The following is a 61,465-nucleotide window of genomic DNA, read 5'->3' as shown; positions in this document are numbered from 1 at the left end:
ACACGTGTCGACCACTTCTTGTGTGATAACTCACACTTCTATATACTTAGATACCGAAGGCCCGTGCAAACACGGACCCAATATATATTACTATTTTTTAGTCTCAATTCATATGATAAAAATACAATTTTACTAATTAATTATATTTTAATTTTTTTTAAATATTTTAAGTTGTTAGCTATTGTAATTTATAATAATTTTTTGATATTGTAATTTACTATTTTGAGCTGTTAGCCATTATAATTTATAATACTCTCCTTGTCCAAAGTGTTGTAGCATTGATAGTCTATTTTATTTTTAGAATAATTTAAGTTTGTAATTACTGAAATTTATAATGCTTTTTCTTCTATTTCAATTTAAGTGACACTGATATAATTTCGAGAGTCAATCAAATATCACGATTGAAGTCGTGAAGTAGTAGACTTGTCTTAAACAACTCATAGTAACTTACTAGAAGTGATACAATAAAATTACTACAAAAGATAATTGTGAAAAAAATTTAAACGGGCCTCATATAAGATGTCAAGTTAATTTAAAACATCAATAGTTAATTTATCTTTTTTTATTTTATTTTTTTATTAAATATTTTTTTTTTATATTTAGATGACTCGTAATAATTAATTAGGGATAAAATAATAAAATTATGGTTGAAACAACTAAAGCAAACATGTCATAAATGTCTATTTTTTATCAAATATTATTAATTTTTTAATATGTAAATGACATATAATAATCAATTAGGAAATAACTTATTAGAAGTGGTATGACAAAATTAATATAAAAAACAGTTGTGAAAAAAATTTAGACAGGCTTTATATAAGACGTAAGTTAATTTTAGACTTCAATAGTTTGTTTATCAATTTTTTTTGTTTATTTTATCTTTTTTATTAAATATTATTAATTTTTTTAATATTTAAATGACTTATAGTAATTAATTAGGGATGAAATAATAAAATTACCGTTGAAGCAATTGAACCAGATATGTCATAAATGTCTATTTTATTTTTTGTTCAATATTATTAATTTTTAATATTTAAATGACATATAATAATTAATTAGGGGCGATATAGTAAAATCACGGATTAATATTTAAATGACCTATAATAATTAATTAGGAATAAAATAGTAAAATTACGATTAAAGCAGTTGAAGTAAATATGTCATAAATATCTATTTTATATTTTATTAAATATTATTAATTTTTTAATTTATAAATAATATATAATATTTAATTAGTAGTGATATGATAAAATTATTGAGGAAACAGGATGACCGCCTCATGCTTCCCTTCACCCCTCTATATATTAAAGTATAAGTAAAGAAAATAAAAATAAGATATATATTATTTTTGTTTATGATATGAAGTAAGATAAAGTCTGTGTCTTTAATCATAAACCTACCTTTTTTGGTATTATTATTATCTTGTCAACTTTCAATGGGATGTCATTTCTTTTGCTTTATTTGGTGAAAATCTTGTCTAATCTTTTTCTGTAATTGCATGTGTGGTGTGTGCTTTGGTTCTATCTTGTCAACTTTCAATGGGATATCATTTCTTTTGCTTTATTTGGTGAAAATCTTGTCTAAGCTTTTTCTGTAATTACATGTGTGTGGTGTGCTTTGGTTCTATCTTGTCCACTTTCAATGGGATGTCATTTCTTTTGCTTTATTTGGTGTTCATTTCTATGTCCTGACATTTGGGCAATTTACTTATTTAAGACAAAAGTTCCTAATAATAGCAATTACTTTAAATTTGATTGATCCATCGGGTGGATATAGTTTACTCTCCAAGATAGAAAAGAATCTAAAATTTAAAATTTATTAAATAGAGCCATCAATATGGATCAGGTTAGTTGGATCGATCCGATCCGACCTATAATTTGATGGAGTTAGACTTCTATTTTTACCGCCCATTTAAAAACAAGACTTTTTAGCCAGGCCCGAATAAGCCCATGGCCCATGGGACTTGAGCAATGTGAGTTGGGCTAGCCCATGGGCCTGCCCGTAAATCGAATACATGCAACTATTTAGAGTGTTTATTAGTATTTTTATTTGGTTTGAAGGATATCATGTCAAAAATTATTTAATTTCGTTATTAGGATTAATTTTTAGGGTGTTGGAGACTCAATTAACAAGTATTAACACTATGTAATAAAACCTGGTAATGTTTATATTTATTAACATTCTAAAATTAAATTACAAAATATTATTTTTAAAAAAGTGAGCTGACCCGTAAAACCCGCAGCCCACAGAGTAATGGTGTGGGCTTGATGTGTTTTGGCCCATCATTTTGATGAGTCCACCCGACCTGGTCAGTCAAACTCAAAACCCAAGTGGACTTTGAGTTTAGTAGTATTTTTATTTAGACCTTTGTAATTTAATTATAATGGTAGTAATTTTTTATAAATATCTTCTTATTCCTTATTAAATTACTTATTTTTTATACTCTAAGAGTATTTCGGTAATTTTATGGTGCAATAAAATGGTTACACATGCATATTATTTTTTCCTTATATTTATTAGTTTTGTCCTTATTTTCATGGTGCAATAAAATGGCTACACATATATACATATTGTTTTTTCTTATATTTATTAGTTTTGTCCCTATGTATTATTTTAATAATATTTTATTCAGACCTTTGTAATTGAATTATATGTGGTAGTATTTTTTTATAAATATCGTTTTGCTCCTTATTAAGTGACTATCAAGGGTATTTCGATAATTTTATTGTGCAATAAATATTTCGAAATCGATGTATGTCTCCTCAATTTATATATTTAAAACTTTCAAATGAGACGTATATTATTTAATTTTTCAGGAATGTCCAAACGAAAGCCGTGTCACCAACTATAGTTGCAACAATCTACCTAGATTTTAATCCACTTATATAGAGGGTGTTTAACTAGGATTAAAATCTGCTCAAACTAGATTTTAATCATTTTTTTTAGCTTTTTAAGTGTTTGGTAAAATTAAAAAAAAAACTTTAAAAAAGGTAAAAGTGGATTTAAAAAAGCCAAAATTGAGAAGATGAATACCCCCAACTTTTTACTTTTTAGATTAAATTTTTTTTAGGTTTGACCAATACATTTACTTTTTTATTTCTTATATTTTCTTCTAATTCCAATAATACCCTAAACTTTGTAGCCCTTATTGGTTTTTCTTTCTTTTTCTTTCTGTCGCTTTTTTCATCTTTTCCCTCTAGTTTTTTCTTCATCTTTCTCCGTTACTTTCAGAGAATCCATCATTACATAAGAAAACAATCAAAAATTTTATCGTCAAATCGAGTTTGTGGTAAGTTCTTCTCTATCCGTTCATATAGGATCTCTGCATGTTATTTAAATTTTAAAAATTTATTCTTTTTAATAGTTTGTTTCATTCCTAAAAATTTTATGTTGTTTACAAGCTTGCAATATTACAATATAATACTATATTTATATAAAAAATATCTTAAAATTTTTATTTTTTAATATTTAAAAATAAAAAATGTAGCTTATATTTATAAATTGACCTGACATAATCACTTTATGTTGAAAGTGTATTTAAATGGAAATTATTTTTGAAGTATTGGAATTAAAAATCATAAATAATTCACGTTATTACGTGTTAACAACTTTAAGGATATTTAAATCATTTTGACAATAAAAAAGTGATTGACAACACTTGTTTACCAAATACATCAACAATTTTTTTTCAGTTTCAGCACTTCTGTCCTAACACTTATCTGCTTAATTTAAAAACACTTATTTTAAGCTTCTAATCACTTAAGCTAAAAAGCAATTTTTTTAATCCTATCTAAACGGGCTAATAATCACTTTTATATTGGTTGGATCAGTCTAGCAAGCTCAATTTTGTTCCACACTGAATGTATTTATTATGTTAACATCGGTTCATTGTACTACATTTATCTTCTTTTACTCCTATACTAAACAATTAAAACAAGTAGGAAATAATCTTCCCAAAGTTGAATCTCTTTTGCACATTATTGTTGTCAAAATGCCCGTGCCTTGCACGGGCTTCTTCCGTCTCATAGTAATTGATCATTTTATTAAAAATAATTGTTCATATTACTTTCTACTTCTCTCTTTACTTATTAATTTTGGGATATCCAACAATACTTGCTCATTTTATAAAATTAATGGATAATTTATTTATTTCTACTCGTTTTCTTCTTAGCATTAAATACGATTCATTATATAATGCATGTTTCAAAACATAAAATTTATTATATTCAAAAGGTAATATGATAAAATTATCCCCATCATTTACTGTTTCTTAATTTTTGTGGCAATAAAAAAATAGACAAGTAAATATGAACGAAGAGAGTAATTGATTACCTTACTAAATCAAGAAAATATTAATTAAATTTTTTCTCTATTACTATTGCAATTATTTTTTTAAAAAAGTATTCATGCTTGTTTGTAAAGTTCTCAAAAAGTTTTTTAAGAGTAAATTAATAAAATTACCTTATTATTTATGATTTCTTAATATATGTGGAAAAAAAATGGCCAATTAATATGAAACAAAAAAGTACATAAAATACTTTTTATATGATTTCTTCATTAATATATTTTCTCTCTATTTAATTTGATATGGTTGGTTTCTTCATTAATATATTTCCTTCTCTAATCAGTTTGATATGTTTTACTTTAAGTCGAGGATATATATTATTTTTAAAAAATAAAACTTAGGGTAGAGACAAGGGGATGACAAGGTGCTGCTGATATATCAAATCTTTGTCAATAAGATAAAAGTTTAAGTAGTAAATTAATTTTAACTGCTAAGATTCTCCATTGTTGTTGTTATTATTATTTTTAAAAAATTGTGGACACGAGCTATAAGATGAGAAACTAAATCTTCATCAATATAGTGAAAGTTTAACTGAGCTATTAAGATTGCTCTCATCATTATATATTTTATTTTAAGAAGAAAAAGAGATAAATACTAAATTTATAGTGCACATATTTATAAGCTATAAAAGGGCAGAGAAACTCATGTAATGCTACTAAAATACAGCTTTGTAACATATCATTTGAGAGATAGAGAGGAAAAATGAGCCTTGAAGGGAAGTTGGTTTCTGAGATAAACATCAAGTCAGATGGAGATGTGTTTCATGAGATTTTTAGGTATAGACCACATCATATCTCAAGTATGTCTCCTGGTAAGATACAAAATGTGGACATTCATGAAGGTGAATGGGGTACTGTTGGCTCTGTCATATTTTGGAATTTCATCCATGGTAAGTTACCACTCTTCTATAACATACACTTTTATAGGAGACAAATATAATTTAGATTTTTTGAAGTTGATGATATTTCATAATGATCTCGAGGTAACGTAACATAAATAATTTATTCATAAATATTTTGTGATTTTTTAATACTGAAGAAGAATGAATACCCATTAGAGTTAATTTTTGAAGTTTTGGTGAGGACCAAGATTCATTTAACGTACAAATACAGGATATAAACTAACATATTGAGTCCGGATGAACCCACATATACCTTGAGGTTGGTGATATTGCCAATCTCCCGTTTTTGATACTCTCTACGGTCTAAAATAAGTGTTGTTTAAGGTTTTTGACATAGTTATTAATAAATCCATTTATTATTGGTGATCATAAGTAGAGATGAATTCAAAATTTAAATTTTTATAGTTTTAAACACTAAACTTCTTAGGCTTGAACCTATTATATTATTTTTTAAGTTATGTGTTCAGATCTATTTTCTCCGTTTAATTTTACTTGACCTCTTTTGACTTGATACATCCATTAAAAAACACAAATTAAAAGTGGATTTACAATTTAATCCTATTAATGATATCTTAAAACTCTAAATCTAATCATCACTGTTTTCTTTAGTTAGTTAATATTGAGGATAATATAAGAAAAAAGTAATAAAACACTCTTGATTTACAAAAATAAATAGCTACTTTGAAATAAATATATTTAGAAAGAAGATCGAGTAAAATAAAATGAAGGGAGTATTATGGTTATTGCAACTTACTAAAATATATATATACATAAATTTATGATCATAAATTGATAAGAATCTGATACCACAACACTACATCCACCTATGATCACAAGGATTATTTGAATAAATTACCCTATTGGAGAAAGGGTTGACTTGAAGATGACTTGAAGAAAAGAATTAATTGTTTTCTTAATTTTAAAGTGACATTTATTTAATTTGAATCAAATTGATTTGGGTAAAACGATACGCACTTGGACCGCAGGGTAATTTTTACACGGTTGAAGATTTGAGGTAATGATAACATATAGAAACTTATTCAAAATTAGATTTAGAATTCGTTTAAATTGACTTGTCTTAAATGTTTTCTAAGCTAGTTTATAATATTTGAGCAACGTAATAAATATTTTAAACACTTAATTCCAAGTAAAAATAACAACAAAAAAAGTCAAAAATCAAAAACTAAAATTTCCTAACTTAATGACTTATGCTTAAAAGCCATTCAAAATAAGTTCATTCAAACAGATTCCTACTAATATAATAGCTTTACGATGAGTAATGATGTTGTCATACACTATATTTTGTTGTTATCTGTGTGTTCAATCGAACACATAAAATCTGCCCTAGCTACATCCACCTCTCAGCCCTTAAATGATAAACCAATAGGAAAATAAAATGCAAACTTCCCTTGGTATTTCAGTAAAAAATATTATGACGTACTAAATAGAATTAATTTAGCAATAGATTTTCCAATTTAATAAGTAACACAATTTATCAATCGCTAATAAATTCCCGTTATATGTAACAGATGGGAAGGAGAAGGTAGCAAAGGAGGTCATTGAGGAAATAGATGAAGAAAAGAAGTTAGTCAAATTCAAAGTGATTGGAGGAGATGTATTGGAAGCTTACAAATCATTTTACCTTACTGTCCATGTTGAAACAAAGGGTGAAGACAATTTGGTTACTTGGATTTTGGAATATGAGAAGTTGAATCCTGATATACCAGATCCACACACATTAATGGATTTCTGTCTCAATGTTACAAAGGATATTGAGAAACATCACCTAACAGGAAAGTTAGTTTCTGAGATAAATATTAAGTCTGATGGGGATGTGTTTCATGAGATTTTTAGGTACAGACCACACCATATCTCAAGTATGTCTCCTGATAAGATACAAAATGTGGACATTCATGAAGGTGAATGGGGTACTGTTGGCTCTGTTATCTTTTGGAACTTCACCCATGGTAAGCCTACATATATCGTCCTACTTTTCTTTTTATTGACTCAATTAATTAGTCTAGAATTGTAATGCATATGACCCATCAAAAGAAAAGCGTTAAGCCTTTTCTTTATTACTTCTTTCAAGCTTAGACGTGACGTTTAAGAAGAAAAGAAGTTTGTATTAGAAATTTGTGATTTACAACAAGTTTTAAATATTTCTGTGACTATATTAATGATTCCAATAGTTGAAGCAAATGTTTTTGTCTAAATTAAACAATGTGTCATAATCCAATTTTGGTGAAAGCTTTTAGTCTACCTTATTAAACTAAAATTACTGTAGTAACTAAATGCAAAACTCAACATAAATAATAAACAAATAAAAAGTAACTTTGAGTTAGTTAGATTAGGAGTTCGGACCTAGGTCAACGAATTTTAATCCATTTAAATTCAACACAAGCTCTCCATTTAAGAAAAGGAACTTGTAATATTAAGCTAATTAAGTTGCTCGGACTTTTCAAAAATGTTGTTTGTAATACTTTTGAAGAATTCGACACATGCACACACATCTGATGACAGTTCTGGAGAGTCCAAGCGTTATTTACTTTGTTTGTTGTTGCAGATGGGAAAGAGAAAGTTTCAAAGGAGATAATTGAAGAAATAGATGAAGAAAAGAAGCTGGTTAAATTCAAGGTGATTGGCGGAGATATGTTGGAAGCGTACAACTCATTTTACCTCACTGTTCATGTTGAAACAAAGGGTGAAGACGACCACTTAGTTACTTGGATTTTGGAATATGAAAAAAAGCATGCAAATGTGCCAGATCCACACACTTTAATGGATTTCTGCCTCAATGTCACCAAAGACATTGAGACTCACCATCTCAAGTGATACATAACATAACATATGTGCCTTAGCTTGGACCCTTCGAAACATATGTTGATGAGTGTGTCTGTGTTGAATCCTCTAAAAATAGTGAACCAAATATTTGCTTGGAATTATATATGTTGTTGTCTCAAGTCTTGTAATAACGTGTGTGTTCTTATTAATGGGTGTGCTTTGAAATGTCTACTCTATGTAGCAAGAATAAAAAAAAAATGGAAAATGGAAAATGGAAAAGGAATGAATATGTAATTTCTAATTTCGCTGTGGATTGAAAAACAGTTTGTATATATTTCTGTTGAAAATATTAAGGCTTGTGCTTAAAGCAGCTTTCTCTGTTCTGTTTCTTTTTTGAAGAAAGATACAGTATATTATTAATCTCCAAGCACAACTTCTTATTTCAAAATCGCTCTTTAAAAAATAGGAGTAGTAAAAAATAAAAATCTCTCATATCAATTTTTTCCATTATATATGTAACGGATCCAATAGAAGAAAAGAAAGGTAGTATGAAATCAAATATATATCTATCGAGCGACATCACTAGACTATAAGAGTGGAGAAATTTTGTTTAGCTACCCTAACCTTTAGGGGTCATTTGGTAGAGTGTATTGAAAAATTTAATACATACATTAGTTTAATGTACAAGTAGTACCTTGTTTGGTTTACTTTTTTACCATATATATAACTAGTGCAATCATTAATTATACTCTCTATTGTATATTGAGGTGTACATTATTAATGCCACCATTTTCCTATGTGTTAGTAATACAAAAGAGTTCAACACATACATTAATTTGGGTAATGACATAAGTACCCCTCATTTTCCTTCAAAATATTTTCCAATTCCGTTGGTCACACTATTGCCTTGTTCCGATTTTTAAATTTAAACAAAAATTTTATTTTTTGATTTAAACTTAAACTTAATATCTGAGAGTATAATTTGATAGTGTTGATAACTAGAGAATTTTTTATTTTTTTCAAACATGTTATAAAAAGGAAAAAATGATTTCCGTCAACAATGGTTCAATTAAAAACTGAAATTTCTCTTCAATTTCCCTTTCTTCCTTCACCAGCCAAACGAAAAATTAATTCATATTTCTTTTCTTCGACCACCACCAAACTACAAGGTGCTTCTTCATCTCTCTCTTTTCTTATCAACTTTCGTATAAAATAATTAATTATTTAAATATGTTGTAACTCAAAAGCTGATTCTAGTTCGAGAAAAATATGAAGATGGACGAAACACTTTTATCAATTTTCCTCGAGAAATTTGAAGCAATGCTAATAGGAAACAACTATTTACACCAACTAGGGGGAAACGGAAAGTAAGTTTTCAGTTAAAAAAACTACTTCGTTGCAAAATAATATGCAAGGTTAAGAAATGTGGAGGGTATTTTTGTAAATAAATATTATTTTACAAAAAATTATATGAGATATATTTTTTTTAATACATCAAACTAAACAGTGTATAAAAATAATATTAGCATAACTAATGCAAGCATAATTAAAGTCAGCATTACTAATGCAAACATTACTAATACATCATATTCAGCAGTATTCTTAGACACTCTACCAAACCACCTTAAGGTAATAGTAAATGTAATTACTTTCAAAAAACTAAAGATTAAATGAAAAGGTATATTTACTTATAAATCGCTCCCAAAATTCTCCACATTTCCCCACAATACTGCTATCCTCTTGTTATTCTCAACTACATGAGAAGAGGTAAAAAAAAACATTCCTACTTATAATACTGCAAAATCTACTCTATTTATAAACAGAAAAATCTATTTCTATACAATTCCGGTTATAAATTCAAGAGTAAATTTTATTCATGATCACTTAACTTTATGTCTATTACACAAAAGTCATTTTTCTTTCATTCATTACATAAAAGTCATTTTACTTTGCTTCGACCATCACAAAAGTTACTATGACCAAATTTTATAATAATCTCATCAAAAAAATGATGTAGCAACCTTAATTAGTTCTTAATTTTAATTTAAAAGAATATAATATATTATTCATATCTTGATTCTTTTTATATGTGCCCAGCCCAATTTTTCTTATGGATTATATAAAGGAAAAATATTAATTTCTTAATAGATTAGGCTATCTAGTGAAGACTATTTTCATAAAAAATTTGGTTGATATTTTAATGAAACTAAAATTATACTTATATATAAGGGAGGATTTGGTAGTGCTCACAATGACACTATGGTAATTGTCATTGTGAAAATAGTCTCAATTTTAGAGGATTTAAAAAAAAGTTAAAATTACCATAGTGTCATTGTGAGCACTACCAAATTTTGATATCCTCCCTTACATATAAGTATAATTTTAGTTTCATAAACATATCAACCAATTTTTTTTTTCCATGAAAATAGTCTTTATTAGGTAACCTAATTTATTAAGAAATTAGTATTCTTTCATTATATAATCCATAAGAAAAATAGGATTGGGCACATATAAAAAGGGTAAAAATATGAATAATATATAATATTCTCTTAGGGGTAGTGATATGGACTGCGTACACTCTACCCTCCCCAGACCCCACTAAGTGGGAATATAATGGATTTGTTATTGTTGTTGTATATAATATTCTCTTAAATTAAAATTAAGAACTAATTAATTAATGTTGCTACATCATTTTTTGGTGGAATTATTGTAAAATTCGGCCAACTTTTGTGATGGTCGGAGCAAAGTAAAACGACTTTTTTTTGTAATGAATAAAAGAAAAGTGATTTTTGCATAATAGACACAAAATTAAATAATCATGAATGAAATTTACTCATAAATCCAATTCAAAAATAAATTGAAGCACCAAATCTTCACCACTTTTAATTTCCTATCACTTTAAATTATTTTTTCGACACTGATTTGTGGGAATTGTATTTTTCTATCTAGAACTAGAATATGGTAAAATATGTGGAGTATTTTATGTCTGAATTATTGCTCTATCCATAATTTATATCATGATCTCACTCCTGAGATTTGAACTACCTAACAATTTTTGGTGTCTAGCTCAAAGGCCTAGATTTCTCTCTCTCTTTTATTTTTTATTTTTTTGAGAGGCGTAGATCAAATATGACCATTAAAGATTATACAACAACAACAAAGAAAAAATATTCACTATAATTCCACAAAGTGTAGTTCAAGATGGTAAAGTTTATGCAATTCATATCATTAACTAAAAGATGAGATAGAGAGGTTGTTTTTGAAAGATCGACAGAAAAAACAGTCTAAAAAAGACATAATATATAAACACACACAAAAAAAAATAACTAGTAAAAACTGACAGATAATAACATAAACAAAGTTACCACACAATACTTCTACAATCGACTACTAGCACAGATAACTCAGCAAAGCACTCCTTCCTACCGGTAACGACGCACTCCTTTCTACTAACCTTCTTATCGAATTTGCGTCCTCCACACCTTCCTATCTAAGGACATGTCTCTGTAAATTGTAACTATTTTATATCATGTCTAATCACCTCCCTCCAATACTTCTTCGTTATACCTCCACCTCACCTTAATCCATCCATAACCAGCTTTCTCCACCTCCGCACTGAAGCATCTGTGCACTTTCTCATCACATGTCCGAACCATATCAACCTTACTTCCCACATCTTATCTTTCATCAAAGTCACTTTCACCTTATCTTAGATTGCCTTAGTTTTTTATCCTCTCTCTCCTAATAAATGTACGCATCCATCGCAACATTTTCATCTCCGTCACCTTCTTCTTTTGAATATGAAAGTTCTTAACTGGCAAACACTCCGCTCCATACAACATAACTAGTCTAACTTTCACTCTACAAAACTTGTTTTTACGTTTAGGAGATACCTTTTTATGTACAAGACCTTGCATGCGAGCTTCCATTTCATCCACTCTACACCAATATGGTAAGTGAATAGGCTTGTCAGGGGACCGCCAGACTGATATAATTGGAACCAGATCCGAAACGGAATTCCCTTTGTAACGAAACCGGTACTATCAATGTTGGGTATACCAAAATATTTCCTTTTTCCGACCCGGATCTGACCGGATAGAAATCCGGGTCTAACATTTTTTTTTTGTATTTAAATTATATTTACTTCAAAAATTAGTTTTTATAAACTATTAAAAGAGTTTTTAAAGCTTAAAATTACATTTACCTTGCTAATATCTTCTTAAAATTTTAAAATTATAAAAAGGTTTTTTCTAAAACTTGAAAAAATATTTTCGTAATATAAAACCAAAATTTTTATTTCAAATCTTATAAAAATTTATAAGTTTTGACTTATAATTTTTTTTCAAAAACTTGTAAAAAAAAAAAAAAAGTTACAAATATAAAATTTATAGTTTTTTATTGAAAACTTATAGATATTTTATAACATTAACTTATAAGAGTTTAAAACTTTTTCTAACTTTATAAAGTTAAACTATTAAAGATTATTGTTTTTCAAAACTTTAAAGTAACAAATATAAGAGTAATTTCCATCATAGTCATCCATGTTTTCATAATTCCCTACAAATATCACTTTTATTTTTTTTAGCTCAAGAATATCACCCAACTATCCCTATTTTTCTCAAAAAATACTTGACACTTCAAAAATATTTCTTCTCTCTTAGTTTGCATGACATGTCATTAAAATTTCTTTTTTTATATTTAAGATATAAGAAATAGATCTATTTAACTTATCAAACTTATTTAACTAAAATTTGATCTTATTTCTTTTTAAAAAATAAATACACATGATACATTTATTATTGAAGAACAATTTAATTATATTCTTTAAATTTTATATTTAGTTTATATTTTTTATAAAAATAAAAAGTAAATTATATTTATTCTTTATTCAATATAAGAAAAATTACATCACATGATAAAAATATTAGATAATCACATAACTTAAAGGAAAATAATTTCTCTGGTAATGCAATGCACATTACTCATCAATGAAGTAGTTGATGTGACCAAGTGTATACATAAAACTAAAGGATTGAATTATTTTAATTGGTAATTTTCAAAGTTTTTAAAATTTATTTATTTAATCACTTAATAATAATATTTTTAAAATTCAAGGTATTTATACGAATTGGTAACAATTTAAATTTTTTTTTGTTATTTATTTCATATACTAAAGATTCTTAAAATGTAAAAGAAATGAAAATGATGACTTTCAGATTTTCATATATGTATTAAATGTACTATTTTGAAGGAATGCAAAACTATTTAGTCATGAAATAAATTATTTTAAAAAAATATTAAAAAAATAATCTAATATTACAAATGAATCTTTGAAATAGTACCCAACCAAAGATCGCTTGCTTTTTGTGAGTTCAGTATGAGGAAAGGATATAAATTGGTGTTTATTTATATAATAAGATAAAATATAGTATAATAAAAATAAAAAATAAAATGAAAAAACGAAATTAAAAATAATAAATTTTTGTTTTATAAAGTTTTTGCCTTCGTTAACTTTGCAGATTTACTTGATTTGTTTATGAAATTTACTTGGGAAAAATCCGCAAGAAGAATTTATTTTTTAATCATCCATTTATCAAAAAAGTCTTGCTTAAAATTTTGCAGGTGATCTACATAAGAATTAAAATTTTCAGGTGATAATTACCTTTAAGATTTTTTTATTGAATTTTGCTTGACAAAAAAAATTCTAAGATTTTCTCCTTCAAATTTTGTTTTATAGAAAAATTTGTAGGTTTTTCATCAAATTAGTTTGGTTGAAAACTTGTAGAGAATTAGATTACCGGTAAATTCTTTTGCAAATTCTTTTGAAAAAAATGAAATATTACGTAATTTAGATTTTTCTTGTAGTTTATAAGAAGTGGGTTTGAATAAATGAACTTGAAGAATTAAATTTGAATAAATGAACTTGAAGAATTAAATAGATTTATAATTAAGAAAATAAAAGATTTTAACAACATGACATGTCAAGTAGGAGAGAATAAGGTTTTTAAAGTGTTAAGTATTTTTTGAGGAAAATAAAAATAGTTGGGTGATATTCTTGTCCTAAAAGAAACAAAAGTGATATTTGTAGGCAAATGTCAGAAAATGAGTAACTATTCGTGGAAATTACTCCAAATATAAACTTCATAACTTTAGCTAAGTTATTTATAACATTAATTGCATTAAATAAAAGATAGATATTAAAATAAAATTAAGGAGGATAACCTCTATATTTATTCAAACTTCGTATGTTGTACATGTATTACAAATATTAAAAGAGAATCTAATCTACACAGTTATCTTGTAGGAGGGATTTTGTTTGAATTAAATCTCTAGTATATATATATATATAATATTAAAAGTGTGAAGAGTCTTAGAAAAGTGATTTGAACTTTTTGCCCTTCATTAAAACAATCTACAGTAGACAAAATCATCTTTTTATATTTTTTTAAATTATTAATTAATTATTTATTTGATTTAAAATAAGATTAGCATAAGGTTACTACAAGGAAAAATCTATGGTAACTCAAATTTATTTTCCTAAAATAGTAAAAAGAAAAGGAAAAATATGATAGTCTTCTTTTTTTAAAAAAAAATATAAATAAATCAACTCAGAATTCGTTGGATAATAGTAACATATATAACATATAGGATCAAATATAATAATATTTTTATATGTCAATATTAATAATAGACAAAAATCAAATTACGAACCCAACCCAATTCCTTCTATAACTAAACTACTATAATAATAATTTAGGATCAAATAATAGATTCAATTCCTATATATGCTAAAACTATTTTGAATATATACAGTTTGTACATATTATTTAGAAGAAACAAAACTCTATGCTTTTTCTTAGTGCTTTTTCCTCATTTTCATATTTTTGTTATTTTTTTTTAGCTTCTATATTTTTCTGAAAGAGAATTACGAAGTATTATTATCTATTTTTTTATTTGTTACATATTTAATAATTTCATGATATTAGAGGTAGGATTTGTGATTCTTTTTTATACATGCAGGTGAATTAGATGGGGTATAGAAGTAGCAAATTGAGATAAAATATTAAATTCTTTTTAATTTATGAATTAAGTTTTTCATAATGTCGTAACTTTTATGCGTAGTTTAATTCTAATATGAATTAATTCTAACTTTTAAAAGGTTCAAATTTAACTTTTTTGACCAATTACAAGCTGCCACGTGTAAAATAATTTAATATATAATTTATATTCTTTTTTTTAAAATAAATTAATATTTATTTGTTTTTAAAAATTATTTCATACCCCCTACCCCACAACCCCCCATCCACCATTGTCTTCTTCCCCAACTTCTTCTTCATCACCATCACTCAACAACATCAATTATGACAACAACATCAATTACGCCCACAACAACATCATCATCATCATCACCATAACCCCACCATTTCTTCTTCAACACAATGCCACCATTAAAGCTCCTCTATTGAAGCTTTTTTAAAAAAAAAAATTCATATCATTAAAGCTCCATTTTGCAATTAAATCATATCATTTAACTATCCACCATTTCTTCTTCAACACCATTAAAGCTCTTCAACACAATGTCACCATTAAAGCTCATTCATTGAACTTTTTTTTTAAAGCTCCTCCATCAAAGCTTCATTAAAGCTCATTTAACTATCTTTAAAACTCAATTCAATCATTTAACTATCCTTAAAACTCAATTCAATCATAAAACTAATTTTTGAATTGATTTGAGCAAAAAAAAAAAAAATGGACGGGGAGAGTGCTGGATGTGAGGCGGCGAGGGGGAGGGGTAGGTGCTGGACGCGAGGGGTGGGGAGGAAAGGTGCTGGATGGAGGGGAGGTGGAGGTGCTGGATTAAGGGTGGGGGAAAGAAGGGGTGGAGTGGGGTGTTAAATTAAATAAAAAGAAAAATTGTATTAAAAAATAAAAATATATGAAATTAAACGTATTTGACACGTGGCAACACCTGATTGGCGCTTGTATTTCACTCTCCTTGTTGTGACTGAGATTTAGCAAAAAATAGAGTGTTTGCAACGAAATAAAAAAGAATCGTGGGGTAATAGGTCGAAGTGAAAGTTTAGGTGTCTTTTTGCTAAACTCGGACAAGATCAGAAGGTAATTATGTATTTACTCTTTTTTTTTAATAATTACATAAAATTTTGAATTTTAATATACATCACTTAGGCTCGAATACTATCCACACGTTTAAACTTATTAAAAATTACATATATACATAAGGTAACTTTACCTTATTACATAAAATCTCATATTGGAAAACAAATTACAAAAATCTCAAATTAATTATTTAAACCCCTACCTTTTTTGCTTTTACTCTCTTCCTTCTTATACATCCCAAATAGCTCTATATTTTCCTCCTAAAATCTTGCTACCTTATCTCTCCAATATTTGGATTAAACCTCATTATTATCTCTCCACGCCTACAAATTTCGATCTATAATAATCTTTCTCCAAAAAAATCTTCTCCATTTTCTCCGTCTAAAATTATCTTTTCTCCGTCCAAAATCGACAAATCTTCTCTATTTTCATCAAAAACCTAGAGAAAAAAAACTGCAATTTCATCCAATATATGCTTATCTGAATTCGGGAATATATGTTTCTATGAATTTCATCAAAAATGAATTAAGTTGAATCTTCTCCATTTAATGATCGCGTATTGTTATTCCTGTTGTTGGTTTCGTTCTTGGTTCTTTTGATTATGAAAAACTTAATTTCGCAGAGAACCGTTTGAAGCACTGAAACGATCCAGTAACAATGAAGAAATTGAGGGAAGTTGCCGGTTCAAGTTCAAACAAGAAAGCTCCAAAATTGTCAAGTAACAAAAAAGTTGATGATTCTGGACTATCACGTCTGGCGAAGGTTTAGTTATCATTAAAATATGTATTAGCAATACTATTATTATATGTATAAGATTTCATTATACAGTTGTAAGATTATATAGTGAATTGTATAAGGTGTTCGTATACATGTGAAACAGTATTCAATTATATTTATTACTTGTATAAGGTTTACACATACATGTGAAACTGTTATATGAGGTTGTCTTTTATTTGTTTTGGCAGTATGATTCTATGTATAAGATTTCATTATACATGTATTAATACTTTATTATTAATTGTATAAGGTGTACACATGCATGTTTACTAATGTTCTAAAATTTTGTAACCTTATACATGAAACGATATTGTAACATTGAATTGGTTGATCCATACAAACGCTTCACTACATGTATATTATTATAGCATAAAACGTTACAATGATATCTGCAAAAGAAAAATTTCTCACGAAAATATTGTACGATGATATAGATATCATGTCAAAATATTTCATCATACATAAGTCTATATGTATGATGAGTCATTATACATTAGTATACCTGATTTTTACACATTTTATAATGTATAGGAATAATCAATACAATAGTAATTACATTAACCGGAATAACACATTAAAAAAATGAACTTTTAAAAATCTATAACAATCAAATTTCCCATATTTATTCAACATATAATATAATACAATACATATCAGAAAAAATAATAAAATTTAACAATTATAATACGACAACTACAATTTCTATTAAAATATGTATTAGCAACACTATTCTATGTTCATATTAATTTTTTTGAGGGCTGGAGAAAGCAGTAGAAGATGTTTTCTTTTCATTGAACGCAATTCAACAAAGAAGAAAATTTAATGTGATGTTTAACATATTTTTTGAATTTAAATTTCAGTTACTATATTTAATAATACACCACTAAATGGTGAGTAATTAATGACGTGAATTAAGAAACAAATTGATATTATCAGATTTATCTTTCCTTAAATATAGTCTAATCAGCTTTATCATACATTCCTGCAATGTATGAGGATTGACCAGATATATGAGTATCTTTCTCAAAATCGGGAGCGAGAAAGACTGAAGGGATTTTATGTTTAAGTTTGAGTTTGTTATTCACCCGCTCATTTATAAGCTCAACCAATTTTAGCAGAGTTAAATATTAAATTCTTTTATGAAAGTTTTTCAAGTATATAATATACATCCGCAAAAAGCCTCATGACCTAGTGGTGAGCGTAATAATAGTGACATTTGTCAATATGTTATCGACCTGTTTACTAAGATCATCCTAAATTATAAGGGATTAACTTGTGTCCACTGCTAGTGGACACAACTTTTTACACTGGCAGTGGACCCCATCGAAATAGTGTAGCAACTGCTGAAAAATATGCAACAATTATTGAATAATTTATCTAGCAAATGCTTCATCAACTGCAACATTTCACAGTAATTGTTGCATTATGCTATAACAACTACGTTAGTTGTTGAACGTTTCATAGCAATTGATGCATTAAAACAACTAAAATTGAGTTAAATAATCGCTGATTGATTGGATCAATCATATTTAATGATAAATAGTGTGATGAAGCATTTGCAGAATAAATATTCAGCAACTGTTGTATATACTTTTAGTAGTTGCTGCAGTTTGAAGCATTTGCTAGATAAATTATTCAACAATTGTTGCATATTTTTCAGTAGTTGGTACACTGTTTCGGTGGGGTCCACTACTAGTGTAAAAAAGAGTGTCCACTGGCAGTGGATTTAAGTTTTTTCTGAAATTATTAAGAGATTAAGTACCATCAACTTTGCTTTTCCCTGTAGCAGCAGATGTATTCTCTTTTCCTGTGGATATGCTGATACTCCGAGGCGAGGAACACACATATTCAAGGCCTTAGCACTTGTTAGACTTACCAGAGAAGTTGTACCTAGAATGATCGTTACTGGAATGGACGTGATTGTTAGACTTACCAGAGAACTGCAGAAACAAACATCCAATCCACCCAGAGCTTATTTTGGCTACAGTTGATGAAGCTGCAAGTGCTGATGCTTGAATGTAATTTTTGTAGTTTTCTATGAACAGATGAAAAATGAGGTGGCATAAGTATAATCAGTGCTCTCAATATATCGTTGATAAAATTCTAGATATCGTTGATAAGCATAATCAGTGCTCACCAATTTGATTCATTTCACAATCTTTCTCACCAACTTGATCATTCGATACACAATCTTCCTCAGATTCATAAGGAAGTTCATCAAGTTCTCTACACAATTGCAACAATCTTTTATGTGCGAACAGATAATATTTTTCAGACCTCGTAGCTTGTGCAGCTAGCCCCATAGAATGCATCATGATGTTATTAAACCACAAAGTAGAAGGCATCACATTAGTTATTTCACTAGGATGATCAATAGATTTTTCTTTGGTTGCATTTCTAGTCCATCGATCTAACAAATAATGTGTTGGAAGTGAGTGAATTTGTTTCTTTATGAATACTATCAGTACATGTCTACATAGAATTCCCATGAACTCAAATTTGTGGCACAAACAAACAGTTTTTTTCAATGCAAGATTCAAACTGACCTTATATGTCGGTTTTTGTCTTTGAAGCTGATGCACTTTATAAACGTTTATTCCATCCTTAACCTCAAACTTTTCAGAGACAAATTTTTGAGACTGAATTAGTTCTTCTTGAAAAATCTGAATTATTTTTCTACTGTATTTTTTCGCCGCTTCATCCTCCATACAATACAAAGTTTTCAAGACAGACCTTGGATATTTAGTCTTGTAATCCTTCTCCCTTACTTTATCATATCGAGCGTCTATAGCTTTATCATATTGCACTACAAATACACTCACTGGAATACTAGAATTCAAATAATCCTTCAAAAATTTATTTATACTCTCACTTCTTTGACTAGTTGACATGCCTGCACAAAAAATAGTATGCACATATGCAGATATTCATTTTTCACGAGTTGCATATATTCTTTGCAACCAACTATTTTCTGCTAAATCATATATTTTCATTATTTCACTCCATATTATCTCAAATTCCTCGGGGGTGGTCGTCCCATGAATACACCAACTAAACTTGTTACTGAAATCGTCATACTGATGATAAACATGACTTAGATGTTCTGGAATCTTCTTTGTTATGTGCCACATACAAAAGTGGTGTGCACTGTCAGGAAATACCCTTGCAATTGCATTTGTTATGGCAACATCCTGATCAGTTATAATCGTACGAGGTGCCACTTCAAACATTGCCTCTTGCCAAGTGCGAAGTAACCACTCAAAAGTGTCTTGCGTTTCATCCCAAAGAAGAGTACAACCAAACAAAATAGATTGATGATGATTATTAACCCCGGTAATTAGAATAAAAGGCATCTTGTATTTTTTCATTAAATAGGTCGGATAAAAAACAACCACTTCTTCAAAATTCTTATAAGCAATCCTAGATCTAGCATCAACCCAAAATCAATTAGCTAAACAACCATGAACAGCCATTTGTATAGCGTAAAAGAAACTTGGATTCTCTGATTGACGCTTTTGAAAATATTGAAGCATCAGTTTTGCATCTCCTTTTTCGAGATCTTTTTGTCTCCTAGTTCGTAAATAATTTTGAATATCTTGACCTGTTAAATTAAGTTGATCTACACCCCCAGCTTGAGTTATCAAAATTGATGCTATTTTACTTGGTCGGACTCCTGAATTATCAAGCAAATTAATAAGATTTTTTTGGGCCTCAGACTTTTTTCTTTTTGATCACAAGAATTTTTAACTATTTGGAAATGCAACGTCATGATTGTGCTTAGTGACAAGTCTACAGACCACTCATTTACCTTCTTCTTTCTTTGATATATATACAACAACACTTTGCATCCTTCTCTAGTTTCATCTCGTAGTTTATTACATTCTACATTTTTCCTTGATCTTGTCATACGACCTCGGCGGAGACTAAAACCACTACGATGAGCTTAATCAAGATAAAACTTAAATGAATCAAACTCCTTACCGATGATGTTGGGTGCTGCAAATTTTCAACATCTATATAGGGAACAATCTGTCCAGTTTCATCCATGTTAGTTTCCTCTGATGGAACTTCAACTCTTATATTTCCCTCTTCTAAGTTTGAGTTTTCCATTAATCCTGCGAAACACAATCATAAATATTAGGTAACAACCCATCTTTAAGCCTTTCATAATAAGAAACTACAGCATTATCTGCTACATTACTACAAGCGCAAGCTTTTATAACTAGTTAAAAGTCACAAAAAATAAACTAAAAGAGGAGAAAAAGTTTGATGTGCTGCTACAGGAAAAGAGAATACATGTGCTGCTACAGTGAAAAGCAAAGCTGATGGTGTAAAAATTTGGTGCATTTCGTTATGGGTCCTATATTGTGAAGAAATATTGCACACAAGATGATCGATGAAATGCCGCATTGAACTTAGAATAAGTAAATAAAGCTTTGCTGGTTGTTTCAATTATTACTATGACGGGAGTGCGTAGTGTTGTGAAAACGAACCTTATACCTCGAGCTGCTAAGATTTTGACTACAGTCAATACACGTGGAGTGACGTTCACGTTTTATCACCGCTCAGAACAAGTGTACGATGAGCCTTTGCCATGCGAATGGTACGACAAAGCTTTGTCGAAGTTAACAAAATGGAGCCACTCGCTAAAGAATGTGGACGTAATTGATGGAAAGCTAGTAAATGTTGATAATGACTCTAGAGTTTACGATGACAACTTGGAGGAAAAGCTGTATGCTTTTAAATCACTTGCTAGGACGTTTATTGGTGGTCCATCAATGCAGGAATCGATAAAAAATAATGTGGTGCGTGCATTAGGTGATGTACGATGTGATGATCAACGCGTTTTCTGTTTCAGTAAAGCTAGCGAGAGAGAAGCAATAACAGTTGATTCACTCAAGAAAGTGTCGGAGTTCTTGAATGTTTCTGCACAACAAAGGAAGCTTGTCAGGCAAGCAATATGTGAGCAGGTGACAAAGTACCCGATATGGATAGGGGCGATCGAGGAGATACTGAATGGCTTGAGATGTGAAATCGATGAAATGAGTTGTAGATGTTCGAGTAAAGAAATTAGAATGGCGCAACAAATAGTTACGACTTGTCAAAAGTTTTAGAAAATGCAACTTGTTTTGACCCGGAATCCACTTCATGGATGCGCCTCGCACCTGCAAAAGGCGTGGGAAGGTGTTCTTGAGATGTTCGACGACCTTATTGATTGCTTGAGTGAAGAGAGAAAGTTAACTTCGGAGGTAAAGAAGCTTGAGGTCATGAAAGAGGGGCTTTATTAGATTAGGGATGTTTTCATCGACAAAAACATTGGATATAAGGAAGCTCGCCACCAAGAGAGTTTAGTGCATAAAAAGTTGACGAAGACATTGGGCCACTCATCGCGGTGTGTGTTCACACTTCTTCTTTATTATCTTTACGAAAACATCTGGGATATTGATGTTGAAGTATGTGGAGGACTTTATGCAATTGGTAACGGGGATAAGTTTCATCTGTGCATGGGAAAGATCCTAACTTCCGATGAGCATAATATGCTGCAGAGCGGGGTAAAGCAGCTAAGCAGAGCTCTGGGGCTTTTCAAGTTTGTATGGGAGACGGCAAGAATGAAAGGCGACCTAGAAGTACAAGGCCATCTGTGGTGCATTGGTGCCAAGAATAAGTCATTTACCTATAGAAATAATATGTTCTTGCTGCATTCTATTAGTTGATGATGTGAGAGACCGTGAAAGCTAAAAAGGTGGAAGATGCATTCATCGATGAATGTGTATAGTAGGTTAGTATGTAACAACTATTTGCTGCCATCAAAATGCATCTCTACTGTCATATCAATTTCAATGTGTTACTTATGATGGGGAAACTGTATGCCTGCGTAACAACACAATCATCACGTCATTTGTTTGTTACAGATGGTCTATTCATATACTTTATCTCATATACTAGTTTTGCTATTCAAATTGTAATCTATTGTCATTAATATTCTTCCGTTTTATACTTGTCATGTTCCACCTAGTTTTGATAATTTTGTGATGTTGCTCAATTCTGAACTTCTTCAGCTTAGCTGGTAAAGTTGCTGTCATGTGACCAGGAGGTCAAGGGTTCAAGCTTTGGAAACAGCCTCTAACAGAAATGCAAGGTAAGGCTGCGTACAATACACCATTGTGGTGGGGCCCTTCCCTTGACCCTGCGCATAGTGGGAGCTTTAGTGCACCGGGCTGCCCTTTTTTTTTCAGTTTAACTGGTGGTCTTTCCCTTGCTGCTTGTGACGAGGACTCAGTTATCTTCCCATTTATTTATTTGAAGTTTGGAAAATGTTATGAATCTCAGGTTCCGTGAGCTTAAAAGATGACGTGATAGGGTACATCAATGATGTTTACAGTAAATAAAGGTCAAATTCTATAGTATAACTTGAGCCCTAGTTAATTTTCCATAGAGGTAGAAAAGAGTCCTGGACACCAATAACTACAATGGTAGGACATGATGATGAATGTCATAGCATCCTTTAATTTGCTGTTTGTTGTTGCACTTTCACTCGGAAATTACATTTGAACAGTATATATTAAGTCACTGAAATCTTAGATAGTTAAAAACAAAGGAAATGCTTAGGAATGCAACAACGATAAAACAACAACCACATACTCAGTGAAATCCCACAAGTAGGATCCGGGGAGGGTGGGATATATGCAGACTTCACCTTACATTTGTGGAGTAGAGGCAGTTGCCGACATACCTTAAGCTATTTACATTGCTTCTTAAATTTCTAGGATAGCTATAGTGTCCACTAGGGGTTTTTCTTTACATCAAAATATGAAATAACAACAGAGAGTTCGTCTTGATCTTCTGAATTTGGTTACTCATGCGTTGAAGGCATCTCAAGTTTCTTTCCCTCCAAACGGTCCACCAAATACACAGTGGGATCATCTTCAACTTTCTTATGTTTGGGTAAACATCCTGCCCCGTTCCAGCATTTCAACTGCTCCAAAGAGCTTTTAGGCATTGCCCATTTGATACCTCTCATGCTTAAAAAGATATTCCAGATTGAGTAAGTCAGCTCACATTGTTAAAAAAAAAAAAAGTGACAGCTAGTTTCAGCCTAAGTTGCTCGGACTCTCTGGAAATCTCCCGCTTGAAAGAGATGCAACATGGAAACATTGTGAGGTATACTGTGGCAATATGGTCTTTATATACTACTACTGAAAATATTATTATATGGACGTGATTGCAATGAGAGTGATTGAGGCTGTTATTCTCTAATTCTTATGGTTATTCAATAAATATAATGTAGATTATGCGGTTTATGCATAATTCGAGGTCCCCTCCATATCAGGTCACTCAGGGCCTTCACTATTACAGTTTCTTGAGCAGTAAAATATTGATTTTTTCCTGGCATAGGTCCTCTTCATTTTACCCCTTGTTTCAGCGCGTAAGATTAATTTCGAAATTGCCATAATTATTATCTTAATTATATTCCCGTCAATCAATCAAGCAATACCAAATTCATATTAATCAAGATCCTGAGCAAGTACTGAACATCAATAAATAAGTTTTGTGGAGAATATAATGTGATATAATAAACTTTAGTTCCATTTTTTAAGGGTGTAATTTGAAGTCAAGATTAATCTAATTAATTGGTATTACACTCCAGGTAGTTGAGCCAGCAAAGACACTCACTCATGTGTTGTCTTTTGTCGTGATTAGAAATTAAGATGTCTTACCTCCAGATTAAAATTTGTACAACTAATTTCTCAAATTTGATGTTATGTATCCCATATGGGATGTAAATTAATTTCAAAACTATAATATCGAGATAACAGGTTTCAGGTTCGAGTCTCTATAGATATGAAGTTGCCTTTGTTACGGAACATCTAGTCCTCTATGTGGGACTTCTGGGCGCAAATTCAAATTTAATCGGACTTTAGTGTGGATACCAGAAAAAAGAAAACCAGGCTTTGCTAGTTGTATTAATCAACAAGCATATAGTAGTAGATAACTTTCTTTGACCAAATATTGGAAAACTTGTACAACTAGCAAGACAATCCATACCTAAATATTTTATGTTCATCCATATTTTCCAAGCACAACAAAGCGAATAATACAGCAAATTTTTTCCTACTTTTTTCTTTCAAACGTTTTAATAAAAATAAATGTTATTATTATTATTATGAGATATTGATCATGAAAAGCACAAGCGAAGAAGAGAAACCTAACGATAACTCGAATAAATTTATATCAATAAGGATTATATGACCAGGTGAATAGGATCCCTCTATTCTTAACTAAATCACTCTGGTTCGAGCTCAAAGAACAAAAATAAAAACATACTTAATGGCTTTATGTGGTGTGAATTCGATTCAATTGGCCCCTCAAAACGAACACGAAATAAGAAAATATTTTTTTTGGTTATATTTATTTCAATTTTTAAAACTAGATTATCAATTTAGACTTTTATATTTCGGTCATTTTCCTTCGTTCCCTTTGGGTAGGTAATGAGATCGTGAGAAGACAACTACGACAGGAGGACGGAGAAGAAGGTGAGATGGATATGATCTCTCCTTTCTTTAATTAGCGATCTCAAATTGAGTTTTGAAAATGAAAAAAAAAAAACAAAAAAACAAATCTAGATAGAAAATGATTCATATTTCTTGAACTAGGTTATTGGTAAGTCATTTATACTTATGCTCAATACATAATAGACCTTCTGAAATGATTACAAAATTGAATAATATTTTCACTCGAGTTCACTTTATATCCAATTAAACTAAGTTTGGATCGAGTTATTATACTATTTTGTGGAGTAGACATAACGTTCAATACTAACTCGTTTTTTTATATTATAAATTTTAAAAAAAGTATAGTTAGTATATATATCTTAAAATTATAAAAGTTGCATTCGTTGAATGTGATAAAGAAGACTTGGTAAACTCTAATTGGATGAATGAAATTGCCATAATTATTATCTTAATTACATTGATTCCCGTCAATCAAGCAATACCAAATCTAGATAAGTCTTTGATTAAAAAAAGAAATAAAAAGTTCTCCATAAAAAAGTTTGAACTTATCAATGGGTCATGCATATGACTTTCAATCTATTTTTTTTTTAACAAGTTGAATCTATCACTTCGTATTTTAGATTTTCAAGGGATGTACTGAACCACACGATGTGTGATGATCTTTCAGCCGTTGATCAGTTTTCGAGTAGGTAATGTGACATGCACATGACTTTTTATCTAATTTTTTTTGTAACAAGTTTGACTTCAACTTGTCTCTCCGTCTTCCAAAATTTTCAAGGAGTGTACTGAACACCATACAATGTGTGATGTTCTTTCAGTCGTTGAGCCCTATCTTTATTATCATTTTTCGAGTAGGTAATGTGATATGCACATGACTTTTGATCTCGTTTTTTTAAAACAAGTTCAACCTATCTCTCCGTCTTTCAAATTTTCAAGGGATGTACTGAACCACATGCTGTGTGATGCTTTTTCAACTGTTGAACCCTACCTTCAATAGAGTCGTACGAGTAGATAATAAGTGGTTAAACAAAAAAGATAACTGTTCACGAGACTTTCAAATTCTTTAGCTCACTTTCCTTTCAATGTACATGAGAAATGAGTTGTGCACGTACATAAAAAGTTAAAGAAGACAAAAAGAGAAGGCAGAATGAACTTTCCTATCAACATTCACAATTTATTTATCATAATCAAAATTATATTCACAAATATGAATATGTTCCTTTCATGGTATAAGTACCACACTATGCAAACAAAATGACATTAAAAAAAATACATCAAATCAAATGATTCTTCTTTATCTCTTTTGTACTATTACACGTGCAAATATACCAACCCTAAAATTACAAATAATTCACTAAATTACAAAGTATTCACCTACCACCCTTAATCAGAGCTCTCGAGTTCGAAATCTGAGTACGAAGAAAATTTTGTTGGGAGCTATACCTCCTTAATGAGATCTGCAATGCGTGATCTAAATTAGTCGAGGCTCCAATATGAACACTGAACATCGAGTGGGAAACAAAAAAAACTCATTGCCTAATAATTTTCTTGATTAACTTTCCACCTAATAAAATTATTAAAATTCAACTCATCAATGAGCAATAACCCTATTGGTTCTTTTCCCTGTTGACTTAATCAACTTTGACCAAAACCCTTCTTTCTTTTTCTTTCCATTAATTCCAACTCTACCCCCTCTAGCAACAAATGCTATTGACCTACTCTTCTTCAACCCCCCTCCTACACCACCTCCTCCTCCAGAGCCGGCGGCCGCTAGCGTAACGAATGAGTAGTGGCCGCCAGCTACGTCGGACGTGATCCGACGATGTCCAAGCCCGCCAGGTGGCGAGGTATTATTGGAGGAGGAAGCAGAGGAGGATAATGAAGAAGGTATTATTGAAGATATTGTAGTAGTAGTTGTTGTACCATTAATCTTTGAGAGCTTTTCTCTTAGGCAACATGAACATACTCCTGGTTGTTGTTTGTGTTGTGGATGCTTCTTGCATATAATTACTGGCTCTGAAAATGCCATTGATGATGATGATGATCAAGATTCTTCGAAAATCGATTTTACGATATAGACGCTTATAACCTTGAAACTTAAGTTTCTCTATATACTTTTGTACCTTTATCGTTTTTGGTCACGTAGATTGAGTTTTGAACTATGCAAGAAAATATGATGAGAATAGGTTTATATATAGTGAGAGATGTGTGGGGTGGGGGTGGGGGTGGGGGTGGGGGTGGGGGTGGAGGGTTAGGTAGGGTGGTATAGAGGGGTGGGTGGGTGTTATCATAGAAGGAAAGTGTGTGGAGGATGCATGGGTGAATTTTAGCCCGTGTGAAATTAAATTGGAAATTGTGTACTATTATTTTATTTGTGGTTATACAGACAGAATTTATTAATTAAGAAACGTATATGGTCCGTGTGGGACACGAACCGACTTTGCTTTTCGTTACGTTTCTCCGTTTTATTTTATTTGGCTCGTATAATTCAAAAAAATAACATAAATATACATTTTAATTTATCATATTTATACAAATTCAAATCCTTATAAAGTTATTATAAATTTTTTAACTAATTATGTATTTTCATTGAATATATTGGGAGCTAATTATGTATCTGAATCAATTCAAAATTGAAAAAAATATATCACAAGCTAATTATGTATCTTTATAAAGGAAAAAATATGTTTTCGTTGGATGTATTATGTATCTCGACAGAGCTAAAATAAAAAAAAATATATCGAAAGCTAGTTATATATTTTTATAAATTATAAAGGAAAAAATGTATTTTCGTTGGATGTATTGGAAGCTAATTGTATTGTATTGGAAGCTAATTGTATATCTCGACAGACTCAAAATATGAATTTTCATTAATTATTCAAATGCCAAAATTTTCTGTAATTAAGTTCTAAACTATCGAAATTTATGTTATTTGCGGAATAATTTTTCTCCCCATATTATCTTTAGTATTGAAATAATTATTTCCTCCGCTTTAATTTATGTGACATAATTTAATGAGCATAAAGTTTGATAAATAAGAGAAGGCTTGTTATGTTTACTAAATTATCCCTGACGTCCCTTTAATACTTACTTTTTAATTAATTTTCTTGTTAAATGAGACTCAATAAAAATAAAATGGGACAGTGTCGTTAGATAATTGTCAAATAAAAAACTATGATATTTTTTAGAACAAATTAAAAAAGAAAGTGCATCACATAAAATTGAAGCGAAGAAAGCATATAAAATAATAAAAATAGTTAAATTTAGAGTTACAAAACATTATTGATAAAGTTAATTTAGTAACTACATTTTTAATTAACGCTTTCTTATGGAATGTGCGAGGTCATAAAGTAATATAAAACGGAGGAAATAATGATAGTAATTAACTTATTGGTTGATGAAAGTTCAATGTTTAGCACGCATAATAATCGTTAGTATATAGCATTTTCCTTTTCCTGGTTAATACTATCAGTTACTAATCACACTTCGGAACTTTTATTTACTGTTTAACCTATAAACATTAAGCAATTTATATATTCAATTATAACTAATTGTGAAATGACGTCCAAATCAATAATACTAAAATGGACTACCTTCAAGTTGTTAGATTAGTTGAATTGTATAACCGCATTATAAAAGTTTATTTGTATATTTTTATTTATTTAATTATATTTTTAGCATATCATTCATGTGGGAGTTTTTTTTTTTCTTCTTCACGAATTGTGTATATGAAATTCATTTCCAAAATGGAGGGCAGTGTAAATTAAAATTCAAGACTTTTGTTCGCTTCGACATCAAGGTGAATTATATAATCACTTCATCTAAATTTTAATTTATTAGAAAGAATAAATGTTTAGTTACTCAATTTTGTCTTTAACAATAATGGCTTTAGTATTATTTGGGACCTCATGTAGTGTTAATCCAAAATTAGGTGGCAACTTTTAAAAAATAGTAATTAGTAGTACTAATTGTTCCATATGAAATACGTGTGATTTTTACTTGTTAAGTGTTTTTTTTCTTTCTCACAAAATTATTATAATGTAAAACAAAAAGATACTGATACTCTATATATTTGAAATTACTATATCTAATAATAATTTTGTCGACAAATTGCTGAGATGAATTATATATTTTGGTAATGACGTATATAATTTGTCTCTAAGTAGTCAAGTATATATGATTAATTAATTAAACACCTACCTAGAACAGGACTCTCTTTTTTTTTTTTTTTTTACAAAAAATATTATTATTAAGTTTTGGTCAAGAAAAGACTGCCATATATTAATGCGTGTGATGCAATATACTCATATACACGTAAGAAGATTAATTTTTTTAAAAAAAATGGAAAAAGAGGGATTACGTGTTAATTAAGTGGGCCATTTTTGATATATTTGGTCAAATTAAAGTCTTTAACGTTACTTTTGCGGCTTAAATTGAGAATATTAAGTCAAAAATTTCACATTAAGAAAATAACAACCTGATATGCATGCACACGAGGGCTTCAACTCTTGTTTTATGTAAGAAAATAATTATTAGGGGTTCATTTAATAAATTAAACTTATTAATTATTGTCTTTGCTTCAAAAAGAATGATCGATTTTTTTTTTATTTCGTTTAAAAAATAATGATCTCTTTCCCTTTTTAAGAATTTTTTTTTTAACTTTTTCTATGGTACGTTGAAGACCACAAGATTGAAGACATCTTGATACATTTGACATATCTTTAATTTAAGAACACAAGATTCAAAAGTCTTCTTTATTCTCTTAAACTTCGTGCCAAGTCAAACTAAGTCATCTTTTTGAAACGGAGGGAGTATGTACTAATCCCTCAACCCCATTTTACTCGTTTTAATTTGATATTGCATATTGATTAAGAAAAATAATTAATAACATGACTATTTTATCATAGTATCCCTATTGAATGATGTTTATATTTTAATTTGGAGAAAAAATAATTAATACTGAGGGTAAAAAAGAAAAAAAAATTCTCTTGTCTTGATTAATGAAAAATAACAAGTATATGAGAAATCAAATTAGAAAAATTTGGGAACAAGAAAATGAGACACAAGGAATACTTTATATAGTCATTTAATGATAAGCGTTAAAGAGAATATGACAAATTCTTAATTTCATAAATTTAACAACTAAAGTAAATTAAGTATTTTTAGTAATAAGTCCAACTAAAATCAAACGGGGGAAGATAGCATAGGAAATACTGTTTTTGATGTAAACATGTTGATTTCTTTTTTTTCATATAACATAAGTATAACAATTACGTACTTATTATATAGATGTAAAAATTAAAGAAGAAGAAAAAAACAGTTATACTCCCTCCATTCAGTTTTGGTTGTCATTTGCTTTGACACACCTATTCAGAAAAATAATTAATAACATAATTATATTATCATATTAATCCTATTAAATGATATTTATACTGTATCTTGAAATTAATTTGGAGTAAAATTTTTTTTTTGCTAAGGATAAAATATGAAAAAGAAGTTTTTTCTTGATTTGTCAAAAATGACAAGTAAAAATAAAAATATAATTCAAAAACTAGTGACAAGTAAAAGCGAACAGAGGTGGCAGCTACTAAAATGTCAAAATTAAAAAATTTGAGAAAATGTCAAAGTGAAAATCAAACTTAGGTGAGCCTACTGAATGTCCATTCTCAAAAATCAATCAATGAAATTACGTTATCTTTATTGTTAAGGGTGTAAATGTTAATGAGTAGTTTATTATAGGCCAAATTCATTGATAGCCCCTCAAACTTGTCTCTAAAAATCACTTAGGCTCCTAAACTAAGATTTGTACCTATCAAACCCCTAAATTCCCTAATTTTGTCCCTATTAGGTATTTATTGCCCACATGGCACTGCGCGTGCTGTGCAACCGCCTGAGGCGCGTGAAAATTAAAAAAATTGTTCATGTGGCAAAAGTTAACGTTAAATAACGTTACTTTTGTCATTCCCTTCAATTTTCCTCTTTTTAACATAAATTTACTCTTCTTCTTTCTTCATTCTCTCCTCCATAGATGAGTTCTCATCAACTTCTCTCATCTCACTATCAAAGATATCTCCTAATTTCTCTTAAATTATTTTTTTCTCTCATTTTCGATGAGAATGTCGGAAAATTCCGTCAATATTAATGTTCCCGATTTTTGTTACTGTTCCGAATTTTGTCCTTTAAGAACTTCAAGGACTCCTTCAAATTCGGGTCGTAGATTTTTTGGATGTAAAGTTCCAAAGGTTTGTATAATTTTCATAGATTTTAATTATTATTATTTTTGATATTTTTTTTTATTATTCTATTGTTTTTTCATTTTAGGAAAATGATGGATGTGGGTACTTTAGATGGATTGATCCAAAACCTTCAATATCTGTGCATCAATATCTTGAGGTAGAATCGAGCTTAATGATTAGGTGCAAAGATGGTGAAAATTCGTGTGATCGATTGAAGCAAAAGCTCAAAGACGTTGAATAAGAGAGGGACACTTTGTGTGAGAAATTGAAAGATAGTGAAGGGAAGTTGATTGCATTGAGGCAAAAACTCAAAAAAGTTAAATTTGAAAGGGAACGTTCTAAGCTCAAATTGAATAGACTTATTCTACTTCTTCTCATTATTCTAACTGTAAAGTGGTTCTTTAATATGGTGTAAGGTGTAGTAGTTAAGTTTGCCTATTGAATAGGCAATTGGATATTGTAATGGTTAGTTTGTAGTAGTAGTTTCGTTAGTTTGTAGTAGTAGTTTGTAGTAGTTGTTTGTTCAGTCTGTAGTTGGCCTAGTTTGTAGTAGTTGTTTGGTTTGTTTGTAGTAGTTGTTTGAATGAATTGTCATATTTTTGTATGACAATCTCATTGTCAATTGGCTACTTTGTGTCTACTTGTGTAGCTACGTAAGGTATTACCATACAGCCTATTTGTAACTACTGAAGGTTATGATAAAAATGAACTATATTACAAGTGCAAGCAGCTGGATATCATATTAACACAGCTCAAGATTGAGCTAAAAACTGCATACATGATGTAAAGGTGTTCAAAAAAAGCTCAACATTGAGCAGAATAGTTCTACTGCAGCATACACCAAAATCATTAATTGTTGCCTAAGAAAAAGCTATTCAAAAACTAGTAACACAATTTGTTCAAAGACATTATCCCTTATTACAGTGCAAATCATTTCTAAATGAACTACTTCTTTGAAGATCCAATTGATGAAAAAGACTTGACTGCTTTCACTTTTTTTCTCTTATTTGCTTTCATTTATTGCAATTGTGTGCTGGTGACTGCATCTTTTTCATTCCACTTTAGGCCACTAGGTTTAAAATCAATATCTATATTGGTTGGTGAAGCACTCCTTAAATTTATACCTCCGTAAAGAACCCTCTCACTTGATGTATCTGGCTGTAAAATTAGACAAAATTGTAAGACAGTGAATATTGAAAACTTGAATGAAAACATTAGGGCAAACATTATTATAGGTAAATAATGAGACAGAAATAAATACATTGTACACGTGGGTTCCAGTTGCTGGATCAAAGTAAACACCAAAATCAGTTGCAGGCCTTTTGTATCCAGTAGCAGCAGCAAATGAGGTAGCATTGTATGACCTCTTATTGGTCGGCAAAGATGGTACTTGACTGGAAGAAACATTTATTCCACTTTCAAATGGGGTCCCTCTTGCATTGGCTATTTTTCTTGACAATCCTCTACCACTCCCTCCTTGACCTCTACCAATTCCTCTTTCACCTCCCCTATCAGCACCAAATTGACCACTACCAGAACCACCATCCCTACCAGAACAACCTTTACCTATACCAGCAACACCTTGACCTCTACCAGCAGCACCTTGACCTCTACCAATTCTTCTTTCACCTCCTCTACCAGCACAAAATTGACCACTACCAGAACCATCATCCCTACCAAAACAACCTTTACCTCTACCAGTAGCACCTTGACCTCTACCAGCCACACTTGACACCTTTCTTTGAGGTGCTCTTGGTACAGCAGCTATATCAGCACAAATAGATCCTGATTAACTGAATTGTGTAGTTGCATATGTATGAAAGGTGGAGCTTGACTGTGCATAAATGCAACACAATATTTTCAACATTTTTCAATAATAATATTAAGCAGGACAAAAAATAATAATATTAAGAAGGACAAAAATATTAAGGCAGCAGAACATATATAACTTACTCTTGTTGTCTGACTTTGAGTGTAGGTATGTCTTGCCATTGCAATGGTGTCACCACAAATAGAACTTGATTGTGGTGATGGTGGATTCCATGAAGCTTCAGGCTGACAGCTAGGTTGACTACTATTACTGCTCCCCATCCCATTCTAACATACAAACAGAAATATGAAAAGCTAAGAAATATGTTAAATTTACAAACTATTATGAAATTCATTTAAGACTTACCATTTTGGCACACATAGTCTTGTTATGGCCAACTTACTTGCACCTTGAACAAGTAATCTTGACATCTTTTTTTGAGAGTTTGCCCCACTTTTTTGGCTCATCCTTCTTCTTCATTCTGTTCTTGCCAGATCTGTCTGGCATCTTTCTTGGTTTTGGAGGTTCAATTGATGGGTTTTTGATTTTCGGCCACATTCTCATATTGGTAATTGGTTGAATGAAATGGCTATTAGACTTAAAAAGGGCTTCTTTCTTATACCAGTGCTCTACATGCTGATCAGGATCTACATTCAAGTAATAATAAGCATAAATGGCATGAGGACAAGGAATACCTCTTAACTTCCATAACCTACAATCACAATACTTATTGTCCAAGTGAACAACAAATGTGTAACCCTCATCCTCAATTTCAAAACCATTAACTCCATTCTATAGAAATCTACACCTATTTGAATATTCCTTGTTAGTTTCTAAAATAGTCCTTGCCATAGGTGCAATGTCTGAAATTCATGTTTCCGCAAATTTAATCATATCTACATGTCTATTGTGATTATGGACTTATGTCTAGCAGCTAAGATTCAAAAATTGAAAGTCTCACACATTTTATTTTCTACAATATCACATTTGGAATGTGTTTTGAAATATGTCCTACACCAAGAAGTAGGAGGATTAATCAGCATGTCCTCAGTTATTTCTTTCTTACCTAGCCTTGACATTGCTTACATCTCCTCTCTAAACTTTACTTCAAAGCTTGCTTTTTCACATCTCCAAAACTGTTTCCTTCTCTCTTTTCCTCTCCGGTGCACATGCCAATTGCTCTAAATATGTCTAGCACACATTCTTCTCTCAGCATTTGGTAGCAGATACATCAAAACAGGAACAAGACCCTGTAATAAGTATTAAGTATTATTAAAACAGGAATATTATTGAAAAATAAAGTCAAGTAATGAGAAAAATAATTAAGTGGTGGTACCTTTTGTTGGTCTGACATTACAGTCAAGCCTTCACCAGTTCCCAGATTTAGATCTGCAATCAGATACCTTATGAACCAGTCCCAGATATGTTTTGTTTTAGTATCCACAACTGCCCATGCAATAGGATACATTTAGTTGTTGCCATTTTTTCCCACACCAACCAACAACTCACCCTTACAAGCTTCTTTGAGAAAGCATCCATCAAAATCAATAATTCTCCTACACCCATCTAACCATCCTTGATTGAAGGCATAAAAGCACACAAAGAAATAAACAAAGAGGTTCTTTCTTGTTTCAGTCTCTTTGTCAATTTTTATCCAACAAGAACTTCTAGGATTTATTGTCTTGATCATATCTGCATAGTTATATAATCTGGCAAATTTCAGCTTCCAATCTCCCATATTCTCCCTCATAACAATCTGTTTATTCTTATAACAAATAGTTTTACCTACATAAAGACCCAACGTCTCTCTTACTAAATCCTGAATTTCCAAATCCTAATGTATGGATGAGAAGCTATTTTGTCCTTGAACTTTTTAGCAACCAGCTTTGAATCACACATCTTGTTCTTGTTTAGAGGTATACATTTGTAAATAGGGTTATAGTTCTTAACAATAAAATCACCTGAATCCCTATCAGTAGAAGCAAACAGCAACCAGTTGCAATGCACTTCACCCTTATTCTATATTTTTCATTAGGTTTTAACTTCACCTGCCTTCTATACTCTACAGCATAATCTGCTACAACTTTTCTAAACTGATTTGCACCCGCAAAAATCATTCTAAGCTCAAACGCAGAAAACTCACAATTTTCATCATACCTAGTTTTATTGCTTCTCCTTCTTCTAGGTAGATCTACTCCTCTAACAACATCTACATCTATCTCTTCACTATCTTCACTCCAACAATCAAAACTATCAATATATTCCTCATCTCCACCCAACTTTTCAGAATATTTGGTAGCCTTACTTTTACCAATATCCCCAAAGCCTCTATCTACACAACCAGCAACTCCCACAGGTACTTCTTCAGTTTCAACAACTTTTTTTCTTGCTTTCTTTGTTGTTGGCTTTTTTTCCCTTCTTTCTTGTCTAAAAGCCCTCAACTCCTCATCAACATCTGAGCCATCTTCTGAAGGAATATCTCCAAGATCTGAATCACTACTCAAATAATCTGATAACTCACTTATTAGCCTATTAACATCTTCTACATTAATGTCTTCTGCATCAGCCTCATCACCTCCTTCTACACCAAAATCTTCTAGGCTAATATCTTCTACATGGATATCTTCTACATTAGCCTCATCACCTCCTTGTACACCAACATCTTCTACATCAGCCTTTCTCTCTTCCTCTACTCCAACAGATTCCCTCTCTATGTTAGCACTATCACCAACACCAACACTTTCTCTTTCTAGGTCTGCACACTCAATAATATCAGGTGCAGGTAAAAAATCAGTGGGACCATCAGGGTCAAGAATTGGTTCATCTAAAACATGATAGACATAAAAATCAATAGAGTCCTTATGTTTTAAATCTTTAATCAGTTCATAGAGATGTCTGTCACTTTTAACGAACTTGAACTTATTAGTTACTGCATCTTGATAATAAAACCCCCTAACAGCTTCATACCTTAATTCTTTAGTATAAAATAACAATTCTAGTATGGAAAAGTAATCCTTGTCAATGTACCTTACCTCTGGCACACAACTTGCAACATATGTAGGGACACCCGTATTAGAAAAGGATCCCCCATGGTGTAATTTTGTGAAAATTATCTCCATTTATTACGTCACGTGTGACAAAGGGTAAAAATTCAAAGTTACTCAACGGAATGGCCACGGAATATACCCAGAGTACACATCAATAAGCTAAAAGATATAACCTTTAATGCATGTTAAGTAAGGAGATTCCCAAAATCATAGGCTTAACAGTGATTTGAAAACCCTAAAAACTATAATATGCTAAAATTTAACAAATACAAATCATAAGAACACTTACACCAGGAAGATCTGAGGAAAATCCCCAAATTTGTCCTTCGATTTGAGTGAAAATTTAGTTAATTTAAGGTTAATTTAGGATTATGAAGAGAGATCAGAGAGAGTTAACGGGGAGAGAGAGAGAAAAACTTCCGTGGAATGAGATTTTTTCCATTTAAAATTAAAATGTATTAAGTATATGTAGAATTAGTTTATACACGTGGAGGGTTTTAAGTGGAATAACTTTCCACATCAGCGGCGTTTGGAGACACGCGCCTGAAAGCTGATGAGATGTGGGCAAAAAATGCTCAATTGGAACCAAATTGGGGGGGTTTAGGGGTTTAATAGGTACAAGCCTTAGTTTAGGAGCCTAAATAAATTTTAGGGACAAATTTGAGGGGCTATCGATGGGTTTGACCTTTCTTATGCTATCACTTCATGTTATACAAAGGATACTGATATATATGCCTTCTTAAAATCTTGAAAAATAAAAAAACATTATTTATTTAAATATAACAGAAAAATTATTTACGCTGACAAATCATATTAGTTAAACTTTTAAAAAAAAATTAACGATCGATAATAGTGTCCAGCTATATACACACACATTTATTATTTCACCTAAATATTTGTTACTTCACTTCATATTATAATAAGACAAGTTCATTGCTGTAATGAAGCAATTTACAACTGTATGTAGTTAGCTGGAGATGTATATAATTAAATATATAAATAGCCAATTCTTCTGATTCAATATAAGCATCATGATTTTAGTCAAATTAATTTGGTCCATAAAAAGTGTTGCTTAGGACATTAAAGGAAAAATACTACTTTCTTTTTTGCTCGTTTGTTAATTTGGTTATCGTATTATTTATTGTTGTTGTTATTCTTCTCTTTATTATCCTTCTACTTTATTTTCTTTTCATGCATGTTGTGATATAACTTTATTGGTTTATCGGAAATAACCTCTCCACCTTCATAAAATAAGGGTAAATCTGCGTACACATCACTCTCATTAGACCATATATACTTGTGAAATTTCACTCAAACATATTATTATTGTTGTTATACTAATTCTTTTCTTGAATCTACTCATTCTCCAGTAAATCATGATATAAAAACCTGAAGAGAAGCAAAATAATTTGAGGAAAAAATAAAGAATAATTCAATTAAATTACTTTCATGATAAATTTTATAAGCTAAAGTATTAAAATTCATCGCTAATTTTATCTAACAATAAATGAACAATATATTATCAAAAATCAAATTATCATGTGTTAGCCACGGACTATCTATCTCTCTCTATATATATTGTAGTGAGCGGTCAAGGGTACGGTCAGTGGCGGAGCCACAGCCAACGAAGGGTGATCAGATGAACACCCTTCGTCGGAATTTTTTTTGAGTATATAGGTTAAAGATAGATATTTATGGTTATATACATGTTGTTGCACACTCTTGACAAGCTAGAGAAGCATAGTCAAGAGTGTGCATTTTCGCATCAACAACTCGGTTTCAAACCTTGGCAAGTGTAGCAGTGCTTTATTTCTTTTTCTATTTAAATTATAAGACTATTTTCACAAATTAAGTTTTTCTATTTAAATTATAAGACTATTTTCACAAATTAAGCTTGGTAAGAAATAAATAGAAATGAAAGGCATAATACATAAATAATCACTCAAATTAGATTTTAATCAATTAATACATAATTTAAATTTGAGAGTGCACACAGACAAACACCTCAATTTAATTCCAACAAACGATTAAGCACTTCAATTTCGAGCTGCACTGTAATTTTTTTATTAGAAAGGTGAGGAAACCTTGTTGTGTCCTATAAACACACAAAGTAGTTCTTATGTCTCTTAAATATATGAAGGTGATGTAACACATAAAATTTAGAGATGAAATCATTTTAAGAATCAAAGTTTTCAACTAATACAATGACGATAAGTTGAGGTGTCTATACGTGCATTCGAATTTCGAAGTTGGAGGGAGTACTTGTGAATTATGCCAACTGCAGAATAGTTCTAAAGTTTAGTGCCTCTTTCTCCTTAAGCAACAAACAATCTTGAGCTTTCAGACAACAACAACAACAGCCTAGTACAGTCCGAAAATCGGGTCTCAAGAGAATATTGCGAGTGTACGCCGTCCTTACTACTACCTCGAGAAAGTACAAATAAAGAGATTATTTCCAAAAAACCCTTGACTCGAGTAACAAACATCAAAGCAACTAACATAGCAATAACCACAACCCAGTATAGTCCGAAAAGTGGGATCTCGGGAACTTCGAGAAGGTAGAAATAGAGAGACTGTTTCTGAAAAATCCTCAGCTCGAGTAACAAAAATCAAAGCAGCTCACAAAACAAAACAGTCTTGCGCTTTCGGACAACAAAAACAATAGCCCACTATAATCCTACAGAGACCTTACCATTACCTCGAATAAAGATACAAAAGTTGTTTCGAAAGACCCTCAGCTCAAGTAAGGAACATCAAAGCCGCTAACATAACAATACAATCTTGAGCTTTCAAACAACAACAACAACTCAAAGCTAGTATAGTCCCATAAGCAAGGCCTGAAGAAGGTAAAGTGTACGCAAACTTTATCACTACCTCGAGAAGATATAGAAAAACTATTTCCAAAAATTCCCTCGCCTCGAGTAACAAACTTCAAAGCAACTAACATAACAATACAATCTTGAGCATATATTTTTTCCTTGGGCAAAGAACTGTTTAAAAAACAAAAAAAATAAAGCACTGCTGCACCTGTCAAGGTTCGTTGTTGATGCGGAAATGCACACTCTTGACCACTGGATTATGCTTCTCTGGCTTGTCAAGAGTGTGCAACAACATGTATATAACCATATTCATCTGACCACCCTTCGTTGGCTGTGGCCGCCACTGATCTTGAGCTTTCAGACAACAACAGCCTAGTATAGTCCCAAAAACAGTCGGGAGAGGACAGAGTATATATACACCTTATCACTATCTCGAAAAGGTATACATAGAAAGACTATTTTCAAAAAACCCTCGGCTCAAGTAACAACATCAAATCAGCTAACATAACAAAACAGTCTCGAGCTCTAAGACAACAACAACAGCCTAGTTTAGTCCTAAAAGCTAGATTTTAGAAGAGTAGAATGTACACAGATATTTCTGAAAGACCTCGGCTCGAGTAACGAACATCATAGCAGCTAACACAACAATGATAAATGCCACCAAAATACCCAAATTCAAATCTTTCCCTCCTTTACAAGAAACACAAACTTCTTCCCCTTTATGGCCACCAAAATTGTCTTCAATGTCGTTATCTTTACAAAACTATATCAATTCGGACACTCCAATTCATGGCCAAAAGATACATTCATACATTTTGAAAACCGGGTACAAACCGAATACCAATATACGTATCAAATTGTTAATACTTTATTTAAAAAGTTCTTGTCTTTTTTACGCCCGCCAAGTGTTTGATGAAATGCCTAAACCAACTCTTTCTGCTTATAATTACATGATTTCGGGCTATGTGAAAAATGGGGTTGTTTTAGAATGCTTTGATATGGTTAGAAAGTTGTGTTCTTTGGGGGAAAGGCCGGATGAGTTTACGTTATCCATGATCTTGAAGGGGTGTAGTAGTGGCTCGACGAATAGCTATATTGGAAAACAGGTTCATGCACGAGTGTTTAAATGCGTAGTTGAGGGTGATGATGTGCTTTATACGGCGTTAGTTGACTCGTATGTGAAGAGTGGGAGAGTGGATTGTGCAAGGAGAGTGTTTGATTTGATGTTGGAAAGGAATGTAGTTTGTGCGACGTCGTTGATATCGGGGTATATGGATCAGGGGAATATTGAGGAGGCTGAAGACGTGTTTAGTAAAACAATGGAGAAAGATGTTGTGGTGTTTAACGCGATGATTGAAGGGTATAGTAAACGTGTTGAAAATGGTAAGAAGGCGATTGAGGTTTATATTGACATGCAACGTTTCGGTTTTAGGCCAAATATTTCTACTTTTGCAAGTATTATTGGGGCTTGTTCTGCTCTAGCAGCGTTCGAAATTGGTCAACAAGTTCAAGGACAGATGATGAAGACTGAGTTAATTGAGCATGTAAAAATTGGAAGTGCTTTAATTGACATGTATTCAAAGTGTGGATTGGTTGAGGATGCAAGAAGAGTCTTTAACCACATGCCTGAGAAGAATGTATTCTCATGGACTTCGATGATTGATGGATACGGAAAGAACGGGTATCCCAATGAGGCACTTGAACTATTTAGTATTATGCAAGTAGATCATCTCATTGTTCCAAATTATGTTACATTTCTAAGTGCTCTTTCTGCTTGTGCGCATTCCGGATTAGTTGCTAAAGGAAGAGAGATTTTTGAAAGCATGGAGAGAGATTACTCTATGAAGCCAAGGATGGAGCATTACGCTTGCATGGTTGATATCTTTGGTCGCTCAGGGAGCTTAAATCAGGCATTAGAGTTTGTGATTAATATGACTGAAAGGCCAGATTCTGATGTTTGGGCAGCTTTACTCAGTTCTTGTAGACTTCACGGAGACGTCGAATTGGCTAATTTAGCTGCCAATGAGCTTTTCAAGCTAAATAGCAGTAGTCGTCCGGGGGCATATGTTGCACTATCTAATGCTCTTGCAGATGCTGGTAGATGGGATGGCGTGAGTGAACTTAGGGAGATTATGAAGATTAGAGGAATATCAAAAGGCACAGGCTTCAGTTGGGTTGGCACTGATGGCAGTTTGAAAGCTTTCTTTGCGGGACAACAGACATAACCAAAGGTAATACTAGCAAGTTTCCGCTCATTTTTTTTGTGAGCAAGAATTTTACAAATGGAAAATATACCTCTTCAGCTGCATGGTTTGGCTTTCTCATATACTTGAGTTTGTTTTGATTTCCTTCAAGGATTCAATCCCTTTATTGTTCTATACTTTAAATTCAAGTTTTCTGCTATCCACACTCATGTCAGGGGGTGAAGAGAAATAGTTTGTTCATAGTCAAGCATACTAGCAGCGTTTGCTAGTGAGAGAGGAGTCCACTTTCCCGCATTTATCGATCAGGATCCTCAAGGCACCAAGAAGGTGTGTTTCTTTGCATGGTTGGCAGCTAAGGATGAGATATTGGACAACGGATGAGCTAAGAGAGCATTTAAAGTGGGTAGAAATTGATATCTGTTTCTATTTTCCTTTTGGTACAGCCACAAGATCCCTGTGTATATGGATGATTGATATCCTTTGTAGAGAATCATATTTTTGTGTAGGTTCTCTACGTTTTATTAAACTTCTATACGGGGTTTTCCCCACTCATTAATAAAGTTGTTTACTTATTGAAAAAAATAGTTGTATTTGAGCTAATATTTAGGTTGGACATCCAGTATTGCCATGTGGGAGAAGTGGTTAGATTAAACTGGGCAATAGTGAGACTACTGGAAACTCAATCAGTCAATCATGCCAAAACAAAGGCAGATACTCAAACGTTGGAGTGCCTGACCAAGTTGATTGTGTTTTCATTTGTTCAAGTTTTTTCCGTTCTCTTGGGCTTTACAATCAATAGCAGGTTAACATTTTTGTACAGTACTGTGGCTCCATAACATTCAAAGCATGTAGTTCTTCGCATTGTAAGGAACTCAATTCTGTCACCATATTCTGCCTAATTCATTGTCGACTAAGGCCTAACAAGCAGACACTATCAGTTGAAGCATAATCTAGAACAAAGGGGGCTTAAGTATGTTGTTCTTGGCCTGCCTATCGAGAATCAAGCGAATGCATAAGACGATCTATCAATTGATGTGATAAACTTAAATCTTTTTTGGGGAACTTGACTTCTTGGAGAAAATAACTTTACGTACTTTTTGGGGGATAATCTGGTGAAAAGTAGGCCTTATAATATTATACATTATATGGATATTAGGCATGTTAAATTTGGTTTTGCATATGCCTTTCATTGGTTATGGAAGTTTATCATCCCTATATGTAACCCTCTGATCTTTTAAAAAATTCTTTAATCTGGTCCAGGCATTGGCAAGGACTTAATATAATGCTTCTGTTCAGGATTTGTGGAACTAAATGTGCTATGCTTGGAAGTTGGAATTGCTGTCTCATGATTGTGAAGTTGTCATGATGATGAAGCTCAACAGGAGTTGCACGTTTAAGGTCTCCTGCTTCATGAATATTGGTACCATCAGAAGAATTCTGCATAGTAATACTTGCTGGATATAATTAATAGTCTACATTTCCTCCCACGTATGATATTCATCTTGAGCTAGTTACAAGTTCTATTTTTAGCTGCGTGTTGTTGACTAACCATTGTTCTTATGCATGAATAGGATTCACAAAGGGTAGTCCAATGGTGCTGTCAATAAAATACTGGTGTCTGGCCTTAAAGGTACTTATTTCTGCTCGTGGATTTCGTACAAAATTATTGTCCCTGTGGTTCTTTCTGCAGTTTATTTCTTCTCCTGTTTTTGTGCAACAACAACATACCCAGTATATTCCCACGAAGTGGGTCTGGGTCTCCTGTTCGACAGGCCTCAAGGCTATGCACTAATGGAAGTACTGGAGGAAGTAGTACTGAAGATTTAAAATGGGGACTCAAGTTTTAATTAGCTTTCTCAATAAACAAGTCAATGAGACGCTAAAGCTGTTTTAGGGCTAAAGAAGTTTCACCAATTTAAAGAGATTTATTCCTGATTCTTTGACCCATTACTCCTTCCTTCCCAGCTCCTGTTATTAAGCTTTGTTGGGGGATATTTTGAATATGCTGCATCTTTGTTTTGAAGTAGCTTAAGCTAATTGAACATGCGCAATTGACTTAGAAAGATGTCTTCTCTTGTTCTCAAATTTGCTTTTGGTATCAATCATTCTGTCTTAAGACTTTTAGAAGTCAATAAAGGCAGCTTTTACAAGTCAATATAGGTAGTGTTTAGGTAGCCCCTATTCATCGGAAAAAGGTAATCTGTAATCCGATCCTACAGCTTCCTGCTGCTTGAATGTACAGTTTTTTGGACTTCCATGTAGTCCCATTACGGAATGTTCGAGCGCTTGAGGGTCGTGCAATTTTTTTAGATTTTCTTGCCAAATTGCTCTATTTAATTGCACTTACTATTGAATTCATCAGCAAGGGACTGCAAGGTGGGGGGAGGGGGGGGGGGGGTGTAAATTTGTTTGTTTGTAAACTTTTTCATCATCTTTGGTTCCATCTTGGTCTGTTCACTCTGTTGGGATAAGATTTGGAGGTCCATGGGATTAAATTGATACGAAGAGCATTGGTACATCAACTCATTCAGTGGTTATTCAAGCTTCTTTTCTGGTCAACCTTATAATCTGGGCCATTAAATTAAAGACTAAATAGATATACACTTCCACCGTTCCACGAGTTAAAAAATACTTTTTCATTCTCTTTGTACATTTTATATTACAAATTTATAGTGATATCCCTTCTAAGTGGCCGTTGAAAGGAGGGAATTAGTAATTGTGACACTAAGTTTGTGATATTTCAAAAAAAAAATAAAAAAATTCAGCCTTTTTCCTTGGCTAATACTTGATGAATTCATTCTTTGAGCTTTTTCAAGAGATTCGCTTGACCTTTCAAGAGCTGTTTACTTTTGATTAAAAAAAGAAATACTATTAAATATCAAGATACGTTAGCGTGATATAAAGGTGTTAGGTGGTGAAGATATGGTCTCAACTCTCAAGTTCTGCTTTATACACAAGTAGATATGTCAGTTGTTAACACATCTAAGAATATCGGATTCCACTGCTATTATGTGGGTGCAATTGCATTTTTACACTGGAATTGCTTGATTAAGTTGTTATGTAGTCCTGTGTGATCTTACAGTGAACATTGTAACTGGAGCTGTTGTCCACTAGAATTTTCACTCTCCCCAAGCCACCCTCAAGAATGGGAGGCACTGATGCAAATGTTGGCCCGACACTCAGTTCAAACTGTGTGTTTGGTTTTACTTACAGTTTTTTATTTGACCATTAAATATCAGGAAAACAACAATCATGACTAATAAGAGTATAAAGGTGCTAAGTGGCAAGTGTCTGAATCTCAAATTTCTTCTTTATAGGTAGAAATAATGTGAGATTGAAGGGTGCTCATGTATCAATCTACATCGAAGTCCAAAGCTATTGTGCGGATGAAGCTTTTACTGTTGCATTTAAGCATGAATTGTTTGATTAAGTTGATATTGGTCCCGTAATAGTTTTATGACTGAATGTTATACTAGGAGCAGTTCGCTCGTAGAGTATAGTCAGCTCCCACTAGCCACGTTGAGGAATGGTGGGACACCGGCAAAAAGCCATCTTGCACGTACCGAAAAGAAAAAAGAATTAGTCAAGAGGATCAGTGTGCTTTCCTCTGGAGAAAGGACAATCTTAAGTGGTCATCCATGCCTTTATCTTTTGTTTATTCTGTTCTTATGATGAAATTGCTTTCCTTTACCTTGATTGACAGAGAAAGGACAGGGACCATTCACCATAACCGCTCCTTGACAAGGACAATCCCTTTGGTAATCTTATTACTTATAAAGCCGATATTAAAATGCTGATTCTCCAACAACTGCTGGTGGGAACCATCTTGGGTGGACGTGTGAGTTTTGATCCCGAGCACTTCTGCTCATGTTTAATAAAACTGGCTTTTGATACTGTGTAAAGGATATGCCGAGTTAAGGTTGCTTTTCTCTTTTTACTACACATGAGACTTCGATTTTTATGTTTTGCTTTAGCTACATATTGATTCCTAGAGATTAAAGTGTATGAATATAAATTCTCTGTTCTATTTAATTTGACTGAACCTCTATTTATTTTCTCAACATTGATTTGTTTCGCCGCTGCTGTTAAATTCAGTTACAGTATTTTGGCCTTTCAAAGTTTGTGCTAAAATTGTGTTAGAGACAAGGAAACTTTTGTTGGTGGATGGCACCATTAACAAACTGATCATTTTTTTTTTGCTTTCTCCTAGTATGTTATTGGGGTTGTAATTTGTTTACAGTGTCAGTGTGAAACGTTATCAAAGAATCGGGTAAAAGACCTATTGCGGTTACTATTGTTAGAGAGAAACTGAGACATTTTGACCCGAACGCTCCAGCCACAAATAAAAAAAAGGGTGTTGAATCCATTTTGTAACGCCATTCTCAGCCGCAAATCTAACAAAGCACATGCAAGTGGCAGCTACATGGTGACTGAGATTTTTCTTTTCATTTTCCGCTCGTGTTTTTGGTAGTTAGAAGTCTGATTTTAAACTTTCGAGAACTTGATGCAGGTAGTCAATATCACTTAACATCCGAGCTACAAGTATCTTGCATGGATTGATCCTCTTCACAAGTTCTGATATACATGGAACAATTATATAAATGAGGTAGCTGGGAAGTCCTATCAAGAAAATACATCAATCTCTATTCGACAGCCCCACCGGTCACCGGGCCTCGCATATCTTCTCTAGCAATGGAGCTTTCATCTTCAATCCCAGTTAACTAGTCATGACGCCATCTGTTTCACGGAGAAAATTTCTCATTAAGGTAACCATCCCCACACCTATGATGTTAACCTCAGCCTTGAAAAATATGAATATGTGCTGGTCCCTTTTCTCCTTATTATAGTCCATAATAAGGACTACTATATCCAACCCCAGAAAGCAATCGGTATATGTAAAGTACCTTTTAAAGCCCCTATTTATTGTTGATAGGAGTAGGACCATTCTCATTTATGCCTAGGAGAGAGGGTTATTCAATTAGCACCTTATAAAATTTGCAAGTTGTCATTGAATTGATGAATATACAGGAATTGGCTCTTCATTCTTCTTTTTTGTGTATAGACCACGAGTCTACATCAATCTAAGTTCGTTCTTTTTCGGATACCTTATGTCTGGAGTGAGAATGAGCAAAAGTCTTTTCTAGTCCCTTTAGAGTAAGTTAATATTAAGACTAATTGGGTCCATCAAAGTTGACAGATTAATTGTTATGTTTTGTTTTGTCAACTTTTAGCCAAATTATAACAAAGATTGATGTCTTTTGGTTAAGTCTTCTATACTTGAATACATTTGCATCACCAACCTACTAATGTCTTTACTATTTTCCATCAAGTCCCTTGAAGCTCATGAAATCCATAAACTAGTTGTAAGATTATCTTGTAGCTATATAAGCTTTTCTCTTATCCAAACAACGTAAAGATAACAAGCAGTAAGGACTATGGGGGTTGTGATCACTGGTATCCTAAATGAGCTGGTACGTTTATAGACAGGTGAGTGATTATAACGCTGTAAGCAGACTTAACTGTTGGCCTTTTTAGGAAAGCTCATACGTTTTGGACCTGTGCTTAGCGATCATGTGGCAGTGGCCTTTGGCCTAAACATCACATATATTGTTGAACACTTCTCTAAAATACATGAATTGGTTAAGTTTTGTATCCTTAGCTACTAAAGGAGTTATGGATGTAATTGACATTGACGTAAAATCTTGGATCTGCCTGTGCATGTAATTAGGGAAAATAATAGTCGATCTCATTGAGAACGCTTATTTGCTTAGAACCATGCGAGTAATCACAGAGAACTGGTTAGTTAGTAGCATTTACAAAATCTTATGTGTTTTTAGAACAGTGCAAGTGCAAGCGACCAGTGGCGGAGCCAAGATTCAGCGGGGTACAGAACACGGTAAATTCTTGGTCTTGAATATCTAAACCGGTCATTTACGGCTCAAACAGACGGATAAGAAAGAGAGTGAAAACTGAAGGTAGATATATCAAGATTGGAATGTTTGTGATTCCAACAACAACCAAAGAATATCTTCTAGGAACAAAACCAGACAAGTTCAGTTTTTGAGTGATGAGATGGAGTTCAAATGGTCCAAGGAAAGTGGCCATATGAGAATGGGGATTTCAACTTTTAACCATAAGTGTTTGTGTGTTGTAGGTGGATAGGTCAATGGTGGTATCTATTGTCAGTTTAGTCATTAAAGCACTTAATTAGCTTCCTCTTCTGTAGACCCTTTATGGTTTCTGAAAATGAAATGTAACTAAAAATTTAGAGACATTTATACAGGGAAACTGTTGTGCTAAGACTTGGTTTTCTGAAACCATAAGTTACTTTTTTTTTTATGTGAGCGAAAAGAGTCGAAAAACGCACGTAAAGTATCCAGGTTTTTCGAGTTTCATATATGAACTATCAGGTGTGTCTGAGTTTCCTACTTGGACCCTCTGAACTGAACGATGCTAATATATCAGGTATGAAACTCGGAAAATCGAGATACTTTAGGTGTGCTTTTTGATTGTTCAGTCTAAAAATTAATACAAATATGTTGTTGTTGTGAAGGTTCCATTTAAAATTGTCTTAGTAGGTGAAGAATAAGCAGATTATAAATGGTTAAGTAGGACTAGCCAGGGGCGGAAGGGTTCATCTGCAATCTCATTCATCGAAAAATTATATATATAATCGTAAATGTTGAATTCCCTTGGCTTCTTCGTGTGTGTAATTCTTAATATTTTAAATTCCCCTTAGTAATAATCTTGGCTCTACCAAAGGGGATAAAATAATAATTCTTCATCGTTTAGCAGATTTTTTTTATAACCGTGGTGTCCGGACCAGCTTGCATGCACCTCGACTAATGACTAATTTCACCTGATACCTGTCACCTCCCACCAGCAACAGGTGCCAATTACCTCTGTCCACCAAGGCTAGAACAGATGTTAAGTTATATGCAAGCAGTATTTTAATATATGTTATTGCAAGTTACTTAGCTTTATCTTTCAAGTTGCTAATTTCACTTTTTATTGAAGATCACCCTTAGTTATCTTCCAAGTTTACTGAAAACAACAACAACGATATATTCCGTGTAATTTCATCAGAGGAATTTAAAAAGGGTGGTGTGTACGTAGATCTTGCCCCTACCTTGTGCAGGTGGAGAGACCGTATCCGGTAGACATCTTCCATGTGTTAATATATATAGCCCATTGAAATCTAGTTATTATCACAAGGAAGTTAAAAGTAGTAAGTATGAGTTATGATAGTTTCCACAAAAACGTTATGATAGTTTCAACATTAAAAACTCAAATTTTCAAATTTCAACATCAAATCTATAACAATGTGCCTAAATGAGAAGCAGCACGTATGCACCTGGATTTCAATCTGTTTGATTCATGATTGGCATTTGCAAATTGTATCTCGTGGGTTCAACTTACGTTTTTCATTCTTCACCCGATTCTTAGTAATTTTTTCAAAGTAAGCTTAATTGGCTACCTTCGTTTGGTGTGAGGTATAAGGGATAAATAATCTCGGGATAACCATGTTTGGTTGAAGGGATTAATCAATACTGGGATAACTTATCTCACCATTTACACGGGATAACTTATCCCATATACATGATGGGATAAGTTGTCCTGGGTAATCCCGGGATAACTAATCCCTGAGATAAATATTTTCCAATCAAACAACCCCTTATATGCTAAATAAACCTTTTTATCTTTCCCTTGGCGTCTTTATTATGTACAACAACAACAACAAACCCAGTGTATTCCCACCTAGTGGGGTCTGGGGGGGTAAGATGTACGCAGTTCATACCTCTACCTCTGAAGAAGTAGAAAGACTGTTTCCGATAGACCCCCGGCTCAAGGCACGGCATCTTTATTATGTAAATATATTAAATTTCCAGATCATTACAAGTATGAACAAAGTGACTTTTGTTCTAATGACATAGCATAGTAAAATATAAAGATGATGTTATTACTGTATAGTACTCCATCCATTTCATAATAAATGAATGGTTAGATTTTGATACACAGATTAAGAAAAAAACATTAAAGACATAAATTTAACATAACTTTTCATTTACCCCAAAAAAAAAAGTTAATTGATTGTCAAAGCGTAAAGGTAAATTTGAAAAAAAATTCAATAATTTACTTATTTTAAAACACCAATAAATACTTCGATAATTCATTTATTTCGAAACGGAAGGAGCATGTGCAAATAGGATATCATATACGCAAGAGTGGCTATCAGCTCAAAAGAGCGGCTTGTTTTGCTAGCCAGCTTGAATATAAGTCCGTAAATTACCCTCAATTTTCTTTTTCCATTTTATTTATTGAAGAGGGTGTGAGCAGGGGTGGGTAGGGGTGGGGGTTAGATTAATTTATTGGGATCTGAGCCCCTATTAAAAGACAAGATGTGTGTGGGTCCCAGTCTATTGTGGGTAAAGAGTCAAAAATGGCTGACGACTCTACAGAACTTAGGTAGGGACCCACCTATTCATCACATTCAAAAAGTAGACAGAGAGAGAGAAAGTAAAAGAGAGAGAAATGTTTATTCTCCAACATGATAAGTGGGTCCCACTTTATTTTATTTTATACTCCATTCCGTCCCAAATTGAGATAAATTAAGTAGAAGATGACAAAAGAAAAAATTTAAATTAAAAATAATGACAATTTTGATTTAAGGGCAAAATTTTATTTAAATTATGATTAAGTTAATTGAGGTATAAAGTATAATTTTTAAAAACTTTTTAATTTTTTAAAAAATCCTCCAACTCCAAATTTTAAATTTTAAAGTCTTCTCCTTTTCTTATCTTTCAAATCTTTGTTCTCTTTTTCTTTCTCCTCATTTTTTTCTTCTTATTTTTTTCTTTCTACCTTTTGCTCTTCTTCCATCTCTCTTTTTCTTTTTTTTTTTTCTCTTTTCATTTTGTACTTCCTTTTTTTATTTTGCATGAACTATTTTAAAAATATATATATTGAAAAGTTTGAAAGAAAATAAATGAAGAAATAATTTAATAAATTCAGTAATTATGAGAGCTGATTTAGCAACTACGATAATTATTACAACTACTATTAATTATTATGTTACAATAATTATCGAAATTGTTATAGCAATTATCGAAGTTGCTACAACAACTATCAAAGTTGTTACAACAATTATCGAAGTTGCTCCAGCAACTATCAAAGTTGCTGCCAGCAACTATCAAAGTTGCTGCCAGCAACTTCGATACTTACTTCATTCATGAAAAAAGATCTGGTTGGAGGAGCCCACAAAAAGGTGATTTTTATGATAAAAATGGAGATGGTGATGCTGGTGGTGACACCAAAGAGGAGGTGGCGGCGGCGGGTAGCAACAAAAAGGGTGTGAAGGAGGAGTGGTGATGATGGTTTACGGATCTTTGTGTAAATATGGGGTAGGAATCTTTGTGTAAATAATAAAACTTAAGGATTTTAAAATTAGTGTCATTAACACTAATCTTAAAATTGTCACCTTTATTCAATATTTAAGACTTGTGTCACTCTTTTTTAGTTTTGAAACTATTTGGTCACCCTTAATTAATTTGCCCAATGAAACATTGATTAAGAAAAATAATTAATAACATGCCTAATTTACCACAGTACCCATATTAAATGATGTTTACATTTTAATTTGAAGAAAAAATAATTAATGCAAAGGTAAAACATGAAAAAAAAAATCTTGTCTCTTCTTAATTAATGAAAAAAAACAAATAAAATGAGAAATCAAATTAAAAAATTTTGAATGGGTAATTTGGGACGAAGGGAGTAAAAATTAAGTAGACGTTTCTCCATAAAAATCACAATAATATTTGGGAGTTGCAATTGAAGTTGAAGTTGGAATTTTGTTTAACCGTGAATATGAATTGGAGTTGTTTTTCAATTTTTACCAGAGAAGTAAGAGTGAAAAATGTAAAATTTCAAATTCAAATTCAACTTATATTTGAATTCTTATGACTAAATATCATTTTTCGAATAGAGTGAAAAAATATTCTGGAAAAAAGTAGTAAAATTTTTTATGGCCAAATGGGGCCTAATGTTCTCTCTTAATGTGTATGAACGATGAAGCTTAGACCTTTGATGTTGTACTATATACGTGACAAGCGAGACTGACTTTAGTAGTGGATTTAGAGGATATATAGAAACTTTTTACCGATTCTCCGGTGAGAGGGGTGGGAGAAAAAACGTTACAAAAAGTATAATTATTCAAGAACGCTCAATTTTCCTCCTTTTGCAATCAATTTTGCTATAATATATGTTGTTCTAACTAATTATCCGTCTTTTTAAGTGTAATTTTTTGAAACTTTACCGATTCTCTAGTGAGAGGGGTGGGAGAAAAAATGTTGCAAAAAGTATAATTATTCAAGAACGCTCGATTTTCCTCCTTTCGCAATCAATTTTGCTATAATGCCTATTGTTATAACTAATTATCAGTCTTTTTAAGGTATGATTGTGTCTAAAGACATATTCTATTTAAAATAGATAATTCTTTTGATCAATCAAATTTCCTTATTAAATTGGAAGAGCAAGAATCAAAACCATTTGAATTTTGAATCTTGATCTTATTTTTGATACTAGAAAAGAGTTTAAACTTTTATTAAATATATTAAGTTTTGTATGTGGAAACCCAATCACTAACCAAACAAAACATTTTCTTCAACCTATTGGAGTAGTCCTCTAACCAAACAAAACATTTATCTGTCATAGTTCATACTTCAACATTTTCTCTTTTGGAATTGTATACGAGGTTATTGAGTGAAGCATAAAGATTGAGATATTACTTTGGTCTACAATATATATGTTCCAATTAAGCTGAGATCGATTATAATAATCTAAAATTTCTCACCATCAAAATAATGAGCGACTATCACAACAGTAACATATTCAGTGTGATCTCACAAATGAGAATAAGAGAGAATGAAGTTATACATGAAATATATTTCTATCTTTGTTTTTGTGATAGAGAGACTGTTTTCATTAGATTATCCGCTAAAGTAAAGAGCGAATATCCTCTCCAAATATTTTTTGATTTTCCATTGGGTGTCTTAATCAGCTTGAAAATCTTTAATGCAAGTAGTTTGCCTTTGTAGACAAGAGCCTCTTCATTGCAAGTGGATATTATCCAACTTGTCCTGATATTCATTTTAAAGTTCGACTAATTAAAATTTCGATTAAAAAAGCTTCACTTTGAAAGTAAAGTATTCCCGATGAAAAGATGATTTTATTATTCAGGATTCAAATTTGAGAATAAAGGAATTCTGTTTATCGTATCACAGTATTTGAGTACGCGATTTCATACTCAGAACTCCAATCCGAGACTTCTGCTCAGGAATTCTATCCATTCCAAGGAAGTTGTTGTACACTTGCTAAGGAGGAGAGTGAGCTCACATTTTCTTTTGGGTGATGACTAGGCTCTATAAGATGTTTGTTTCATGGGGCCCATTTTGTCGAATTTAATAGGCCTTTTGGGCGTGTGATTTGGGCCCACATAAGAAAGTGGCCTTTGTAAAGTGGGCCCAATTAAAAGCTTCTTTACAAGTGGATGGCCCAACCCAAAGGAATCCTACTCTTGGGAGGGGGGTCCCTTCTCTTCTTTCAGAAATAGCAATCACTATATGGAGCCAAAGTTGTCAGCTTTAGCCTCTTTTTTCTTCTCATGTCACAATTCAAAGGAATTTCATTCCCCTTTACCTCTCCTTTGAAGTAAACTTTCAACAAAATGGTACTCAACCAACGACAGCAAATTCAGTATAATCTCCCAAGTAAAAATTGAAAAAAATAATCTATATATAATCTCACGAGTGAAGTCTGAAAAAATGATATGCATATATATATATATATATATAGTTTAATTACTAGCTTGTGAAGGTAGGAAAATGTTTGCATATTAAATTATGGTGACCTCTAGAATTTTATGGCCAAATTTTGGTGATTTATCATGGTACGTGATCAAATCCTGATAGATTGATGGAATTTGGTCATAAAGATTACGAGTCGTCAAGAGTTGTGACAAAATAAACTTTGCCCACTACTTTTTTGATAGGTCGAGTCTCCTATTCAAACATCGTTATTTTCTTCATATTTATCTTGCCATTTTTTCTTTTTGAAGATGTGACAAAATTCTATCAAATCTATTTTGTGAAAAGGTGGGATTTTTTCATCAAATTGAAATTTTGGCAATTCATCAGAATTTCGCTATCTAGGGTGTGTTTCGTATGATGGAAAATGTTTTCCTGAAAAATAAGTTGGTTTTCTACTTATTTTCTCATGTTTGGTTGGTGAATAAAAAATATTTTTCGAAAAATATTTTATGGTGTTCGGTTGGTGAGTAGAGAATATTTTTTAGAAAAATATTTTCTAGTGTTCGATTGATGAGTGAAAAAATATTTTTTAAAAAATACTACTATCTGTTAACTAATATATCAGTGCCTCTAGCAACTCAACAATTTGTAAGAACTAATTTAAGCATAACAAATAATATCAATATCAATAGGAGACACTTTTCAATATTTTGTTAGAACAATCTCAAGATACTACAATTAATAGAAATATAACAGAACGACAAACTTATTCAACCTCGTGAAACAAGTTACATCGATAACAAAATGAAATATGCAATTAACAAAAGTAACATAAGTAAGTCTTCCTCTACGTATATGAAAATAACAATATATTCAACGAATTGAAAATGGAAAAAATTCGGGCTTCATTATTTTTTATTTCAAACAGTGAAAAATTGAAGCAAAGCACAGTGAAAAATATTTTCGAGTAATGTAAATTTTTGAAAAATGTAAATTTGTTGAGTCATGTGAATATAAGTGTTGTTGGGGTGGGAAGCGGGGTGAGGGTAAGTTTATAAGTCACATTTGTCATTTTCCATCAAATGGTGAAAAATAAGTTGTCTTGGAAAATATTTTCCTAAACTTTTGTTGCAACCAAACAAGGAAAAACCAGAAAACATTTTCTGAAAAATATTTTCCATCATACCAAACATACCCCTAATTTCATCACAAGTCAATTTTTGCAAAAATAATAATAATGAAGTGAAATTGAAATTTAAACAATAACACTGAAAAATTCTTATTTATAAAATTCACCCCATATAATGTACACAATAATAACATATACAGTAAAATTTTATAACTGAAAACCTTACTACCGTAAAATATATAAAAAAAAAAAACCTTGCCACTATCTCATGAAAGACTATTTCGAGAGACTATCGACTCATGTGTAACAAACTCCTAAATTTTACACATATCGACTAAATTCTAAAATATGAAAGGTACAAGATTCAATGTGGGGGTGATGTAATTCAATTGTCTCTTCTTCTCATCATAATTTATCCTTAGAAAAAAAAATAAAGATTATGCTATAGGAATCTGGAATCCATAACAAACAAATGGATTAGTTAAAATTCATCAGAAACAAAATTATTATAATTTTATTACTATATATATATAACTATTACAAATTGTACTAAAGTTGTATTTCTATATTTGGACTTTACATTGGTTATGTCTCTTGCTAATTTCAAAGTAATAAACCTAGGATCAGTTGCTAATAAAAGACGTTGAGTTTGTGCTGTCTGAGAATATCAAAACAAAAATTGTTCCTAAAATTTTAATGCAAGTGGGGAGCCATTATCAACTTGTTGCAAATTTATTATTAAAATCTTAATCAGATACAAAATAAAATTATTATTAAATTTGAGTTTTAATATAAAAAAAAAACTCTGATAAGGAGTGTTTTTGCCTTTCAAAGCTACTTATAATTTTTTCTGAACATATAGCTAATTCGCTTTTTCCTCCGTCTCAAATTACGCCTTATTTTCAAACAAGTTAGAGATCGATTATATCTGTCTTAACTTCACGAAAAAGAAGGCAAAGAAAAAAAAAACTGATTAAGAATGTTTAGTGGAGTTCTATTAATTGTAAAATATTAGCAAGTTGTTGATTAATTATTACATAATTAGATGATCTAAGACTAGGCCCCTCGAGCCCACTTAATTGAACTTTTTTTTTTGCATCACTTGCTAGGATAATTTGCTTTACATGGACCTACTCATGTATGTATGTATGTATATAGGGATGACAAGAGGGTGGAGCGGGTGAGGGGCGGGTTTTAGGCTAAACAGGTGTGGTGTGATGCGAAATTAAAGTCTTTGTGGGTTTGTTCCATAATCGACTTGTTTGTCGTCCCTATATACCAAGCTAAGTATAATCTTATAAGTGAAATTTGGGAGAATATATACAGATCTTATTTCATAATTATACAACTAATTACACTATTAAAAAAAAAAATTATCTCATACGAATGCTCTAGACATCGATGCGCCACTCTTTTCTTACCATCTCCTTGTTCCTATTCCTAACTCCTCCTCGGGTAGTTTTCAATGTTTGACAGCTATTTTCTTATAGTTATGTGCCCTGATTTTTGAGTTGTAGTTCAAGGCAGGGTAGGGCGGGACTCACAGGGGTCAGGGGACCCTTCCTCGGGGAAACCTAATTATTTTGATTACTTCATCCATAAAACTCTTTTTTTAATTTCAAAGCGATACACTCTAAAAAAGTAAAGGTGAAGCTTCCATTCTAGAAGCAGTAGCTTCCCACCTCCCTCGGTGTGAGAAGTTTCCTTTCCTTTTCTAAAATGCCCGAGTGGTCTGCTCAACAAACATACAAAGTGGATCGCAGTTTGGCTGACCTTGAATGCAGTTGGAGTAGAATCGTTTTCTCTTACTAGGTTTGGGAATCTGTAATTCTTCAAGAAGACGAGATTAACCCGAATATCAAAAAAAAGCTACTTATCGAGAGACAGATTACAATAAAAATAACTCATGAGGATATAGCTGAAAGCAAGGAACATTCTTTGCAGCTTACCCGTTTTATAAGAGAACGATTCAACTGATTAGACAATTTGACGCATTATTTACTCCGTTATATAATACCTTACTACTTACTAGTTAATTAAAACAAAAGAAGAAATCAAATCATTTGTGAGGTCTGAGCAAATGAATTCATTAAAGAAAAATCCACTTTTATCCTAATACAACCATCAATATTTTCTTTTTTATCTTCTTCATCAATATTTTACTCTCATACAACCATCAAATTAAATATGAGCTAATTATTTAATTAATACAAAATGCATATAGATATTTCAATGCATAAGATGCTTTAGCTCTTGCATTTTCTATTATGTGTCAATATAAGAACCGATCAATGCATGTGGGAATAAATACAATATTACAAAAAGAGAATCATTTTTCAATATATAATGTATAAAAACATTTAAATATATACAATAAAGTTTCCAAACTTTTTTCCAACTCATAATGTACTAATTCTTCGAGACACAAATATTCCAACATCAAAGAAATATCGAGTTAGTGGAATTGTCTTCCTTTAAAATGACCAACACCAATTTTAAAATAAATTAATTCACATATTTTTTACTTACCAATAATGCAAGAACTTTATGTTATTTAATTCTCTTCCACAATAATAACATGATTACTTTGACGGCATTATTTAATTTTTGTTTTTCTTTAACGTGTATCCACTTTGGAATAACTTTAGAGATGCGGTATCTGCAGTTATTCTTAACAAGATTTCATATATATAGCTGAAGGTACAAGTTCAGTTGTTTTTGTCTGAATTTCAGTCATCTTCAACTCATCAAGCCTAATTTCAAACACTACATATCTAAGATGAATATATGTGTCAAACTTTAAAAAAGCAAGTACAAGTTAAATGGCCGTGTCAAAACAGGCTGCCCCGAGAAATTCACTTTAAAATATATATAGTATAATTATTTTTGCATTATCAATGTATATAAAAGTCAAATCCTAATAAACATTTGATTTATATAGAAGAAATATAGTCTATAATAAAAATCAGTCTGTATTTCTTCCAACATATAAAATCAATTTGTGTACATCATAGAATTATATAATTCTTGAGTTTATTAAAACTGCAGTCCTCTAAAACTTTCGCTATATACGGGTTCAGTCTGGAGAAGGACCGAGCAATAAGGGTATATTGTACGTATTCTCGATTTTAGTGGTTTTAAAAATTAAAGTTCCTCGTGGCTGGTTTAAGAAGCTAATTAGTTGATAATTAAGCCAATTACAACGCAGATAGTGACTTAAGTGTTATTTTCTTATAAATTAACACAATAAAATCCTTTCATATTGACTAACAGTATAATATTATCTCTAATGAACAATATTTGTTCTTTTCTTTTTCAAAAAAAAAAAAAAAGTTATGTCCCTACGTTGAATATAAAAACATATATACCTAGTTGAAATTTCAAGAAAATTGAAAGTGAAAGCTCCACTCTTTTTTATTATTATTATTAAATAGAAAAATTAAATTAAAGTTTGTGGATCACCATAGAAGTTTTAGTATTTTGAAAGAAAAAAAAATACAATTTTTTATCCATTTTTGGGTAAATTTCCAGTCACCTAATTGAGCCCAAATTTGGTTATCAGTCTCCGTGCTCTTACATATGCCACAGTTCTTTTTAATCCATAGTTTTTTTTCCTTCTAATATTTTTCTATTAGCATAATACATAAAACAAATATTTAAACTTGATCTCAATTGACAAGCAAGTACTCTAACTTTGAGAGTGCATAACTGCACATTTAAACATCTCAGTTTGGTTTCAACTAACAGTCAGTGGAGGAGCCATAATTTTCACTAACGAGGTTCAAAATCGAAAAAAGTTGGCACACGAACTAGCCGAAGGAGGTTCAACATCAATTATATATATACATAACAAAATAATTTTAACCATATATAAATAGTATAATTTTTTGCCGAAAGGGGTTCGAGTGAACCCCCTAACCATCAGGTGGCTCCGTCCATATTGCTGACAACTAAACAGTTCAACTCATCCTTACTTTGTCTGGGAGCACCCAACGGTGACATGACACACAAAATGATATTCATTTTATAAGTTGGAACGTTCAACTGGCACGTTGAAGACGATTTGAGGTGTTTAAATGCGCATAATCAAATGTTTATTTGCCGTTTGATGTCAAATTTGAGTTATTGTTGATGTATCTCTGTCTTTTTTTGTGTGTGGTTTACTAATGATGGTTTAATATTATTGTTTTTCCCTACATGGTAAATAGACTTTAATTTATGCCATATAAGTTCTTTTATTCCATATATAGTAGGATCATATATTACTAGTTGATGTTTTTTTTTCCTCTATTGTTTTCTATTTTTTATACTGATAATTGAATTGAGCTAGTGGTACGCTAATGATGGTTTAATATACTATTAATTACGTTGTTTCCTAGCAACATGGTGGTGACTTTGATTTATGCATTTAATCTCACTTTTCTAATATTGGTGATTTCATCACTTAATTTTTTAATTTAAATTTGATAATGGTACGAAAAGTACTACTTATAAGTTATAATAATTCTTTTTTATATTAATATATTGAAAACAGAATTGATTAAACTTTATACAATTTAACTCTCGAGAAGTGAAACGTGACACCTATCTAAAAACGGAGAAAGTATAAGTGCTATATACCTGCCAGAGCTTTCTAGTAATAAAGTGTGGAAAGTCATATGAACAATATAATACATGATATTATGAACCTAAACAATTCAATAAATTCATACTAAGAAGTGATTAAAGTAGGTGTTTATTAACTAATTACTCCTTTAACTAAGTGGATGATATAGATTATCAATATTATAATAATCTTATAAGAAGCACTTGAGCAAGAAGTATATGAAAGAAACATTAATATAGCTTATAGGTTAACATAGTATATTACCACAAAAAATAAGGAGTTATATATAATCTTTTTTTTTTTTTTGTTATAATTAAAGTAATTGCATTATAGTGTTAGGCAGGAAGAAAAAAAAGGAAGGGACAAGAGGGTATGAGTTTGAGCTTTGAGAATATTCTTTTTCTTTTTATTTTCATTCGGAGTTTCCATTATGTATCTTAATCGATAGGATCTTGATTAGTCTGGTAAATAAATTTTGAAAATCAAATGATTATAAACAATAATATTAATAATTCTTGAGTAATGAGTTTATCTAAAACAAACTTTTATACATTTTTTACTAAATAAAACTGCATAAACGCCACCTTCGCCATACTTTTACCTTTTAATATTATGCTGGATATGTTACTGTTGTATTGGATCGCAACGTCACGCACTCAGGGGTGGAGCCACTTTTACTCCAGGGGTTGATTATCCAAACCTCCTTCGACGAAAAATTATATTGTTTTTATTTCTGAACCCTCCCGATGAAAATTTTAGCTCCGCCACTACGCGCACTATGTGGCCCCCACCATATAGACTAGTTAGTATCTATACATTAGAGTATGATGAAGTGAGTCCCACTAGATACATAGGTGATAGGTCCATTAAATTTGTGAAACCTTAGCAAGTATGCCCTATATCCTAGATATAGGGGGAAGAAAACAAATACAATTGTGGGAATCTCCGAAAATAATGCATTGCACCAACATAAATGGCCGATGAATTCTCATAAAAATAAGGTCTAGAACTATAGGTCTATCATCCTAGTTCAATGAAAGAATCATATAGTGTATTTAGGGTTAGTTTCTTTATTGTATGAATTCGTAACGTATGCAGAATTTTTTAGCAAGTGATGTCAAAGATTTACATATAAAAAAATTAGTAATCTTTTTTTTCAAAGTTATAATTTTAAAATCTGTTATATATGTAGAAATAACTTTTTACGAGGTTGAAATATTTTGTTATTAATTCAAAGGCGTGGAAGAAGTCTTGTCCCACACACTTAATTGGATGACAATTAAGATTACTGTGATGCTCATGATAGAAGACCAACTTGTTAGAGTTGCGACCCGAATTTTGTTGATTCGGTCCTGAAAGTTTTGCAGTGCGATCTATGTTTGTGATTTTCAATGTGATCTGTGGTGGTAGCGTAGGGATCGGACTGATAGGCCCGATCCCGGACCTATTTGAACGCACGTATTATATAAGTGCGATTTAGTGAACTGTTTTGGGTCATTCTTATACACACGAAATTGAGACTATCGTCTCCAACGTTGTATTCTTTCTCCCTATTATAGTGAATTTCTCTGCCTCTGTCCGTGATTTTTTTCACAAGGATTTTCACATAAATCTGTGTGTTCTTATTTTTTCTTTTGCTTGTGGTTTGCTTATTTTCTGCCCGATCATAACAGAACTGATAACGGAAAGCCAAAGAGAAGGACTAGTGGCTTGCGACAAGTTTCTGAAGAAGAGGTAGAATGACGCATTAGGAGAATCTCACATCAAAATGAAAAGGAAATGAAGAACTTTATAAAGTATATCACCCAAGTTCACTTCAGACACACACTTTTGAGTTTGATAATATTGTAGTCCAAAGAACAAATATTTGAACTCGATTGAGTCAAAATGAGCAATACGTATCGTGAGCTTAAATCGTTATTAGTAACTTTATGCCAAACGTGTAATAGAGAGTAAAAGAAGTCACAAGCTAAGATAAATTTGGTTTACCCTAACACATACGTAGCTTGGCTCAATGAGCTAGAAAATTGTCACACATGCTTAACACACTAGAGCTTGGATTGTTTGGTATATGGAATAAGGATATTTTTAAATTAACTTTATTCCAGTTTTAATTTAAGGTATTTATGAATTTTGGAATTATTTTGTTTCATCATTTGTCCTAAAATAGCTACTATCTCATGTAAAAGTTGTGATAAAGTAATTCATAAAATATCTCAATTCATGAAAATATCTTTATTTACCCATTTCATGTTTACAAAAAATGAGATGAAATACTTTCGAGAATAATTAATACCGCAAATGGAGTCAGTGTCAAGCTCAGGAGATTCAAACACATATATCGACACCAAAAACTTTAAAGTTCCGTCTGAAAA

At 31.6% G+C, this 61,465-nt stretch overlaps 4 protein-coding genes and 1 pseudogene across 12 annotated transcripts; 3 read left to right on the top strand and 2 right to left on the bottom strand.

The window, feature by feature from the left end:
* Positions 1–4,864: 4,864 nt before the first annotated feature.
* Positions 4,865–8,397, top strand: LOC107851693 (kirola). Its single transcript, XM_016696780.2, has 3 exons — positions 4,865–5,234; positions 6,776–7,213; positions 7,810–8,397. Exons 1-3 carry the CDS (start codon positions 5,048–5,050, stop codon positions 8,076–8,078), a joined length of 894 nt encoding a protein of 297 aa, XP_016552266.1. The 5' UTR covers positions 4,865–5,047; the 3' UTR covers positions 8,079–8,397.
* A 10,202-nt stretch (positions 8,398–18,599) lies between these two features.
* On the bottom strand, positions 18,600–21,032 carry LOC124889277. The gene is made up of 3 exons (XM_047400655.1): positions 20,904–21,032; positions 19,060–19,117; positions 18,600–18,957 (listed from the first exon to the last, which is right to left on the bottom strand). The coding sequence occupies exons 1-3, from the start codon at positions 21,030–21,032 to the stop codon at positions 18,779–18,781; spliced, it is 366 nt and encodes a 121-aa protein (XP_047256611.1). The 3' UTR covers positions 18,600–18,778.
* Positions 21,033–21,035: 3 nt separating this feature from the next.
* Positions 21,036–22,919, top strand: LOC107849512 (annotated as a pseudogene).
* A 3,669-nt stretch (positions 22,920–26,588) lies between these two features.
* On the bottom strand, positions 26,589–27,613 carry LOC107851635. Its single transcript, XM_016696720.2, has one exon. The coding sequence runs from the start codon at positions 27,462–27,464 to the stop codon at positions 27,027–27,029; it is 438 nt and encodes a 145-aa protein (XP_016552206.1). The 5' UTR covers positions 27,465–27,613; the 3' UTR covers positions 26,589–27,026.
* Positions 27,614–39,356: 11,743 nt separating this feature from the next.
* LOC107851369 (pentatricopeptide repeat-containing protein At1g28690, mitochondrial) lies at positions 39,357–47,851 on the top strand. Of its 9 annotated transcripts, none has more exons than XM_047400648.1 (7): positions 39,365–41,578; positions 41,767–41,950; positions 42,848–43,039; positions 43,123–43,181; positions 45,792–45,977; positions 46,062–46,317; positions 47,389–47,851. In XM_047400648.1, the coding sequence occupies exon 1, from the start codon at positions 39,995–39,997 to the stop codon at positions 41,570–41,572; it is 1,578 nt and encodes a 525-aa protein (XP_047256604.1). In that variant the 5' UTR covers positions 39,365–39,994; the 3' UTR covers positions 41,573–41,578; positions 41,767–41,950; positions 42,848–43,039; positions 43,123–43,181; positions 45,792–45,977; positions 46,062–46,317; positions 47,389–47,851. The 9 variants fall into 9 exon arrangements, with proteins under 9 accessions (XP_047256608.1, XP_047256604.1, XP_047256606.1 ...); XM_047400650.1 differs by having other exon boundaries at positions 45,255–45,977; XM_047400649.1 differs by having other exon boundaries at positions 44,869–45,977.
* Positions 47,852–61,465: the final 13,614 nt, after the last annotated feature.

Source organism: Capsicum annuum, chromosome 12 (genome assembly GCF_002878395.1).
Source record: "Capsicum annuum cultivar UCD-10X-F1 chromosome 12, UCD10Xv1.1, whole genome shotgun sequence".
Taxonomy (NCBI): Eukaryota; Viridiplantae; Streptophyta; class Magnoliopsida; order Solanales; family Solanaceae; genus Capsicum; species Capsicum annuum.
This window is presented reverse-complemented; position numbering and strand designations above follow the sequence as displayed.

What these genes read in the sequence shown, in the direction of transcription:
- LOC107851693 (XM_016696780.2), top strand. Translation starts at nt 5,048, where the DNA reads ATGAGCCTTGAAGGGAAGTTGGTTTCTGAGATAAACATCAAGTCAGAT. An exon ending in ATTTTGGAATTTCATCCATG is followed by an intron (nt 5,235 to 6,775) that starts GTAAGTTACCAC and finishes TATATGTAACAG; the next exon opens with ATGGGAAGGAGAAGGTAGCA. An exon ending in CTTTTGGAACTTCACCCATG is followed by an intron (nt 7,214 to 7,809) that starts GTAAGCCTACAT and finishes TTGTTGTTGCAG; the next exon opens with ATGGGAAAGAGAAAGTTTCA.
- LOC124889277 (XM_047400655.1), bottom strand. Translation starts at nt 21,032, where the DNA reads ATGGAAAACTCAAACTTAGAAGAGGGAAATATAAGAGTTGAAGTTCCA. An exon ending in TGCAGCACCCAACATCATCG is followed by an intron (nt 19,118 to 20,903) that starts GTAAGGAGTTTG and finishes TATGAATCTGAG; the next exon opens with GAAGATTGTGTATCGAATGA. An exon ending in TTGTGAAATGAATCAAATTG is followed by an intron (nt 18,958 to 19,059) that starts GTGAGCACTGAT and finishes ATCTGTTCATAG; the next exon opens with AAAACTACAAAAATTACATT.
- LOC107851635 (XM_016696720.2), bottom strand. Translation starts at nt 27,464, where the DNA reads ATGGCATTTTCAGAGCCAGTAATTATATGCAAGAAGCATCCACAACAC.
- LOC107851369 (XM_047400652.1), top strand. Translation starts at nt 39,995, where the DNA reads ATGATAAATGCCACCAAAATACCCAAATTCAAATCTTTCCCTCCTTTA.